Consider the following 72,089-nt stretch of genomic DNA (forward strand, 5'->3'; position numbering starts at 1 on the left):
ACTATGGACTATGAGAATGGATTACTCCGCAGACTTTTGAAAAAGTAAAATCACAAAAATACTGAACTCAGAGGAAAATCCAATCGGAAAGTCAATAATCACATTGCAAAATCAAAAAACAACAAAGAGCATGCGTTGGGACGGAAGAAATGTATATATGGAAGAGTTAGCAAAATTGGGAATTGAAGTAGGGAATGTGTCAAAGAGACATATGTCATTTTTCTTGTAATTTCATTTTATGTCGTGTCATTTCGGCGGAAAGTAATTAGCAAGAAGTTGAGTATTGAACGTGAATCTAGACTGGTATCATTGCCAGCTTTGACAAAACAATAGCTGAGTCAGGTACCCGTCTGTTGCAAGGGATATGACCCGCCAACTCGAGAATCTTTAAGGACTGGTATCATTGTGTGTCCATGCGTTGACGATGGAAGAATGTTAGAGCATCAAAAGTTGATGATTTTTTCAATAAAAACAATGGTTTTTAGACATTCAAAATCAATTAACTGGATACAAATATTTGTTACCAAACTAATATTAATGTCTCATCGATAAACATGCCATTTCGTCTTTCATTGATACATAAACATTATGCTATGTGTTTTGTATTATGTTGTTGAGTATCTATATAGTTGTCGAATACTAGACGTCAGTTTACGTTTATCTATTTTATTTTAAAGTAAGAAGTTATTGAAATATTTTTTTAAAAAATATAGCGTGGCATACATTTCATATCTTTTTTCGGAAAATGTTTTTTTAACATAAAAAACGGATTTCTTTTACAAGTAGTATAGACATTTCAATATACATGTATAACATGTTTACAGTTAGAATAATAGCTCAAAACATCCAAGCTATTCTTTATTCCGATATTTCTAACGGTCATTGATCTAGAAAAATTCAGTGTTTAATTATTTGCTTGTATAGTTAGGTAAAGATTAGATCAAACTCGAACGCCTAGTTATTGACATCAAAGATAAAGTTTGTATAAAACAAATCTATAAGTTTTATTTCTAAACTGAGCAGAAAGCTTCCTTAAGTGAGATTTATGACTTGTAGTCAGATGTTCTGACTCATTCGTTTTTACCTATGAGACATGATAAAGTATATTGCCCCATAACACGCATATTCCCTTTCCTATAGGACGGCAATAGCTCAACAAGGACATTTACCAACATTTTTAGCAGACTCTAAGTTTCCTTTGTTTTCGTTTTGAAACTTAAATAATACCAATTTGAATGCTGTCAAACTGTCCGTAAACGCTGTTCAAAGCAAAACAAAAACGGTACACAAAACACAAAAAACAACACTAAATACTGAGCACAACGAACCCAGACAAAAAACTGGTGCAGTTATCAGGTATGTAATATACCAGTATGTAGTTTATGGTTGGATTTTTTTACTTTTGAACAACAGATTTTATTAATTTATTTTCACATAATGGTGGCATTGTGACATATTTGGTCATTACTTTCATTTTCTTATTAACATTTGAGTCTGATCTCATCACAATGTCTATGCATTGTATGAATGTTATCTTTAACAATCAAATGAACATGCTAAAAATTTGACATTTCAGAATATAAATAGTTAATATTTCACATTAAAATGATTATATAAAAACTTTTTAGTAATTAGTAAATAATGGATATAAAATATATTTCACTATAACAAAACTATGATGACAATCAAAGAGATGAAAAAGAAATTGACTGTAGCGATTGTTTTCCTGATATTTTCTACGGTTCTGACAGCACCTGTAATTGTAAGTATTATCATTTTGTTTACACATTTGAATTTATAATCTCGCCTCATATAAATCAGTTATAAGGGAAAGATCATTTAACTTAAAAAAAACGGGCTATGTTTCCAAAAAAAATATTACTGAATCCAGATTTACCCAATACCTTATCATGCTTATACATTTGATTAAAAGCATTGAAATATTAAATAAATAAAGGCAACAGTAGTATACCGCTGTTCAAAACTCATAAATCCATGGACAAATAACAAAATCGGGGTAACAAACTAAAACCGAGGGAAACGCATTAAATATAAGAGGAGAACAACGACATAACACCGAAACTCAACACACACAGAAACGGACCAAGCAACAGACAAAACACCACGATAATAACAAATATAACATCAAAACCAAATACATGAATTTGGGATAGACAAGTACCGTGCCACGTCTTATCTCAATATCTCAAAAATAAGAGAAAACACAAACGATTCAACGTTAAAATGCAACACACACAGAAACGAACAATATTATAACAATGGCCATCTTCCTGACTTGGTACAGGACACTTTTAAAGGGGAATAAAAGTGGTGGGTTGAACTTGGTTTTATGGCATGCCAAACCTCGCACTTTAATGGAAAAGTTAAATATAACTTTGAAATCACAACATAATATTACAGGACTACAATACAAATAAAAAGGAGAACATATAAGACAAAGAAAAGCATGATTAATAGATAACAAAAAGTATCAGGCTTAAAATTCAATACGCCAAAAACGCGTCTTGTCCATACAAGACTCACCAGTGACGTCCAGATATAAAAGATCGAAAGTGAAAAAAGTACAAAGTTGTACAGCACTGAAGATCAAAAGTTGAAAAGGTTTTGCCAAATACGGCATTGTTTGTATGCCCGGGATAAGAACATTCTTATTATATAGAACAATTCATGCTATTGCAAACAGTAAATTTTATCAAATGAATATGAAAGAGATATACATAATGAAACTGAAGTATTAACTAATTACAGAAAACTAAACCCGAATACATAACGCCCAGATATAAAAGATCGAAAGTGAAAAAAGTACAAAGTTGTACAGCACTAAAGATCAAAAGTTGAAAAGGTTTTGCCAAAAGTTTAAAAAAAATATTTCAACCACAATCTCCCTTGAAGTTAAATGGTTGCTCTCTAAATAAATGTGGTAAGATTAACAATGACGCATACATTCTTGTGGATATATGCGGTCATCACACGGATTTCAGAAATGCAAAAAAAAATGCTGTAATAGTCGGCTATCAAAAAAACCGATATGGAACCATGCAAATTTGAAAACTAACGGCTATATAAATAACAAAAAAATACGATTAACGAATGTTACAGCCATTAAACAACGATTACCACTGAACTTTAACTGAAAACAATTCATATTTCATCTCTTTTGTCGGTAAACCTTTTGGTACATTTATCTCCAAACTATGTCTGATCTATCATTTAAACTTAAATCTAAAACCGAACTCAAATGTATGGGCCTTTTATAGCTGACTATGCACCATGGACTTTGATCATTGTTGAAGGCCACAACGTGCCCTATAGTTGTTAATTTATGTGTCATTCGGTCACACTATTCCTCAATCCTAAAACAAATTGTACAAGAACCTTTGTATAATACAGAACATAATTATCCCGCAACACTGATAAAAATTTGTGTAATTTACTGGGGTTTTAATGCGTGCAAATCAATGTCAATTTGACATTTTTTTTTATTTATTATGTCTATTTTGTTCATACATCGTTGTAAATATAACGTAATTTGATGTGACTGTCTTACAAGTGAAAGGTTTAGCGCTATAAAACCAATTTCAATCCACCATTTTCTGCATTTGCAAATGCCTGTACCAAGGAATCAGGAATATGACAGGTGTTGTCAATTCGTATTTGATGTGTTTTGTCATTTGATTTTGCCATGTGATTAGGGACTTTCCGATTGAATTGTCCTCAGAGTTCAGTATTTTTTGTGATTTTACTTTTTTCCACCATCTTGTTTTATGGTATCATGCAAATTTGTTTAACCTTTACAGTGATAACAAAGCTTTAAGAAACACATATGGGATACAATATCGGTTAAGATGAAATATTTGTTTTACTCCGCGGTTGATTACCATTATTACTCCCCTCTTAGATATATGTTATGGAAGAACAGTGAAAATATCGACAAATATTGCATTTCATTTAAAAAAAAATCTACATGACATACTTGATACACTTACAATAACTTATATTGAAATAAAAAGACTAATTATTATTCTTTGTGCTGATTGCAAGCAAATTGTATCACTTTTTTATTGTTTCAATCTATTAACATATACATTTAATATAATCGGTTACATCTATCCTTTTTGCAGCTAAAGGAAAGTCATATCCAGTCTCTGGTACCTACTTATGATCCAATACTATTGCTGATAAACACTATGCAAAGTCATCGAACAAAGCCAATAATTTACAAAGGAAAAAAACAAGAATCAATGCATATGGTTCACAGACAGTGCCCAGGAATATCGAAGATGTGTGGCGGTTAGATGTGATTAGAAATCATTTGACTATAGGGTAAATACTCACCATGTATAATTATACATACGGAAAAGCACTATTTTAACTATCTGGATAATTGTTAACTGTAATTGAAATATATGTGTATCAATATGCTTTCCTTATTAAAGTATGTATGACATTAGTGACAAAATTGTATTGTTAAAAGATCTATACACACCTTTACTGAAATAAAGAAAAAGTTAGAAAATTATTTATGCCGATTTTCAAATGTCTTTGCCAGGTTTATTTTCTTGATACCACTCCATCAAGTCCATGGCTTCATTCCATTCACAGTTGTGGCGTGGTCATCAGTTTGTAATCAATTCCACCGAAAAAAACGGTGCCTGTAACCGTATGCCGTATTAAATTTGCATTAAGTTGCTGTTTTACTCCCCGTTGAAGGTCTGACTGCTCCTTTGCTGCTCTTTGTGATTTTACGTGTAAATGTACTCACATTTTGTAATGGATGGATACCCTTGATCTTTCTTTTCTCGTCTATATTTTTATGGAATAAATGAGCATATGTTGTTTTCTCGTTTTGTCGTTCATGTTGTATTAAAATGGCGAATTTTAGTCTGTTACCTTGTTTTATTAATTTAATACTTCATGTGTTCTTGTCATTTTCATGTGAACACAATTTATATTATATATAAAAAAAGATATATCATAAAAATACCGAACACCAAAGAAATCAATAAAAGAACGTTTCTAAATCAAAAGTTGGTGTATGAAACTGTTTGTATTCTTTCTTTTTACAAGTTTTTGAAACTAGTACTTTTGTAATATTTATTCTCAATTCTAGGATTGCTTTAATTAAGGTTCAAGAGATGCATCACATTTCAATGTACATTAAAAATAATAAGATATGGAACAAGCTATTAAAAATCGTAAAAGGAAATTACCCGGTATCAGCAGTAACAGACACTATCGATAATGAGAAGAGATTGCTCCGCAGACTTTTGAAATGAGCATGCATTGCCTGGGATGGACGAAATGTATTGAAGAATTAGCAAAATTGGAAAAGGAAGTAGGGAATGTGTTAAAGAGTCATAGGTCATTTCTCTTGTAATTTCATTTTATGTCATGTCATTTCGGCGGAAAGTAATTAGCAAGAAGTTGAGTACTGAACGTGAATCTAGACTGGTATCATTGCCAGCTTTGACAAAAAAAAGCTGAGTCAGGTACCCGTCTATTGCAAGGGAGATGACCCGTCTATTGCAAGGGAGATGACCCGTCTATTGCAAGGGAGATGACCCGCCTACTCGAGAATCTTTACGGACTGGTACCATTGTGTGTCCATGCGTTGACGATGGAGGAATGTTAGAGCATTAAAAGTTGATGATTTTTTTCAATATTTTTAATACATTAAAATTATGCTATGTGTTTTGTATTATACTATTGAGTATCTATATTTTTGTCGAATACTACACGTCAGTTAACATGGTTAACTTTTGTCTTTTATAAAGTAAAAAGTTATTGAAATATTTAAAAAAAAAAATAGCGTAGCATACATTTCATATCTTTTCTGGAATCCTTTTTTTACAAAAAGAACGGATTTCGTTTACGAGTACTATATGACATTGCGATATACATGTACTGTGAATTCATTATTATTCGTTAGATACCAATTTTCGTGGATTTTTGGGGCACAGTCAAACCACGAAATTAAATATTCAACGAATGATATTTTTTCTAAAGGTTTGTATGCAGACTTCAGCAAAACCACGAAATTAAATATCCACGAATATGCAAGTTTTTCTTAAACCACGAAAATTGGTACCCACGAAAATAAATGAATCCACAGTATAACAATTTTACAGTTAGTCTAATAGCTCAAAGAAACTTCCAACCTCTTTTTTATTCCGTTATTTCCCCCATTTTTACCAGCCTCTAGGTTACCTGATGCTTTTTGTTATCTATTAATCATGTTTTTCTTTGTCTAATATGTTCTCCATTTTATTTGTATTGTAGTCCTGTAATATTATGTTGTCATTTCAAAGTTATATTTAACTTTGCCATTAAAGTGCGGTTTGGCATGCCACAAAACCAGGTTCAACCTTTAAAAGTGTCCTGTACCAAGTCAGGAAGATGGTCAATGTTATATTATTGTTCGTTTCTGTGTGTGTATTTTAACGTTGAGTCGTTTGTGTTTTCTCTTATTTTTGAGATATTGAGATAAGACGTGGCACGGTACTTGTCTATCCCAAATTCATGTATTTGGTTTTCATGTTATATTTGTTATTCTCGTGGTGTTTTGTCTGATGCTTGGTCCGTTTCTGTGTGTGTTGCGTTTCGGTGTTGTGTCTTTGTTCTCCTCTTATATTTAATGCGTTTCCCTCGGTTTTAGTTTGTTACCCCGATTTTGTTATTTGTCCATGAATTTATGAGTTTTGAACAGCGGTATACCACTGTTACATCTTTCCTTTTTGTAGCTTAAGAAACTTATATCACAAAGTCTTAAGTACCTACTTATGATCCAATTCTCTCGATGATAAAATCCATGCAAAGTCATCAAATAAAGCCGATGATTTACAAAAAAAATTACAAAGTGTTTATGCATATGGTTCATAGGACATGCGTACCAGCAAGCCAGTGTGCCGGTTAGGTGTTTTAAGCCTAAAAAGTACATACCCACCATGTATATGAAACAGCTTTGTTATATATACAGGAAATTGTATGCTTTAATGTACATTTATGTGTATCAATGTGTTCTCGTTATCCTATTCATTTTAGTATTAAGGAGTTTAAGTAAAAAGCTGACTTTGTGTCATAGATGGATACCCTGTATCCTTTCTTTGTCATCCTATATCTAAACGGAGTAGACGTACTTATGTGTTGTCTCGTTTTGTCGTTCATTTCGTATATACATAACAAATTTTCACCTTTCACCTTGTCTTTATAATGTATTACTTTTATTTTCTTTTTCATGCGAAAAGTGTATGATATATAATTTTAACAACAAAAATACCGAACTCCAAGGTTAATTAAAAAAATAGTCCAAAAAAAAAAAAAAAAAACTAAATACTCGACTAAATCAACCAGCTAGAAACAACCGTTTGGTTTGGTTAATTTCCGAAGAACACATTTTGTTTAATGATTATAGCTTTAAATCGTGTACGAACAAAATATTCAGTTACTCATGTGTATTTTGCTGTAAAATTTTTAATTCAGAAGAAAATAGCTTTTCATCTATTTTTTTTTTATTTGTCATGGATGCAAATACTAGTATATACTATCATTATAGTATCTGACAAAGTGGGACAAACCAAACTGACAAAGAGACATGACCAATGTGATACTATAGTTCGTTTCTGTGTGTGTTTCATTTTAATGTTGTGTTTCTGTTGTATCGTAGCTCTGTTATATTTGATGCGTTTCTTCAAGTTTTAGTTTTTAACCCGGATTTGGTTTTTTTTTTTCAATTGATTTATGAATTTCGAACAGCAGTATACTACTGTTGCCATTATCTAACGTAAAAACATTATGTACATCATCAGAACGAGCTAAGTGTTATTGCGTACTATACTTAATCCATGTTTTAGAGGAGCAATTGCCTACGTCATAGGAAAGGGCGATATTCATGGAATGTTCTACATGTTCTAGAAAAGGAAAGAACGATTGTTCTTAAATTACTCATTTGATAAAATAAGTGTTTACATGTAGATCATGTCTTTCGTTATTTTGTTGTTCCACTGCTCGGTGCGTGAAAATATAGGGAAAGTGGTCAACTTTGAACTTGTTTTGGCTTTCCACCTGTTGTATCTGGGCGTCACTAGTAAGTATTGTGTGAACGAAGCGCACATCTGGCACATCAAATTTTAAATCTGGTGTCTTTTGTCAGCTATTATTCGTGTGTTTCTTTGTCCAATATGTTCTCCTATTTTTTTGTATTGTAGTCCTGTAATGCTATGTTGTCATTTTAATGTAATATTTAAGATTGCCATTAAAGCGGGAGGTTTGGCATGCCACAAAACCAGGTTCTACCCACCATATTTTTCTTACAGAAAAATGTTCTGTACCAAGTCCGGAATATGGCCATTGTTATATTATAATTCGTTTCTGTGTGTGTTACATTTTAACGTTGTGTTACTGTTGTGTGTTTTGTTTCCTCTTATATTTCAGTATGAATTCAATTACTATATGACGTGTCACGGTACTTTTCAATCCCAAATTCGTGTATCTGTTTTGATGTTATATTTGTTATTCTCATCGGATTTTGTCTAATGCTTATATATACAAAAGAAGATGTGTTATGATTGCCAATGAGATAACTGTCCACAAGAGACTAAAATGACACAGACATTAACAACAATAGGTCACCGTACGACCTTCAACAATATTTGAAATCTGCCTGGCAGATTAGATAACATCTAATACCTTGATCATTTGTCTATTCTAATATCTTATTATATTGTTCTCTGTTGTTTATTGTGTGTCACAATGTAAATATGTTACATAAACTAACAACTTACAAAACCTTTGAATAGACTTATTTAGAAGAGATATAATTACGATACTGTTGTCAAGTCATTAAAGATTGCATATTTTGGCGTTAATATTGAGTTATTTATGTATTATTGTCATTTTGTTTATTTTCTTTGGTTACATCTTCTGACATCAGACTCGGACTTCTCTTGAACTGAATTTCAATGTGCGTATTGTTATGTGTTTACTTTTCTACATTGGTTAGAGGTATAGGGGGAGGGTTGAGATCTCACAAACATGTTTAACCCCGCCGCATTTTTTCGCCTGTCCCAAGTCAGGAGCCTCTGGATTTTTTTAGTCTTGTATTATTTTAATTTTAGTTTCTTGTGTACAATTTGGAAATTAGTATGGCGTTCATTATCACTGGACTAGTATATATTTGTTAAGGGGCCAGCTGAAGGACGCTTTCGGGTGCGGGAATTTCCCGCTACATTGAAGACCTGTTGCTGACCTTCTGCTGTTGTTTTTTATTTTGTCGGGTTGTTGTCTCTTTGACACATTCCCCATTTCCATTCTCAATTTTATTGTGTTGCTATAGCATGTAACTACTGCTTTGCAAATAAAGAATTCATTCATTTATTCAAATGAGTATAGTTCGTTGCTGTGTTTGTTACATTTGAATGTTGTCGTTGTTCTCCTCTTATATTTAATGCGATTCCCTCATCTTAGTTTGTAACCCGGATTTGTTTTTTTCCTATCGATTTATGAGTTCCGAACAGCGGTATACTACTGTTGCCTTTATTTATCGACAAACAACTTGATTCATTAAAATCTTCCTGTTAGTGAAAATGTTTGTGATAGCAAAACGGTGTTATCCATACTAGTTATTGCCTTTTTTTATTTAGCTACGAGAGAATTGATTGTATATGGCAGACCGTTGATAGTCTCTATAACCTTTACTTCAATCAGCTAGACTAGAAAGAGCTAAGTGTAATTACATACTACATGAAATTGTATACTCAATCCATGATTCAAAATAAATCTCACTACAGCAAAAACAATGACACGTCACATTCAACAAATCACTATATATATAAACTAAGAACAACACGGACTCAACACATTTCGAGCGACAATGAATGTGTTCCTTAACAGATTTCTGCTCTAGAGATCATATACTTGTAGTAATGATTTTCTGACATAAGATGTCTCGACACACATTAGCTTTAAATAGAGGCCATGTTAATTATCTGATCAGCGAGGTAAAATGTGAAAACGTAAAACTACAGTATATTCCAAGTACACATAATTAACAGCACTCCGTGATGTTTATAGCTTGGCCGGTTTCGGTCCATAACGGACCTTCGTCGTTGGCAGAATAAATCGAAACTGGTCAGTTTATGAAAAATCACTTAGCACCGTTTGTGCATATACTTAATTTTTGTGACATGTGCAATTGCTCTTGACAATGTAACCACACAAATTCCTCAACGGTCAACCAAGTCATGGCCGTGTATGAAAAACTTCGATGTGATCACCTTAGTTTAGTAATAATTGAAAAAACTTTGTACCATAAATACAATAAAATAAATGTATTAGTGGGTAGTTGAGTATAAATAAACTTCGCATAACGTCCAGTTCAATAAGTTAAACCATATCTAGATCATGTATTTACTGCCGAATATTCCCATATTCTTTATACTAATGCACCCCATTATTCTCTATTATTCATATGTATGCACCCCATCATTCTCTTTTGTTTATACTGATGCACCCCATTATTCTCTATTGTTTATATGTATGCACCCCATTATTTTCTATTGTTAAAACTGATGCACCCCATTATTCTCTATTCTTTATATGTATGCACCCCATTATTCTCTATTGTTTATATGTATGCACCCCATTGTTCTCTATTGTTAAAACTGATGCACCCCATTATTCTCTATTGTTAATATGTATGCACCCCATTATTCTCTTTTGTTTATACTGATGCACCCCACCATTCTCTATTGTTTATACTGATGCACCCCATCATTCTCTATTGTTCATATGTATGCACCCCATTATTCTCTATTGTTAATACTGATGCACCCCATCATTCTCTATTGTTTATACTGATACACCCCATTATTCTCTATTGTTTTAATTTATGTACCCCCTTATTCTCATTTTATTTTATATTTTGGCTACCCATTATACTCAAATCTTTATTTTTTTCATTTCCTAGCAGTAAAAAAGTATGATACTAAAAAAAATCTACTGAGCAATTCAATAGATTTTAGCATTTGACATTTAATTCCAATAACTTATTTCAATTAGATCTAAACAGAAATGTTAAAAAGGACATTAATGTTTTTTGACGCATGATATTGATCTTGTTATATCAGAAATTGAAAACATGTCATACGATGTACAACGAATTATGAATAGAAATGTATGCACACTTTGCCATAATATTAATTCCGCGAAAAGTGGTATCCAGGGAAATAATTGTGATAATAGTATTAATTATTAACCGGTTAGTATAATTATAAGCTTAACTGTCCTATCATTATAATAGGTGTCAATACATTATTTTACCCAAAATAGTCACCCCGGTCCATTATGACTTTTACCCGGTCCATTATGACTCATATCCGGTCCATTATTGATTTGTTGCCAGTCCTTTATGAGCACGTGCAATAATGTTGAAAAACCAAAAAAAAATGGCTGACATCAGTGTCCGCTTCGATTTCAATTTTATGTTTTGAAAAGATCTGTGCAACTTTTCTGTGGAATTACCTACAAGTCCAGGACTGCGTAACTTCTTTTAGCAACATTTTGCGTGCTATATTTAGAACCGGAACTCTATAGACGCAGACGACAGTACAGTATGGCAGGCCTTGTTCCTGCAAAAATATCGGACAGATACGCCAAGAATGGCGAAGACATGCTTGATGTTTTGTCTCATGACATAATGAGGTACGAAATGCTTGCAGAGAAGGAGACGTTCGACGCTCTTACCTCCGTCCTGCAAGGGGAACAATCCCATGACAATGTCGAGCTACATGAAATCGAAGTAAACCGCTTGAACAATGACAACAACAACAATGACGAAGGTGATCCGACGGAAACACACGAGCAGCGTGACACAGGAAGCAGTAGATTTAGATCAGTTTCCAATGAGGACACAGACGAATTTCTCAGGAAAAATGTAAATAAAAACACGGACTACAAAACAAGATCAGATGTTAAAACTTTCTACACCTGGGCACAGCAAGTAGGAGAGTTTAGAGAGCTGCAGATGATTCCGTTTAAGGAACTAGATGCTATTTTAGCCCGGTTTTACTTAGGTTAGTTTAAAAGTTTTTTACTTCAACTTAAAGACTCCTAAAAATATGTTACTATGGTAATGATTTTTGATAAAATAGATTTGTACATGCTTTAGCCAGCTTCGTGACGGCTTACGGATAGGAACATGTATACTGAATTTTTTAGTCTGTCCAATATCATTCAGGACATCTTGTTTATATTTTGTAATATCAGTCTGTCCGTCCTATACTAACTTTTGAATTTCAGCTGAAGTTACGCTTGTATGTAGGCTGAATCCTTGCAAACAGCTAGTCAGATCTTCATTGAATTTTGTACACTCATTCAAAATAAGAAAATTAAAATGAAAATTCAATACAAGTTAACAATTTCATAGCACAATTTACCGTGTGAGACATCTGTGTTTTCTTGTTGATATCAATTGATTTTTGTATGATACATGTATATTTTTTGTATTTCATGTAAATTTTGTACATACAGAGTGAGGATACAGGCTGAATGGGGTTAATGTTCACTTTTTTTATGTTTCTATTTAAAGGTGTAAGGAACAAAGAGGGACAGGAGTATGAACCAGACACGCTTACAGGATTCCAGAATAGTATTGAGAGACACCTGAAAAACAATAAAGTTGTAGTGGATTTGAAAAGAAATGACGATTTCAGCCATTCAAGAAAGGTGCTCGAGGCCAAAAGAAAGCAATTGAAACAAGAGGGAAAAGGGAATAAAAGAAATAGAGCTGAACCTATAGACACACAGGAAATCCAAAATCTTTATGACAAACAGCTGCTTGGTTCAGGTATCATTAATTTATTTTTACAAATGTACATTTTTGTACATCACAATAGATACTGAATATTGGATTTCAATATTTAAAAAAACATGGTGCTATATCAATTTTGATGAAAGTTTTGGGATATAACAGATTTAGTGTCATACAGGAGACATTGTACTGCATTTGTACAAATAGCATGAATATAGTTTTTGATTTTCCTACAAACATGACAAATGAATGTCAAGATAAATTAGGTTAAATAATTAAATGGAATGAAGCTAATTAAAAAAATTGTTTTGTTTTTATATCCTGTCACACAAAGTGGCAAGGTATAATGTGATTTCATTTGAGTGTCCGTCTGTCCATCCGTCTGTCCCCCGACGGTTTCCTGATGATAACTTGAGAACAGATTCAGAGGTCGTCAGGAGCATGCATCCCTCCTTCTTGGAGACCTTACTATGAAGCAAGACTCCAATGGGAAAGAATATGTGGAATTTAATGGTTAGTTCATAGCACATGTTGTGCACATATGGTACACAAAATTTTCATTTACATTGCAGTTTATCAGAGGTAATTTTAATAACTTGTTGGGGCATATAATTTTATTCATGTCTGTTTCTCCTTACGCCTGATACAAATTTTCATCTGACATAAGCTTTTACCCACATGTTTACGCTTATTTCGTGCAACTGTCTGTTTGTTTGTGTGTCGTTAACACACAAACCATTAAAGTTTTGTTCAACAACAATAATAAACTGCTATCTATTTAGCATAAAGTGTCATTCCAGTGTCCTAATGATGTTTGATATTGAAAGCATGTGTTTGTTTTTATAATTTTTCAGAGAGAACAACTAAGACGAGAACTGGCGCCAAGTCTTCTGACTATAGAGCAGTAGCACCTAAAATGTTCGAACAAAAAGAAAACCCAAACTGTCCGATAAAAATGTTAAAATTGTACATCAGCAAAAGACCAGCAGATCTTCAAAATGACCCATCATCCAAGTTTTATTTAAGACCTTTGGACAAACCTAAGGAAGATGTATGGTATTCACATCAATGTATTGGGAAGAACAAATTGGGGACTATGATGAAAACTATGGCCGAGGCCGCACAGTTATATGGCCGTAAAGTCAATCATTCAACCCGTAAAACTTTTGCAACCAGTTTGTTACATTCAGAGCGCCCACCTACTGAAGTTGCCCAGCTAGGCGGATGGAAAGGAATCTCGACACTCACACACTATAATTTTCCGTCTATGAAACAACAAGACCAGGCATCAAATATCATATCAAATGTTGTCATTCCTCCATGTTCCAGCAATCAGAATGAAACGGCACCTGAGAATTCAGATAAGGATACCAGTGACTGTCCTGAATATGATATTCACATTGTTTCCTCTCAAGAAAAAACTCTTGATATTCATTATGACAAGGAAAATGATTCAGAGCTATCTATGTTTGAAAAACCATCTCAGGCTTCTAGCATTGTTAACAATAGTAAAAGTAACATGATTGCCAATAGAAAAGACTGCAGTAATCCATTCAGTATTCTAACTGGCGCTGTTATTAATGGTGGAGTCATAAATCTAAACATATTTTCTGGGAAGAGGAAACGGGATGACTTTTCCAGCTCTCAAGAGTCTAAATAATTATCAGACAAGTTCCTAATTCAATCTGTATTTGTTGTCCTTGTTGAAAAATTTTGTTATCAGTAAATAATTAAGAAAATATACAATTCCATTTTTATTGCCTCAGAACTGGTTAATAAAAGTATTAAGAAATGGGTAATTTAATAATGGACTGGTTATATATCATCGGTCCGTAATAACGGCCCGCGGATTACTGTAATGGCCCTCGGCGTTGCCTCGGGCCATTACAGCAATCCTTGGGCCGTTATTACAGACCTTGGATATATAACCAGTCCATTATAAAATTACCCATTTATTAATACTATAGTAATAAATGAAATGTTAAACGGATATTGAATAGTTCAATAAACTTTACGATATACAAAAAAATATAATTTCTATTCCATAAAGTTATAACATTAATAATTTGAATGAAATGAAAAGTATGTTGTATGTAAAGAGCTATCCTTTTGATGTTTAATAAATATGAATAAACATTATATATATATACCAGTAGAAGTCGGCTATTTCTATATAACTACTACATGCATGAAAACTAATAAGATATTTATTCAAATCAAATCCAAAAAAAAAGTTAAATAGACATAAGAAAATATGGTATGATTTCCAATGAGACAAGTCTTCATCCAAATCACAATTCATAAAAGTAAACCATTGTAGGTCGAAGTACGGTCTTCAACACCAAACAGTAAGCTAAAACAATGATTTTGTATCACAAGAAAAATGACTTTAGCTGACAAGTTAATTATCCGATAATTGTATAGACGATCCACTTTAACAATTAAGAAATGCATTTTAGTAAGGACATGTTGCAACTTAAGTCAAAGGGGTTAAAAGACAGTTTAATTGATGATCTACATGTAGCTGTTCACATGTACTATATAAACCTTCCTTCACATTATACTTATCGGAAGAAGAAATTGAGAACGTATATTTCAATATCCGTAAACGGACAAAATCGGAAACAAGTAATTGTTTTATAAAAACAAACAAAAAAATGATATACGTAAAATATTGTATAATGTCATTACCAGACAACCTTGACAGTCAAATTGAGGAGTTGTATAAATCATAGTTAGTACATATATATGACGACCTGAGTTAATGAATAGTCATTCTGTGACGAGACTTCTCACAAGCAAACAGCACCAGGGAATGTGTTGATTTAACTTTTGTTAAGAAATTACAGCAATAAGTTAAAAATGGCCGATTCCGATAAGCAACTGCAAGCAAGTATGAAGACGGAATTTGAGGGCAAAATAGATGCGAAGCTCAAGGAAGTAGAAGCTATTAAAGAAAACATAGAAAAGGCTGTTAAGTACAAAGAAACCTACGATAAGCGAATGGGTGAAAACAAAACTGAAGTCGCAGAGAGGGCGAAAGTTCTTTTATCCAGCATCAATGATACCGTAAGTGAACTTAATTCTGATATTGAAAAGAAAAGAGAGAACGATTTCCAAGAGTTGGACAAACATTGCGAAGAAATTCAAAACAAGAGTACAAAATGTAAAAAACAACTGGATTATTTCAAACTAGTTTTCGGTTCGCTCCCTGATGATGATGATATTGTTCAACAATTTATCAAAGATTCCACCCCTAAATTGGATGGAATGACATTATCGGTCAATATGGACTTTCCAAAACCATTAAAACTTATTTCTAGTTCATCTATCGACGTAAAGGCATGTTTTGGAAAAATTGAAGAGGACCTGTATTTTTGTCCGACTGGTGAAGAGAGACCAAAATATCGATCGCAATTAGAGGTCGAGCGGCGGTTCAAACCGGAACCGAACAGATCCAGTATTTTTGGTATTCAGATACGACCCGATGGTAAAGCCTGGGTGACAACAATCAATTATCGTATTCTCCTTGTTCTGAGAAATGGGCAAATTTACGACGAATGCATGGTCAAATTTCTACCAGTTTTCACAGCTGTCAATAAGTATGGCAATTTATATTGCTCCAGTGGAACATCATCCATAATCCGTGTTAAGAAAGATTTTGACATGGAAGAGTTTACAAACTTATCGCCTTGGAAAACGTTCGGTCTTCACGTAACAAACGACGAGCATCTGCTGGTATGCCTTGAAGGTCCTCAGAGGAGTAAAGTCGTGAAGTATTCCGAAATGGGAATGCCTGTACAAGAAATCATGCTCGATACGGATAACGAACCAATTTTTAAAGTTCCAAAGTATGTCACTCAAAACGCTAGTGGTCAGATGTGTGTGTCTGACGAGGGACATCTAATTATCGTCGAACCTTCTGGAAAGAAATATGTAAAGTATAAGCCAACCGATGAAACCTGGATCGGAAAGTCTCTAATCGTTGATAAGTTCGACAATTTAATCAGCAGTGAATGTCCATTGAAAATAAGACCCCAGAACATTCACATCATGAACTCAAAGGGGGAAAATGTCAAAACGTTCAAATTAGAAGGCCCGAAAATTTCCGGAGTGAATGCTCTAGCTATTGATTATCAATATGATGACCCTGTCATATGGATTGGAACACCTCTTGGTGACGTCATCATTGCTGAATTTGTTAACAAGGACATTTGATATATCTAATATTCAAATTCTGACTGTGTGTTCTTTAAAAATGTATCTCATGTATATTTTCCTTTTTAATTATATATAGTTAATAAATATATGAATCTGAAAGTAGTGGGAAAAATAAAAGAACAATTATAGCGAACTCCAAGGACATTTCAAACTGGAAAGTCCTTCATCAACATATTTTAAAATGATGCCATTTCTTGATAGGAAGTCAAATATCGTTTCTCCGCGACAAGTGAGATTCCTCTTGTACATTTTGCCATTAGTCTTAAAGTTATTTTCGTTGACAGGCAGGTCTGATTTTTTTTCATTTTGTTCAATTGTGTTATGTTTTTACAACACAAATATTTAAGGAGAACACACACAAGGTTAGCAAAAAACATTATAATAAATACGTTATTAATTACATACGTCCAAAGGACTTTTCTAGATTTAACTTCATCATGAACGCTCAAAGACAAATATGTGAAAACCATACAGTTGGAGAGCTATAAACTTGACAACATTGACCTAAAGAATAGCTTAATCCATCTAAGGTCAGCGTTGCCTGCGGTCATGGATTCTTAGACTTCTTTTAAAAAAAGCATTACACTCCATTTAAATGCCTATAATGTTTGCATTGCCCATGGCCATAACCAGTAGACTTGGCTTCACGGGTTCGCAACACAACTTTTTGGTTAATAGTTATAAAAGGTACCAGAATTATAATTTAGTACGCCAGACGCGCGTTTCGTCTACATTAGACTAATCAGTGACGCTTAAATCAAACTATTTATAAAGCCAAACAAGTACAAAGTTAAAGAGCATTGATGATCAAAATTCCCAAAAGTTGTGCCAAAGACGGCTAAGGTAATATATGCCTGGGATAAGAAAATTTGGTTAACCAACTTTCTGTCATGCATGTGCAATATTCATTTTCTGTTCCTGGACAGATTACATCAAACTGGGATGACGTCATGGTTTCTAACATGCTTCAATCCCAATACGTACTGAAATGTGCCTTTTGTCGCAAGTTCACATTGGTTTGTCAGAAATTCCATTGGTTTGTGATAAATAAGTGCGTTAGTATTCTCAATAAAATCATATCGGAGCCTTTCATAGCAGACTACATATGGGTCTTTTTCGTTGTTGTAGGCCGTACGGTTGTCTAACATGGCTTAGATCCTCTTTATTTGAACTTTGTTTGATAGTTGTCTCATTGTCAATCATACTACATCTCCTTATTTGCAAACTGTGTACTTTTGTCGACTTCGACAGTGGTGTTATCATCATGACCTTTATTGTGTAAAGTTGTTTTATTCTTCAAGAATTTGTGTTAACAGATCTTTTATACTCTGTTGAAAATATTCTGAAAGTGCTAACATCTAGGGGTTAAAAATTCCTATAACCACTTGGTTTAGAACGCAGCTGGATTCAAATGGGCAACTTGGGCTACTATAGAAAGTTTATCTAAAGTATTACTAATTCAAAACTCGTCGTCTTTCGTCCATTTCTTCCTAAATCTGCCATTCAATTAAAAAGCAAAATAAATTTATATTCAGATATGCAAAATTCAATAATTTACAATGAAACCTTCGACTTTTTGGAGATGGTTTCTATTAGCCTATTTTACCCTTTTTCAATTCGTAATTGTGTGCGCTTTCTATACATATTTATATATTTAGAAGTAATTTAATTATTAACATTTCAAAGAGATTTTATAATTTGTTTCCATTTTCGTTAAAGATCAACGAGGTTTAGTTGAATGCAAAATATTACTATCTTCATATCTTACGTCTTTGGCACAGCATTTTATTGTCGGAACGTATAATACGATGTACAAATACAAATTCAATCCACACGCATGCACATATATAATTATTTCTTTACATCTGACATTTTACCCATGTTTAGTCAAAGTTCTTTTTCATTTGAAATATAATGTTTAGTCAAAGTTCTTTTTCATTTGAAATATAATGTTTTGAACAGTCAATAGCTTTGCCATTCAGCATCAACGGTTGTATACTCATTTCTATTTGATATTCTTTAAGTAGATTTTGAAATTCCACTTGGCTTTTCTCATAAAATCTTCGCAACAACGTCTTTGTACTGTTCAACATTGGCAACACTTTTGAATTAAAAATTGGCTCGTGAATTTTCTTTCTACATGACATTTTAGTAATGGTGGATTCGTCTACAGTGTCTGGAAAAAAAATTGATTAAGATAGACTGCACGTATAACTTCTCAATGCAGGTCAAATGATTGAACCAATGAATCGAAAAATGTAAACAGAACAAATATCAAAAGTCTGTTAACTTTAAAAGACGCCCGCTGCTTTTGTTTAGTGTTAGGTGGGGTTTTATTCTGATACTAGCATTCGGAATCCTTTAGTTTTATCTATGTAGTGTCAACAATAAATTTGCCTGCTTACCCCTACTTTCTACAATTTAATTGCATTAAGTAAACAAGCCATAATCCCAAGTAGAAGAGTTAACAGAAGACTTAATATAAAAATGTGCGATACGTACTGTAGAAAAAGTGTGCGATACACTTTTTCTACAGTATGTATCGCACTCTTAATGTACATATCGCACACTTTTTTTTAATCGCTCTTTGTTGATACTATATAATCTTAAAATGTATTTTTAATGAACAGCAAAATAGTCTTTATGTGTGTATCAGCTGTCCTTTTCTTTTTTAAACACCTTTCGGTATCCTCTGGTTTTGTCAAATTATGACACACCAATTTGTAGACACGAATTGCATTGGCTGATGGAATATTTCCAGAACAGAAATTAGACCGGCGTGTTGTCAGATCTTTGCAATAAACGTGGAATCTGAATCTAATCTTGATATTTTGATAGCAGAAACACTTTCTAGATGTTAATAAAATAAAAGTTGTAACAACCCTTTAAAGTTATACAATACGTAAGGAGGAGTGGCATATGTTAATTGAGATTACTGTTATTGTATGAATACTTGAAGGTGTTAAGTTCCTAACATAAATACATACCAACATCTAAAAAATCAAACACTTTTGCCATTACCCCACCGGTATCTTTGATGTAGTCTTCAAACTTTATTATGAGAAACCGTTCCTTTTTAAATACTTTTAACCAGTCTTTAAGAAATTCGTTATACAACCCCGCTACTAATGGAAGCTGTAGAATATGTAAATATATAAATGATATAAATGTTACCAAAAAAAATGTAAACACAAATTTAGAAAAACTACATGCACGATTTGTTTATAATACTTGTAACCAAAATTTAAAGAAAATCGTCTTCATATATATACATATATCATTTTCTCAGTTTTTTTGGTATGAAGGTTAACTTGTTTTACCTATTGATATGGTATTTAAGAAATTTCGGTTGATTTGTTATTTTTTTTAGTATCATTGTTAGTGGATTTGTGTAGTGTTTTGTTTTTTTGACTTGTGCATTTTGTACAATCTGTTTATTTTTATACTGTGTCTCTTTCGTACTTTTTCTTATAAAACTTTTTATAAATTTTGCTCCTCTATGTTTTCCTTAAAAAAAACGTGTATTTAGTAAATGCTAGAAGAGAATTGTTCTTAAAAAAAATCAGAGTGTGGAATTTTCTGGATTGAAGGCTTTATATTGGTGATCTATGGCTATTTTTTGCTTTTCAGTCGGACTCTTGTCTCTGTGACTTATTTCCATTCTTAGTTTTATTATTAATTTATGAAATGTTACCCTCTTGTTATAATATATTCGCATTCCATGTAAACAACCACGTGTTCCGTATTCTCTGACGCATGTTGTGTATAAATCTATCGATGATTTGACGTATTCATCGAATGTCTCTGGGTCTACCTTCTGTTCACTTACTCTTCGTACATACAAGTCATCCGGAATGTTTCTATCCGGTTCCAGTTCCCGGATAATAAATCTTTTGTCATGGATATATTGACTGTATAATCTATTTCAATATACAATGAACATATTAAAATGTTGTATCCTGAGATTTACAATCGACTCTTGAAAATGAAGTTGTACAAATCTAAATCGTTGTCTTTTTTGCAAAGAAATCGTCATAGTTTAAATGCGGATCGACACGAGAGCCCTAAAGTGAAATGTTTTGCAAAATGAAATATTCAGATAACTGCTTGCCCAACATTTAGGTGGGATAACAGGATAATTTGTTTGGTGTACAATTAAAATAGAGCAAAAAATTACTTGTATACCTGTTATTTGTACAGTTGTAACAGTTGGTCGATTGTAGGATAAAACATATGGAAGTGTGTATAATATATATGAATTAAAACCCATTATTCTAATTTTAACCAGCTTGACTCAAACTCTAAACTTAAAACTATTCTAGATCCCAATAAAGATATTTTGTCTAGTGTTGTAGACTATATAAAGCAATCTATGGAATTGCGAAAATAAGGTCCACATTGGTCAATTATTATGTATATATATATACATATAGATATATGTTATTAATATCAACTTCACTTTTTTTAAACATTTATCATGTATTATGTTTCTTGTCACTTGTGTATACAATGTACTTTGTTTGCATATTAACCCGTCAGGGTTTCATGTTTTTTGCAATAAAGTTTCTATATGCAAAATCAGATAAGTGGTAGTTAGGGATTTGGATGTATTAAAGCATCTCGTGTTCCACTTTCCACAATAATATGTCATCGAATGATATTTCAAATCAACATATACAAATGTAGATATATTAGTACTTGATTCATTAAAATTATATTAACCATTTGAGATATTAGTTATCAAAGGTACAAGGATTATAATTTGATACGCCAGACGCGCGTTTCGTCTACATAAGACTCATTAGCGACGCACAGATAAAAAAAAAAGAGTTATAAAGATAACACAAGGCATACATCACTGATCGATCATGATTCATTTGATGAAAGTATGGCAATCTAAGTTGATTTGTTAAATTTCTGAATAAATAAAGGCAACACACCGCTGTTCAAAACTCATAAATCCATGAACAGGGGTAATCATACTACTGTTAGTAGACATAGGAAGATGTGGTATGCGTGCCAATGAGACAACTCTCCTTCCAAATAACAATTTATAAAAGTAAACCATGATAGGTCACGGTACAGCCTTCAACACGGACCCTTGGCTCACACCGAACAGCAAGCTATAAAGGGACCCAAAAATTAGTAATGTAAAACCATTCAAACGGGAATACCAACAGTCTAATCCATTTATTAAATAACATACCTTTCTACTGGATCCCTGATCATGAGAATGATTTTGATATTTGGGCACTAATTTGGCCTTCATTTAATAACCTACCTTTCTACTGGATCCCTGATCATAAGGATGATTTTGATATTTGGGTTGATATGTTTTATTAAGTCTGGTGTGGTATATGTAGGTACAGTTGACTTTGGATTGTTCTGTGGTATTTTTCGCCAGTCAAAAGCTTGCCAATAATCCATGGCATCGGCATGACCTGAAATGAATATGATGTTTGAATAACGTTTGAGTCTCATGCACTGTTTTTGGTTTTAGACATATCATCAAAATTGGCTGATGGAAAAAAGTGACTGCTTTCTTGATCGGCTGCTAAAAATGACTGCCAGCTTGAGTCTGGTTGTTTTAGTGAATAATTCCTTAATCTTACACCTATCAGGAAAAAAACAATTAGGTATAAGGAATAAATGTAAGGCAGTTGTAGTACATTGCAGTACTTTTTTCCTTGTAAATAAGTTGGTATATCTCGTGTAATAGATGCGTTCATGTGTGAACTTATTTATCAGTTGTTGTAGTTTGGTAGCTAGTTTTGATATAGATTATAGACTTGGTTTTCCTGTTTAAATTGTGTTGGGGACCTTTATAACTTGATGTTCGATGTGACCCAAGACATGATGAAGACCATAGTTTAACCTACAATGCTTTACTTTTTACACATTTTGACATGGATGGAGAGTTGTTTACTTTAAACATATTTTATTTCAGAAAATCATGTACATGACATACACATATAAATACAGTGATAACATATCACAACAGCATTCGGAAACAAGGTTTCCCTTATATTAATCCGTCTCCCTGTAGAAAAAAGATTTAAAAAAAGAGTTGTTTCATTGGGACTCATACCACATCTTCTTACTTCTAAATAAGAATAAGTTTGTTCATGTGATATAATATATAATATTTCTTGTGTCAAATTTTAAAATGCTGCTACTTGTAAAAGATCTTGCATGAAATATCACTTAGGGAATAATACTTTTATTGTGTCCATTCGTCTCAACTCGGTCGATTCCGATTGAAGGAGAGTAGCGGATTTTACCGAGGATTGCCGAAGGTTATTGTGTCTGCAAATTATGTATTCATTAAATTCGTTTTTGTGTCTCACTACGATCCGTGTGCCTGACAATAGAAATGGGTTGGTTTATTACAGTTTGCTTAATGTCCAGTGTCAAATAGTTGTAATAAGATTTTGTATATCACTTCTACTATGTAACTATTATTTAAATTAAAGTTGTTAGGTTGACTTAATGTGTGTATCTAAAACTCTTTCTTTAAGTTTTTTTGAATTTTACAGCTTTTTCATCTTTTGTATAAACTGAACATTTAAAGCTGTAAAATTTTGCTGTAAAAAGAAAAATCACAAAAATACAGATCTCCGAGGAAAATTTGAAACGGAAAACCCCTAAACAAATGGCAAAATCAAAGGATAATACATATCAAACGAATGGACAACAACTGACATATTCCTGACTTGGAACAGGGATTTTAAAATGTAGAAAATATTGGATTGAACCTGGTTTCATAGAGCTAAACCTCTCACTTTTATGACAGTCGAATCAAATGTCGTTATTTTTACAACGATGCGTGAACAAAAAAGGCATAATTTTAACTAAACTATGCTTTTATTGTGTACATCACAATGTTAAATACCTGTTATGAGATCGTATTTATTTTCTTCTTTACTTCTTCTCTGTATTCCTTCAAAGAAGTTGCTAAAATCTGACAGAGTATAAAAATCACCATAGTTGATAAGTTGCATGTCGAAGAAACCTAAATAAATTGAAAAAATGAACTTTTAAAACTTAAAAGTTTTATTTAAAAAATCAAGTGTTATTCTTAAACGCATAACGAAAAGACCATGTAATTTCAAAGAAGGGTTATGTTTTTTTTCCTGAATAAAATATTCTGAACCCCAAATAGATGAAAAAAGTATATTTTTGAAGCAGATGACAAAAATATTCCCAATCCAGATTTTTTCCATACTTTATAGTTTTAAATTTTGAAAAAGAAGAAAATTTGATTGACAGCATTAAAATCTTTTCTGGCTCCATCATACAAAAACCATACCCTCCCATCTTTTGAAGTTAAATGGTTACTCATGTAAAATAAGGAGTTTGATATTGTTGCCAATATCTTTTTTAATAGCTTTTGAGAACTTTAACTTGTCAATGATAAAGTATGAAAAATCAAAATTTCAATGGCTAATATCTCAAAAACAAGCACAATGATCTATTTATTTATTTTTTTGCTTTTTTTGTTCTTTTATTTAAATCCAAAACAACATATACAAGTGTTAAGAAAAGCTTGCTATTTTGAAACTGACTTATCGAGGTCCTCATAGAATTTCCCCAAATAAAAAAAGCATCTCTCAAACGGCCCGAGTCGAAACAGTTGTTAATAAATTCGTTAAGTGGTTGTCCTAGGCATGCATGTAATATTTTCCGCTGTACATTGATCAAACAACACTCAATCGAAACATTAGCTCATTGTTGAAGTCCGTACGGTGACCTATAATTGTTGACCTTCCTAGTTACTTGTTGTGTGGAGAGTTGTCACATTGTCGATCAAACCACTGCTTCTTGTAGACTGACCATACATGTAGTTGTAAAATTGGCAAAATCGTCATAATACTTTTATTAGACTAACTTAGACCATAGCATTTCCATGACCAGAAGTCAGCTTCACGTGTTTCCCACAACTTTAGGGTGCATAAACATTCGATTATATTAGACTTACTTAGACCATATCGTTTCCAAGACCAGAAGTCAGTTTCCCTTGAGTGCGGTCCTGTATTACCCACAATTTTAGGGTGCATTAACATTCGATTATACAGATCCGCTACACCAGACCTACACACGCCTACAATATGAAAGTATGGCAAGCAGCGCATTCTGTCTTTCTCATTCCAACAGGGATTCTTCATATTTTCTAAAAACTTAGGCCTTTTCTGTAAGTATAAAATGATGTGTTTTAAGTTAGTTTACAGTGTAATCAGAAAACAACAAGTTTTAGATGAAAAATGGTTTTAAGCAAATAAATAGTCATCATAAATAAAAATGAGGGTACTTTTTATATGGCCTTCAAAATACCGTTTCGATCCCTAACATCACTGAAGAGACATTTATTGTCGAAATCCGGATCTGGTGTACTAAAAAATATTGACACCGTATGTTTGTGGCATATCATCGTGGCCACAAGTTAAAAACAAAATTCTGTTTAGTATTTAATTTATATTAAGATCCATTTTGTTACATCTTGTGATCAATTTTATTTGGCAATCGCCAATGGCAGTCAGCAGGGTTAAAGAACATCAGTTGTTCGACCTGTTAGTCAAATGCGTTTTGTTTAAATATACTTTTTCACTTTTTTGTTCTTTTGGAAAATGTTGTATGTGCTGTTTTAGGCCCTTCTACAGTGAAATTTGTCTTGCATGCACACGTATAAAAATTGCGGTTTTTATCCAACGCAATCATAGGTTTGAACGTAGTTTTCAATTTAGACTCGTATCAATTTAAACCAAAAAGAGGTGAAAAATACTGAGGGGATATTCAAAACTAATAAGTCGAAGAAAAATTTACATTGTCATGGTATAAAAAATACACAATGACGAACTAGTCAGAAAACACTAGTACCTAGAAATGTTGTACATTGTCATTTCGGGTCCTTTTATAGCTGACTATGCGGTATGATATTTTCTCATTGTTGAAGACCGTGTGTTGACCTTTAGTTTTTGATTTCTTTGTTATTTGGTTTCTTGTGGAGATTTGTCTCATTGGCAATCACACCATATCTACTTTTTTATACTAACATAAAAAAAATAGGAATAAACCCATATACCCCAATAGTGTCAAAGCAGTTCCTGTTGCACACATGGCGCCCGTCACAGATAGAGTTTACATACCATACAAAGGATGTCCTCTGCTAAACGTCCCGGATATGCGTCAGGGTTGTAATTTTCTGGACAACTGAAAGGGTATGAAATATTTTTCATTTGATTGATGTCTACATGGTGTGACTTCTTCTGTTTGTTATATTTTCCTTCCACTATCTCAGCATTTTCAATAACTGGAATTTCGTCTCCATTATTCGAAAACTCGTTGTTTAAGGTCCAGAACAAATTACAGATTGTCAGGTAGGATAGTATACTTATGATTGCTATCTTCTTTTTAATTCTGAAATTAAAAAGGTAAAATATCTTAACAGTTGATTATGTTTGTCTTTTTAAATCAATACTGCTCTCTCCACACAAGGCATCCCCTGTCTGATCGGAAGTGGCTGTGTACTTGTACATCCCGTACAGCCCCGACGACCCCTTTTGGTAAGGGTTTTTCTGCCAGTTGGTCTATCCTTGTAACACAAAGGTCTCGGATCCGAATATCGGGAGAGATAATGTGATTTGCCAATAAATCATGGTCTCCGATTACAAAATGGTGGTCAACAATCAAAACTCACCCCATTTGTAACAGGTTCATCCTAATACCGGTAAACATATTATTGTCATTGTGGTTTTCTATAAATTAGTAATATATTGCTTTTACATTTTATAGATGTGTATGTCTATTTAACAGCTGTTTAACTGATATTTGTCGATTTTACTATTATACATTGAAGAAGACTGTTACAGTTGGCATCTGTGTAGGTTTTAAATTCAAATATGTTCCAGCTGGTCCAAACAAAATTATATCTATAAATTATTGACTTTTGACGATGAATATGGACTTGCTCAGATTATATTGACCGAGGACGAAGTAGGAGTGTCAAAATAATCTAACAGGTAGATATGTATAACGTATTGACTTAGTGAAGGTCCTGAATTTCTATATTACATATAATGTCAATGATTAAGAAAATGACGTTCAATGTTCTTTCTGTGTATTTTTTAATTGTATTTTGCAAGAATTTTAACATGGTATAGAGAAAATCATTTTTTTAAACTTCATTGCTTGTTGCATTGGCATTCAGGCTTATATTCTTTTCGTCTGCATTTAACATAAAGTTCTTGAAATCTCCTGAAAAAGGGAGGGGGCTTAAAAAAATTGTCCTGTCTCCAAGTACCTATGAATTTTGATTCCTTTTCTGAAATTCTCCAAACATAAAATCTTTTACAAAAATTCTCCCTACAACTGTTACAGTGTACATACTTTCAACCAAACTATAAATGCCCGTTATTTCGCGGGTGTGTTATAGTTAATCTAAATTTAGTAACATTTTCATATTGACCTCCAATATACCTACCATTAGAAACATAGCGTCAATATACCTAGAAATTGAAACAAGTCGTCAGATACTTAAAATAACCTTTGAAACACGTGATCGCGTCATATCCAATAAAAAAAAACCAGTTGAATCGTACACCATATGTGATCAATGATGATAAGAAGAATGTGCACTGTCATAGGATTTTTTTTTTCCTTTAAATTTTGGTAAAAGTTATGTATAATTAATTGATCATTCTTTATCTTGTGAACCTCGGGGTAACTATAGTTTAATACCCCCTTACGAAGTTTGAAAACTTGTTTTCTCTTACTTTTTAAGCAGTTAAAATCGGTTGTTAATTAGATGAAAGACAAAAGAAATAATACTTTTCTCAATCCTGGTAGCTTAATTAGAGGATTTCGAAACGAAAATTAACTTCTGTACTTTTGTCATATTTTTGGTTAAATTCTGGTCTTCTGATTTTTCTTTGAACATCTAAATTCACGGTTTAAAGGTGATACTGATTTACGGTTTCTGAGGATTGGAACCTAACCAGAATATTCCACCGATCTCCTACTAATCTCCGATTGATCGATACGCGCAAAATTATTCGAGTTACGAAGAACCTGGGTGACATTATTTCATTTACATAAACCGGTATTTCAATTTTGTCCATGCATATTTTCTCTAGTAAAATCAAAAACGCTTGATAAAAAGATTATGTAATATGAAAGTTACTTAGAATAGACATCAGACATTGTTGAAGGCCGTACTTTAACCTATAATGGTTTACTTTTTAAATTGTTACTTGGATGGAGAGCTGTCTCATTGGCACTCACACCATATCTTCCTATATCTATATAAGACATTACTCCAGATAACTAGTGTAACATAGTTAATCTAAACATGGTTGTTGTTTTGTCATTCGAAGTCGGCCCACTTATACAACGAGAAGGCGAGGCCCATTTAATTTGAAATGAGAAACAACCTGAGATATCCTTGACACTCTAATTTTGGGTGTGAATGTACCTTATCCATAAAAATCAAGAAAATTAATTCGGACCCACGAAAATGTATATAGTGTCCTTTTCACTGACCGTATACGTACAGATGAGTGTCCTGGTCATACAAAGTAACCGGAAGTATTATATATATAAATCAGTTTGGTAAATCAAAGCTGATGTTTATCAGTCCTTTTATATTTACGCGTTCCGTTTGGTTGACATAATGACATGTAAGTCAAATGTAGACCATATACTTATACCTTATCTGCAATGATACTTCAATCGGAACTCACGATTTACTATGCTTCCACTATCAAACAAATGTGTAGTCAAACATGCTGAGAACATGGCCTAGTCTGGCGCTCATTGTTTTGACAATATCGGACATATTTGGAACATGTTTTGGTACGTATATACCTTAAAAGACAATTGTTTGTTTTTTTAAATGTAGAATGCTAACAATATTACTTTTTTTAAGGATTATTTGGAAATCATTGTAAATGAATGTTTCTGTAATGCGTCCTTAACCTGTTTGATGTGTTAAGGCTAAAAGCATCGAACAGGTTAAGGACGCATCACAGATAAAAGATTATGCAATGCAATGAAGTGTCAAATCACTTCCATAATAATGAATCGTGACAGATAAATACATATATTTGTCTACTTACATATAAGAAGATGTGATATGAGTGCCAGTGAGACAACTCTCAATCCAAATCACAATTTGTAAACCTAAACCATTTTAGATCAAAGTATGAACACGGGGCATTGGCTCGCATCGAACAGCAAGCTAGAAAGGGCCCCAAAAAATGACTAGAGTATAACTATTCAAAAACCAATGGTCTAATCTATATAAAAACGAGAACCGAGAAACACTTCTGAACCACATCAACAAACGACAACTACTGAACATCAGGTTCCTGACTTAGGACAGGTATAAACAAATGCAGCGGGTTTTAACATTTTTATAGGTACCAACCTTCACCCTAACCTGAAACAATATTGTAACATCACAACATAGAAAGACACACTATAAATTTTCAATTGGAATAGCTTAACTCAACCAAAAGACATATTGACACAAACACATGAATATGAACTGAACGACTAAATTTACGAATGGACACCAATTAATTTGAATATGGTTTAGAACCTTTTTCAGTTTGCGTCTCTGAATAATCGATGTATCAAATTCCATGACAAAACCTGCTAGTATGGAACCATATACAATGAAAATGAGTATGAAATATGTATCAAATGTACTTATTCAAACTAAAAGAAAATGTTAAGATTTTTATAGCCAATGTTTATTGTATTGCTACCAACCCTATAATTTTGGATTATAAACCAATACAATATATTATATCTTATATTACATTGTTTTTAAGGTATTCCATTTGGTAGGTTCTATTTACCTATAAGAGACGAAGGCGGTAATGGGTTGATTGACACTTACACGATAGAACGTGTTGAAAACGCCTATGAGCTACTAGGTCTGTTCAGTAAGAGGCTGTTTTTGGCGACAGAGCTCATACGTTTATCTGAGGAAATAGACAATGGGGGTAATTATTATTATGCTTTACGTTAAAATGTCAGATTTTAATTGGTTTATACAAATAAAGCCGTTAGTTTTCTCGTTTGAATTGTTTTACATTGTCATATCGGGGCATTTTATAGCTGACTATGCGGTATGGGTTTTGCTCATTATTGAAGGCCGTACGGTGACCTATAGTTGTTATTTCTTTGTCGTTTTGGTCTCTTGTGAATAGTTGTCTCATTGGCAATCATATCACATCTTCTTCTTTTTTAAATTATACGAGGAAGAAAATTTACTATATTTCATGGCTAGGTGTTCGATGTTTGATATTAAAATCATAGAAACTATACGTTTACATGTTATTCGCCAGCTGTGCGTTTCACCTACAATAAAATATGTGATAGAGTGGAATTTGATATAGATATATTTGTAATTGTAACATAAATTGGATTTTTTCCTTTGATGTTTTTATGAAATAATTTGATTAAAAGGAGTTGTTAGGGAAAACCATGGTATATTATATGCAAATTAATGTTGTACCATACTTTGCTAATTAAATATGCAACTCAACTAGAATCCAAAGGAAAAAAGGTGGAGCTTCAGCCATGGTATAACATATTCATGTACATGTTATTCCATGGCTTAAACTCCACCTTTTTTTTTTAAAGGTATCCGCCTCTTAAATATTTAGGAAACTGTAAAACGTACTAAAAGGTCAAGATCTTCATTTGTTTCCTTTTATAACAAAAAGCAATAAATTATATGTACAAAATGTTAAGAAACCTTTTTCGAACTATTTAGGATTGTTACGAATTACCCTAATTTTGGAAACAATTACTAAATATGTCTTCTTTTAGTTGTGAAAAAATGAAATGTGAAACTATGATTTCCTTTGCGCAAATCAAATTAAATTTCGATTTAAATGGTGGTGGTGGTGGGGGGGGGGGGGGGGGGGGGGGGTACTATTGAAAAAGGAATAAAATTAGGCTACAAATGTCTGTGAATATGATTTTTTTTTGCGCGATCAATTAGGGAACGTACACTATCTACGCTCCCGGGATCCGCTACTGTTTAGATGTACAGTGTTTTATCATTTAAATTGTGTTTTGATAAATAATCTAAAAATCGAATTAATAAAATAACGAAAGAAAAGCAGTTTGTACGAAAACTATAAATGTATAAATATGCATTTTTCAATGAGATGAAAATTCTGTAAAATATGATTAATTTGTATGATACCTTAAAAAAAACAGAAAAAAACAAACAATTCTTACCGTCATTTTAATTTACAATAATTATTTAATCCTTGTTCCTGGAATTCGATATTTTTTTTACCTCAGTCTGATGACATTATGAAATTACCTGCGCAAACAATCATTCACGGGGCGCAAAGCTAAATAAAAATCGGGAAAATCCGACATTTTCTTTCCTTTTTGCAAATTCAGGGGTTCTATTACATGAAATACACAAAAGGATATACACGAGGCGCAAAAGTGACTTGCGCGAGCTTCCATTTCATTGGATAAAACTGTAACGTGATCAATTTCCAATATAAGTTGAAGGTCTCGGTGAAGCTGTCAATCATTTTATTTATATTACAAATTTTATATACCATGTGTCTTACTCATTAACATATTTAAACAAACTCATCCTTCGGATTCGTTTGTTTAAATATGTTAACTCGTAAAAACCATGGTATAGATAGTACTTGTAAACTTAAATTAAGAAAGGACATGGGGAATGTGTCAAAGATACAACAACCCGACCATTTAGCAGACAACAGCCGAAAGCCACAAATGGGTCTTCAATGATTAAAATTATTGGGTATTGCTTACTAGTATACTTCTGCATGCCTATTTCCAATCGGTGTCAAACCTATCAGTGATGCTTAAATAGTCTTACTATTCTGATCCTTGCTTTAATCCAGGCAAAATAAAGTACGAAGCTGAAGAGAAAATAAATTTTTGATAGGTTTTGCATACACCTCCAACACTAGTCTTGCCTAAACATGCATTGCGATAAATTTTGGATGTCTATTAGAAAAACAAAGGATATTGGTTATAAATCCATGACACAAAATTATTACATGCACAACAACAAAAAACACACAAAAGTAAAGGAGCAGCGCTTTTATTCCTGTTCTTCATATCTAAGTCACAGTGAGGCCTTCAACACGGCTCAAAAACATTCACTCCAAGCTGAAGACGGCCCATAACACCGGCTTGCGCGGATATTGTTTGCAATATTGTTAGCCAACCACAGAGCTAAGGTATTACAGTTAGCAAAAACGAATTTACAATTTATGCATTAAATTCCTATTTCGAAAACATCAGAAATTACTCATCTGCAAAGGCATCATGAATAGCGAGAACTTTGGTGAATATGGTCCACAGTAGATTTTTATGAATATATATTCTTCTACGCATAATTTGAACCAATATTCAGATAATAACTCTTTTAGCGACAGCAAATATATATAGTAAGATGTGGTATGACTGCCAATGAGACAACTGTTCATCCAAATCACAATCTACAAAAGCAAACCATTATAGGTCAAAGTGCGGTCTCCAACACGAACAGCAAGCTTTTAAAAACCACAAAATGAATCCTGAAAAACAGTAATGAACTAATTATTTATGGACGTGTACTTTGATATATTATCTCAAATCAAGCTTTGTTTATTTTCTGTACAAAACATGCTGCTGTTATACAATATGAAGAGATATTATTGAAAACGCAACACACGATATGATTTCATTTTACATTTCAGTAGAGGCAACACTTCGATTGTCGACTTTTGATGACGATGATGACGACAAAGTTGACGAAGACGACGATGGAACATATAAAGCACTAGATGATTACCATCGTCATACGTCAAAACAGTTTATGGCTCATTTAAGATGTAAGTTCTTAAAATACTAATTACATGTACTTCATTCATATAATTGGAAGTTTCAGGATTTTTGTGATTTCAAAAACTACTCATAAAGTGTGTTCTCCATATGTATTTGGCATTCATCGAGTTAGGTTTTTTGTTTGTGTTAAGTGATACATCAACTTCTAGAGCATTCATTTTATGTTCAGAATTCAAGTCTGCTCATTTGTTAATGATAAAACATTTGATAAACAGCAATATTTCATAAAAAGACTTGTTTTACATACTAGTATCGTGTTCTTATAGCGGCATGTTCTTTCCAGAGCTATATAAAATACTTTTTAGTAAAAAAAATGTGATGTGATTGCCAATAAAACAATTTTTTCAGAAGAGACCAAATAACACAAAAGTTTACAACTATACACAAATGTAGTTCAACGTACGACCTTCAATAATGGGCAAAATCATACCGCAGAGTCAGCTATAAAAGTCCCCGGAAAAAAATAAAGTAAGAGAGCCACCAAAGCTTCCAAGTAATCTATAACCATGATCAATTGACACTAGCGGCATTAAAACACTGAACACTAGACTGACTATTGGTGGCATCCAAATACGTTACAATTATATTATAGTAGTAGTGTACAGAAGATTGCTGATGTTTGTATATGTTCCATTTTATAAATACATTTTATTCTGGTATCACCTAAGTTGAAGAAAGGAATACAGAAAAAAAACATAAAACTTTATATTACATTGTGTTGTACATTTGATAAGATGTTTCATTGCCAATTACATGCACCACATCTTCTTTTTATATTGGTGTATATATTTATTTTTTTTTGGCTCTCTGGAGCAATAAGTAGATTTTGGTTGTATATAGATATCATAACGAAAGTCTACACAATAGGCAACATTTTTAATTATCAGAGAAGTCTATGATAAAATAGTACATTGAAAGTTTTTGAATCTGATATGTAAATAATCCAATTTGAGCAATTTACTAAATACCTTTAGTTTTATTTGACAGATTTCCTAAGAAAATCAAGTAAACATGGTATAAGTTTCAATGATACAGCTGACTTATTATCACGTGAGTATATCTATATTTTTGGTTGAGGTCAAATATAGGTTATTCTATCAACGATAATGGTAAATGTCTGGTGAATGTTCAGCAGCAAACTAAAATGTATATTCTGGCGAGAACATGATAATAAAGTTTGAAAATTAACCTTGCTTTGTACCAGACTTACACACTAAGCCAGATTTTAATTATGCTTATTTCACAAAGGAATAGTCCGCAGTAAGACGCATCGCCTTACCTTGACACATTCGTCCGACTATGAGCCGACAAGTCTCTTCACGTACATCTTAATGTCGCCTGCTTAGCAGAAACAAGCTAATACCAATTTGTAAGTGGTTTTTTTTTAACCTACGACCTCCTGCACTCGAGACAAACACGCTACCACGAGCTAACCAAGGCGGTAGGTTGTTCTATCGGTTAATATGTAGTATATTCTATAGTCGTTTCATGTTTCAAAAATGGTTTAAGGGAACCCGGTTATGTTTGAAAGAGTGTTCTCTGATATGTTTTCTATTATGAATTTAATTTCGTGTATGTTCTATGAGAAAAGCGTTTAGAGTTGAAGAAGTACTTTTTTGTTTCAATAATGAACAACGACGAAAGTTTCTGTTTTGAATTTAACTCTTGGAATTTTCAGTATTACAATTAAAATGTCCGGAAATATTGGGGAAAATCCTCAAACAATTCTCTCTACTTGTAAATATCCACGGGAAGATCACTATCAACGTATTTTAACGATGTATATAGATATAGGAAGATGTGGTGTGAGTGCCAATGAGACAACTATCCATCCAAATAACAATTTAAAAAAGTAAACCATTATAGGTCAATGTACGGCCTTCAACACGGAGCCTTTGCTCACACCAAACAACAAGCTATAAAGGGCCCCAAAATTACATTATACTTTATTTTTACACACATATATGTTTATTTTAGACATATTTGCGTCACCATGGTCAGTTGACGATCACGGTATGCCATTATGCTTAAGTGATTGCATAATAAGAGCCAAAAATCCGCAAACCTCTCCGCCTCCACCCTATACCACGGTTCATCCAATAGTTCAAATGATAGGACATCCTCCACGAGAAGATCACCACAACCACCCAGATCACATGCAACAAGTGGAAATATTCTTTTATTGCAGTAATGCGTGTAAAAATGCTTTACTGGGTCATGGAATGGACGCTTTTGGTAAGCTTATAAGGTGGTACCTAACACTACAGGGAGATAACTCTGTAAAGTCACCTAAACGTTTTGTGTTGTAAAGGGAATATAAAGCTTTTCAGTGATCAAAATTGATGTTTGTCAAACTGCTATATAACCAGTGTAATTTTTTCTGGTAAAATGGTTGGTTCAAAAATTTTGAAATTTTTATATCTTTGTTAAAGGGTCAAAGTAAATACTTTTGTCAAAATTTTATGAAAATTAAACGAGCCAAATAAATTTTAGTGAAAGTTTTGGGTACCACCTATTCATCAGAATTTATAAATTTGTTTTCTTTGTCACTTGAATGTACAACAGATAGTTACTGCTTTAATTTAGTTCCTGCGGTATCACACTAAAACTGTCATCTGCTTGGAATATTGCCAAGTTGCGACTATTTTAAACAATAAGATGATTTGATTGGTTGATTGATGACTGCCATCTTTATTCAGCAGATATGAACAGAATTTATAACAGTTGCAAATTTGAAAATGTCACATAATATAACTTGCTTAGCAGAGGACTGATACAAATGCTACAACTATATCCAGTATAAAGATGGGAGATTTTCATCGTCCTTTTTCATGTTGAGATAAAATGAGAGAAGAACGGATTCGATCCGATTTTCTAAAATCTCCTCTTTTATGGATGATGTATGTGTACATGCTCGATTCTCAAATTTGCTGCGAATTTCAAGTTCATTATTTTGATCATTCATGTTTGCATAAACAATTAATGTTGTTTGGTGCTTTATCTGCTGAATCAACAATTTATTTTTCAGGAAGAGAGATAAAGCTTCAACTTTCTCGTTCTTCTTGAATAGGTTAAAACCAGTATGCTCGTTGTATTTAAACGTTTTCAGTAATTAGCGCTGCTATTCATTATATCCATTCAAAACTGAGAATTTACTTGCGACACCAGATAGGAAACCAAATCAGAAGCAAAAAACTGCTTGAACTCTATAAACAGACATGAGAAAATTCTTTTAACGTTTATTATTTTATAATTTCAGGAAAATAGTAAAGACATGGGAGAATGGAAAAACATATTGTATATAAAAATAATAAATGCTGGCATTTTTGTGGTATTTTTTTATGTGCTTTACACATACACTCATTTTTTCAGGGACGCTCAAATCTAAAAGACTAAAGCAAAATGAAAGCCAAGTATGTGTGTTACTGTAAGTCTAAGTGACATATATAATCATTTTGCAAATAAAGTTTACAACTGAACATCGTGCGACTTTCAACAATGAACAAACCGGAATTCACCCCATATCACGAAGCAAGATATAAAACGTCTCGAAATGACAAATTCAAACGAGAAAACTAACGACCTATGACTTGTGTACAAAGCAAATAACAAGAAACAAATAGTTTTGGAGTTCCAGATGATAACCATTGAACTATATGCTCATGATTTCGGACAATAACATAAAAATGTGGCGTGACTAACAGGTAAGCTGGGCCTATCTCTCCCGAACCTTAAGCTTGGACAGCGATGGAACAGCACAGCATAACACAAATACTATCAACACAAAAAAAACGTCATAGACAGCAGCAAACGACAAACATTCAAGTATAGGCTTCTTACTATGGCCAGACATATATAGAACGTGGCAGGAGAAAACTAGTTTTCTGGTGCCATATTCTCCAACTATAACCAGGGAAAGTGGTGGAATCATTAAAGAATAAACTAAAGCGGATCCAGCCATTTAAAAAAAAAGAAGGGGTTCCTAACCCAGGTCAAAGGGGGTCCAATTATATGTCCCCATTTAAATGCATTAATCGTCCAAAAAAGGAGTGTTGCTACCCCCAGAACCCTCCCCTGGATCCGCCACTGCAATCATTTGAAATGGACTAACTCAAAAGATCGATAAAAAGCACGCAACCAACGCAAACACTCAAGACACAAAGAACAGACCTGAGAGAACTTGCAGTTACTGATAGCTATTTCAAAGCCGATAACTAGTAATAAAAATTCCTATATCTTAGACTGAAATAAAAAAAAATCAGCATACACCCAGCATTCATTGGATTTAGCGAAAAGACGCCATAAACAGAAACACAAGAGTGTGCAATGCAAAAATATAGGTTACGGCAGAATGTAGGACGACTGACCGAGTTTACACACCAACAGTCTCTTTAATAACCTTTCAGTGACACTATATTTATAGCCAATATATTTATTTTCGGAATTTATAACAAAACAGATTACAAAGACACACTGCTTTATCCAGTTGGTTTTATTTTGTTAAGACAATTAAGAGATATGCGTACGAAGTTGCTAGTCTCGTATTCAAAAATGCAATATATTTCATATCTTTACATAGAGAACAAATAGTGTACACCATATTACGTACGTAATACCTCCCCATAACATTTCTGCTGTATATAAAAGATAACATAAAAAGGTAGGAACAGTAGGCATTAGCAAAGTGACATTTCGATGAATAAATAATCATATAATGAGCAGATGAAATAATTTATAAATACTAGAAACTTTAAGTGCTAGATCTGCTTATCCTTCCCGGTCACTGTAGGTGTCAGACTATCAATTAACAATTAGTAATAAAAGTAGCCCTTCTCTGACATAAAATAGTCGCGGCCTTTGATGTCATTGTAACTATGCTTAAACTAACCAATTTTGCAGAAAAGAAACATTTTGGGAAAGAGAAATATTTTGAGCCAAAATTTACTTGAAAAATCAGGATATATGCACTCAATGGTTAACTAATTTAATATTTCAATAAAATTGAAGGCTGGCGTCATGAATATTGCTCAGTCTTTATAACTTTATGATGTAATTTGTGAACTGTTATTTGTCTATATGGCGCTTTTTTTTGCAAAATAATCATTAAAAAATATGCTGCTGAGATCGTTGAAGGACTTCTTTTTAAAATGGAATCAAAGCAAATTCAAGAAAAACCATTAAAAATCCATTAGTAAAGGCACTTTATTGATATTAACTGAATTCTAATCAAACAAATTACATATTTGTTGAAGACTGTACCTTGACCTATCATGGTTTACTTTTATAAATTGTTAGTTGGATGGATAGTTGTCTCGATGGCACTCATACCACATCTTCCTATATCTAATTAATCTTTACACCGGTATACTATATAAGAAGGTGGACTAGTGTTTTGGGGGCTTTTCTTTCCCTCATATGTTTAACACGTTTTGTCTGATTTTTTTGTACTTTTAATTTTTTATTGCCCACATTGTTCAACCCGTTCGATTAGACGGGCGGAGATAGAAATATCTATAAAAGCATTTATATTTTCTAAAACCTTTAAACGCCTTTTTACAAAACATCGTGTCATATACCGTTGTCTGTCGGTTCGTCCGTCCGTCTGTCCCGCTTCAGGTTGTTGGTCAAGGTAATTTTTGATGAAGTTGAAGTCCTATCAATATGAAAATTAGTACACATGTTTCTTATGATATGATCTTTCAAATTTTTATGCCAAATTAGAATTTTTATCTCAATTTCAATGAACATAGAAAATTAGAGTGTGATTGGCCATCCGTGTACTATGGACACATTCTTGTTTTACTATTACACAAAAATGATTTGGGCAATTTTCATAAAACTCAACGGAGAATCGTTTATATTGTTTGACATAAATTTCTCTCTCAATAAAAACGAATCTGAATTTACGTTTTTGAGTATTTGAACTTCATTAAAAAAAAAAGAAAGGGGGAGGTTTCTAGCTAGTTTTGGTGACTTTGTCAGATTTTGTTTCATTGGTCACCTCAAATGTTTCGAGAATACAGTTATTTCCTAGTACATTGTCTAAAACTTGTTTGAGACAATAAATTCAAATAAAAAAATCGTACCAGCTCTATCGCAAAAAGATTTTTACAGTTTAGTGTTTGTCTATTGGGACAAATACTATGTATGATATTCAAGTTATAGTTTACTTTAAACACCCTTTGTTTAACATGTACTTCATCCCCTAACCTAATAGTTTACGCATAAAATATCTAGAAATAAAATGAAAAATGTATAAAAAAAAATGTAAGTTATGAGGCTGACGTCGTGCAAGTACTTCTTAGGAAGAAAGATAAGAAGTTAGCGATATCCGTTAACTCTACTTTCATATACTCTTCGACTATAGGGACTTTATTTATGGACCAAATCCTTTTCGTTCTTTTTTATAATTGGGTCGAGTATGCAGGGTTTGTATGTCTTTATCATGAAAATCAGAAAACATAGATAAGATCGAGTTTATAAAAAGTGGACGAGTTTGACGTATGTTGGCCGAGTAGGTCTAGGCGATTATATAATGGGACGAGTTGTCCATAATTGCGGTAGAGAAATCCCGGAAAACTAACCCGGCTGTGAGTAAACTTTTAGTGTGGTCTGTACAACTTCCTTTTGTTCGGCGTGATTTTGTTGAAAACAAAAAATACTCTTACATTTTCCCACTTCTGTGTTTAAATAACTATGGACATCAAACGAAAAGCAGGAGACAGTGCCATGGTCCCTTTTAAAAAGCCAAGAACAGATCTGGTAGCCTATGGGTCTCAAGAAAAATCAGTATTACAGATGGTAATTCGTCGTTCAGTATGACAATAAACCGGCTTCATAAAAAAGTTCTATAATTAGGTTCTTACTCTTTTAATGAATGCAGAAGGTGTTTACACTAGCTGTTGATCTATGCAAGTTTGCAGCTTATCAGATAGTCCGAGATTGCTCTGAGGTCCTCAATCTTAAGGCCTGTTGACACAAATAATTTGTCACAAATCAGGGATCTCCATGGTCTGTTTACCAATGGGGCCCGCCATGGTTCCAATGTCTTGCGCCATCCTCAAATGACTCGCGACATTGTTCAATTGTCTTTTACCATCGTTCAAAACTGTGATCCTTTTTATAGCCTGACGCCATTTGTTTAGCAATTATAATCAAATGCATGTAATTGCATAACCCTTAGGCTTTTTGTTCTAACGTCTGAGGGATATCCGGAATAAGATCGCTAATCTCTTGTACTTGAGCTTGTACAGATAGATCAACAAACCAGACAGTATAATATTATCTGAAGATAGATGATTCATTTGTCAAATTATCTAATTATTTAACTAAGTTGAACCGCAAATGCTTATGATGAATCAGATTAAATACATAAATTAATAATCCAGTTACAAAGTTTAACAATTCGAACACATGCTTTTATTTTGACTTACGCAACCAGCATCCTCCTTTTGAAGAAGTTCAAAATAAGAAGAAAAACAGTAATTATTATTTCATTGCAAATAACTCGAGTACTGCTGTATTGTAGCAATTGTATAAAATTACTATAAAAGTTAAAAAGGAAAAACTTTTAATATTTCCTGTAAAGGCTTAAAGGAATATCGTATCGAAATTCTGAATTCATTTCGTAGTTTACAATCAAATTGATACATCCGTGTTTCCGGTTACTATGCAGACTCGAAAGATGCATGTTGCATATAGCATCGATTTGCTAGAAAAAGTCATTAAAAACCTTTTCATTTGACAAAGTTTGCTTTACAAATCTTTTTAACCTTTTACATAACCTGGAGGATTCGTTTTGTTGTTGCTGCAAACCAGCCATACCGGTTATGGGTTCATGACGTCTGAATTTGACAGTGTCCATGAAAACTATAAGCCTCACAGGATTTTTAACCCCCATAACAATTATAACCAAAAATAGCAAGAAAACTTCATGGGGACCTTAGTGATAGCTATTGGTCATTCTCGTCTAATGGATAGGGAGGGGGCATGACGGCTTGGCCTTTGAAGGGTAACAAACGGCAATTATTAAAAATATATATACTTCTATATAGTATTTATAATGAAATTCAAATAAATATAATTTAAATAAGCAATGAATTAGCATGTTCACCTTTCCTTATAATGTGGAGAGATGAAATAATTTTGAGCGCTTCACTCTAGACGTAGATACGGTTTATTATGGTGAAAGTTCCTTCATGGTTCAATTTTCATCCATGGAGATCCCTGGATTTAGTGCAGATTTTCTCCTTAGCATCAGACAAGCTTGGGCAAAACAGCTGTTGGGTGTCAGAGTAAACTAGGGACTATGTATAAGACCTGGCCCAAAGGTGTTATAGTATATATCTTTAAAAAAGCTCCACCATGATGTACCATACTATTATTTTTTGTAGGGTCCTCCAAGACTGTCTGGACTAGAAGCTCCTATCATGCTATTAACTGGTACAGAAGGAGAAATATATACCTGTAAATTCTCACCTGATGGACAACTAATAGCTTCAGCAGGCTTTGATAGGCTCATTGGTAAGTCAACATGGTCAAAGTACTCGATATACATGTACATATTAAACACTCTAAGTATATTCAGTATATATATATATATATGCTTTGAAGTAATCAGATTTTTTTTTTCAACAGTAGAATTGATTCATTTTAATTTGCATATTTGCATTTAACATTCTAAAGCACATTTTTTATACATGTAGTTGATGATTCCCTTGGAATGATGATTTTGGTAAGTTCCAAGCTGTTAAGGTTGTGACATTATATAGGGCCTGTTTTTTCTCATGATTTTCAAATAAAGAAGGAATAGCTAGTAAGACATGTACAATACCAGAATTTAAGTTTGGTTGTTGAATGGCTATTTTCAAACTTGTTTGTCTCCATTTTGTTAAGAAAATCACAGGCAGGGGTTAGTAATTGTGTCTAAAAAGTACTTATATTTTCAGATCTACTAAACTGTAATGAATGAGATATTTACACTATATTTTCAGGTTTTTGGAATGTGTATGGTGAATGTGAAAATTTTGCAGTTTTAAAAGGTCATAATGGAGCAGTAATGCAGATAGAATTTTCTACAGATGGAAAGTGAGTATATGGTGTTGGACCCAGGATTTTTTTTCTGACATCTACTGTATATCTAGTCGCATTTAGATTGTGAGTTCAAACCCTGCACATGGGAGGGGTGTTTGACTCTAATCTTAAGGTGGTACCTAACACTACAGGGAGATAACTCTGTAAAATCAGCAAAATGTTTTAATTTTGTTGCATAGTTAAGGGAATATTAAGCTTCTCAATGAGCAAAATGAGTGTTTGTCAAACTTCTATATAACCATGATAATCACTGTAATTTTTCTGATAAATTGGTTGGTTAAAAAAAAAATATTTTTGTCAAAGGGGTAAAGTAAATACTTTGCCAAAATTCTATGAAAATTAAACGAACCAAATTGATTTTAGTGAAAGTGTTGGGTACCACCTTAATTGTCAGCTGAAGGTTGTTAGTGATACTGAGAACGTCTAGCTTGATCCACCAATAAAAACTGATTTTAACAATATAAACAATAGTGCTCAAAGTCAATCAATGGGGTGGAGACACATTATTTCGGGAAGATGAATAGAGTTTTATAGAACATGACCTAGCTTAGATTCAACTCAAAATTAACTCTTTGGACATGTTGAAGAGCGAAGATGATTGTTTTTGTTATTTAAGTTGTTGGTGATCATTCATGTACATGATGAAGTGCTTTTATCTGTGTGAGAGGTAAAGCGTCAAATTCTCAAGAAATAGATCTTGATTGGGTTCAACATAGAATAATCAGTGAAAGAATTAATACTGTATAGGGGGATATTTTCGCGGGTGTAAAAGGAGTAGGTGCAGTAAGACCCCTTTTTGGCCTCAAAATATAGCAGTTTTAGAAAATTGTGAAACTGTCATCATAAATATGAGCTGAAATTTGAGGCCAAAATCAGCCCTTACGGGACCTACTCCTTTCATGATTTTCATTGAATAAGTTATACAATTTTTTTTTTGGTGATTATAATTTTGGCGGATTCAAAGCAATACCTTTGCATGACCACTTTCAATTTGGTGGAATTTATTTTGGCGATTTTGTTATTTCCGCGAAAAATAAGCGAAAATTTACACCTCACAAAAATAATCCACCATACGGTAAATAACAGAGAAAATTGGGCTAAAGAATTAAAAAAAATAGAGGTTTACTGGGTGCTAAAGTACAAGGAACAATTATATTGAAATAATGATTAAAAACTGAATTATCTCCCATATACCAGAATAGTTAATTTGCCAATTACCAATTTGATTCTGTTATTACATACTTTTTTAACAAATTACTTCCCTTTGTCAATCGTAGACTGGATCTATGTACAACTTTGCTCACGAAAAGCATGATTAATTTAATATAATTAAAATCACCAAAATACTGAAATTCAAACAGGATAGACCCTAACCAAATGTCAAAATCACAAGCTGCAACACATCAAACAAATGGATAACAACTGTCATATTCTTGACTTGGTACGGATATTTTCTGATGTTGAAAATGGTAGAATAAACCTGGTTTTATAGCTAGCTAAACCTCTCACTTGAATGACAGTCAAATACAATTCCCCAATATATAACAGACATACACCATAAGTTGATAATACAATATATATATATATGTATTTGCTAAAATGCAATGTAAAATTTTATTTAAAAAAATATTGATTTCTGTCTTTTTCAGTACACTATTTTCTGCATCAACGGACAAGACTGTTGCATTATGGGATGTGGAGGCAGGCACAAGAATAAAGAAGATGAAAGGTCACACAAGTTTTGTAAATGCAGTGAGTGCTGCCAGAAGAGGTCCACAAATAATCTGCAGTGGGAGTGACGATGGTACAATAAAGGTAAATAAGAGGTCGAAAATAATGGAGGGTATTTTGTATAATGTGGATTCATTAATATTTGTTGAATACCAATTTTCGTAGATTTCGTGAGTACAGGTTAACCGTGAATTCAAATATTAAATGAATTAAAAAAATTCTAAAGAAATGTCAGCAAAACAAAATGAAACATCCATGAAAATTGCAAATTTTCCTCAATCCATGAAGATTGGTACCCATGAAAATAAATGAATTCACAGTACATCATTTCTGGAAAAGATCAGTTTTGCATGCCTTTATGACATAATTTACCTGATATAAGGCATGCCTATAACCCTGCCTTGTAAAAAATTTAAGCCCTTTCAGAATCATCATTCTAGAAATAATTTATGTTCTGAAAGTATTTCATCTCAATTTCAGTGCAACTGAAGGGAATGTGGGAAAGATTTCCAAAATATTTTGTGCACTATATATATATATCATGATATATAAGATCAGACTTTTTCACCTACATGTATTCACTTAACATGTGTTGGAAGTGACGATGCCTACATTTTTGTCACACGGTGATGGAAGTCAGTTGACATTTTACTAAATACATTGTGCTGTATCCCTGAACTGGCATACATTTATTGTTTAGGTATAAGAAATGCACAATGTATAATCAAAATTATTGTCAAATATAAAACTTTATTGAAGAAAAAAATGGTCCAAAAATATTATCTTTATTGGTATTGCTATGTTATAATAATGAGGACAGACATTCAAACACAATTAGAGCAATGTAGTCAGGACTAAACCTTAAAGGGAAGAAAATGATATATTTACCTAAGCCACATTGTACTTGTAAAAAAGGTATGGTGCACTAAGGGAGATTACTCTAGCTACCTCCATAATTAGGCAGCTGTACTGGTATACTGGAGATTCATTTTATTTCGTGGGTAACAATTTTCGTGGTTTTAGGAAAACTTACATATTAGTGGATACTTAATTTCATGGTTTTGGTAAAGTCTACAGTTATTCCTTTACAAAATTTGTAATTCGTTGAACATTTGAATTCGTGGTTCTCCTGTACCCAAGAAATCCATGAAAATTGGTATCCAACAAATATTAATGAATCCACAGTATACAATTTACTTGAGTGAGTACCCCTGTCTGATAGTTAATTTGCAACTTAGATCTTCTTCTGATATGAATTATTGGTCAACAGTAAATATCATTCATGTACAAAAATGTAGCTAAATAGACTCAATCATCATTGAGAACTCTTTCCAAAATGTTGTATAGAATGAAAATCTTATTTGAGTATAAAATGTCTTGCTTTAAATATGTACAATAAATGATTGAGATTTTTACTGCTTATACATTTTTACTCATTTCTGATGTTTAGATGTTCATTTTAGTCTTCTAAAGGTCACTGGTTAACTCATTGCAAATGCATGTTTATCTAATTGTATGTTGTATGTAGTTGTAATTTTGGAAATTATTGATATTTTTTTAGTCATAACTGTTAACAATATTTGTTTTGTTTCAGTTATGGGATGCAAGAAAAAGAGGAGTGCAACAAACATTCCAGAGTACATACCAAGTTACATCTGTCTCCTTCAACGACACAGCAGAACAAATTATATCAGGGGGAATTGATAATGATATTAAGGTTTGTATTTCAGATATATCATAAAATAACCTTTTTTGACATATTGATACTAATAGTTTAATATAAAAAAGAAGATGTGGTATGATTGCCAATGAGAAAACTATCCACAAAAGACCAAAATGACTCAAACATCAACAACTATAGGTCACCGTACAGCCTTCAACAATGAGCAAAGCCCATACTGCATAGTCAGCTATAAAAGGCCCCGATAAGACAATGTAAAACAATTCAAACATGAAAACTAACGGCCTTATTTATGTAAAAAAATTAACGAAAAACAAATATGTGACACATAAACAAACGACAACCACTGAATTACAGGCTCCTGACTTGGGACAGGCACATACATAAATAATGTGGCCGGGTTAAACATGTATCCCAACCCTCCCCCTAACCTGTGACAGTGGTATAACAGTACAACATAAGAACGAACTATAAAAATCAGTTGAAAAAGGCTTAACTCATCAGATAGACAAAACATACAAGTGGACGTGGCCGGGTACTTATACATCCCGACATAAAAAGACACAATGAACAGATCTGAGAGTACTCAGTTATCTGACAGCTAGTTCAAAGCCAACAACAAATAATAAAAAAATGATGCCTCTAAGACTAAACAATCAATCCGTACACATCCAACATACAATGGATTTAGTGTAAAGACGTTATAAACAGCCAGAGAAAAACATGACCTTGTGCACAAGTAAATATCTGATTTCATTAAATTCAATTTGTGATTTACAAGTACTATGGATTCATTCATTTTCATGGATTTTAATTTTCATTGATTTAGGGAAACTTGTGTAATTTGAGGATTTGCCAAAGTCTGTATAAAAGCCTTTGGATTAAAATGTGTTCTTATGGAACATTTAAATTTGTGGTTGAACTACAACCTCAAAATCCAGGTAAATTAAATTCACCTGAATAATAATGGATCCACAGTATTCAAATATGGTTAAGTTACTCCTTAATTAATAATTTTTACTGCTTTATTTGTAGGTTTGGGATTTACGGAAGAATGATGTATTATACCGACTTAGAGGACATGCTGATACATTAACAGGCCTGACCTTGAGTCCTGATGGTTCATATTTACTGTCTAACTCGATGGATAATACATGTAGGTATTACACTCAATAATATGGCTCCCACTCAATGAATAATACATGTAGGTATTATACTGTCACAGATAGATAGATAGCTCCTACTCATTAGATAGTACAAAGACAATTGTATTGTATTAACTTGACATACATAAAATAACCATACTTTGACTTGAAATGTAAAATATATGGTTCATACAAGGCCTTGCTGAGACACATAAAGATTATTTATAGTATAACTAATTGCTGTATTTGAATATATAAAAAATAAGACAATGCGTGACCGAATGACACATGGATAAAACGATTGCGCAGCACAAGTTTAATCCATAGCAGCGTTCGGTCGAAAGTTGTCTTATTTTTTATATTCAAATATGGCGATTAGTTATTCCTTTTATTACATTGGCAAATGGCTTTTTTTATGAAATTAATGTAGAAAATATAAGGAACTATATCTTTTTCCTACGCATCGACAATTTGTTTTGATCCGACGCTATCGACGCTTTGACAATGCCTATAATTATACCTTACATATATTACAAACAATTCTATTGGATAACAACTTATCAGGTGACATGGAATAATTCGGTTAATTTTCATTTAATTGCAAGGGAGAACAAATAACCCTTAAAATTTACACCAGCGTTGAATAACCCTATTATTCACCGGGGAATAACCTTTTTAGTGTCTAGATTTGCACTTGAGTTACCTCCCATGAAAATGACGTCACAGACGTAAATACACAAGATGGCAGCGTTCACGTTACACTGACAGCCCATCGAGAGACGAGGAAATAAGGCTTTGGAAATGAAGAGTGCCAGCAGCCGATGATATCTCTTATAAACGGTCCTTTTCAGGGCCATTAATATTTTACAAAAGATTCTACCTTTGTTGCACATCCGAGAAATTCTAGAACACAAATGTATTTTTCCTGAGCTATTTTCAAACGTGAGATTGTGTTTGTTATTTAAAAAATATAGCAAGTGTTTAAAAGGCCCTTCCACTGTTAGTTCGGTATAATAAAACAATTGTGGCCCCTTAGAATCTATGAATATCCAAAATTGTCAACCCTTAAAAGTTATTTCACCCTCATTGATATAACCTTCTCGTGTTGACAATTTTGGATATTCACCTTTTCAACGGGCCATAATTGTATATTGTTGTATGACGTCAGAGAGTGAAATAACCACGTTTATTTCACATATGAAATTATCGGTTTTTATTCAACTGGGAAATCAATGTAATTCATTGCAGCCAATGTAATAAAAAGTGATAACTGCATTGCTTTCTGTTTGAAAAGTCAAATATTATTGGTGTCAGAGAAAGGTGAAAGGAACAACTATTATTAGCTCACCTGGCCCGAAGGGCCAAGTGAGCTTTTCTCATCACTTGGCGTCCGTCGTCCGGCGTCGTCCGTCGTCGTCGTCCAGCGTCGTTAACTTTTACAAAAATCTTCTCCTCTGAAACTACTGGGCCAAATTAAACCAAACTTGGCCACAATCATCATTAGGGTATCTAGTTTAAAAAATGTGTGGCGTGACCCGCCAAACCAACCAAGATGGCCGCCATGGCTAAAAATAGAGCATAGGGGTAAAATGCCGTTTTTGGCTTATAACTCAAAAACGAAAGCATTTAGAGCAAACCTGACATGGGGTAAAATTGTTTATCAGGTCAAGATCTATCTGCCCTGAAATTTTCAGATGAATCGGACAACCTGTTGTTGGGTTGCTGCCCCTGAATTGGTAATTTTAAGGAAATTTTGTCCGTTTTCGCTCATTATCTTGAAAATTATTATAGATAGAGATAAACTGTAAACAGCAATATTGTTCAGCTAAAAAAGATCTACAAATAAGTCAACATGATCAAAATGGTCAGTTGACCCCTTAAGGAGTTATTGCCCTTAATAGTCATTTTTTACCAATTTTTCGTAAATTTTGTAATCTTTTACAAAAATCTTCTCCTCTGAAACTACTGGGCCAAATTAAACCAAACTTGGCCACAATCATCATTGGGTTATCTAGTTTAAAAAATGTGTGGCGTGGCCCTCCCAATCAACCAAGATGGCCGCCACAGCTAAAAATAGGACATAGGTGTAAAATGCAGTTTTTGGCTTATAACTCAAAAACCAAAGCATTTAGAGCAAATCTGACATGGGCTTAATAGTTCATCAGGTCAAGATATATATGCCCTGAAATATTCAGATGAATCGGACAAACTGTTGTTGGGTTGTTGCCCCTGAATTGGTTATTTTAAGGAAATTTTGCTGTTTTTGGTTATTATCTTGAATTTTATTATAGATAGAGATCAACTGTAAACAGCAATAATGTTCAGCAAAGTAAGATTTACAAATAAGTCAACATGACCGAAATGGTCGTTTGACCCCTTTAGGAGTTATTGCCCTTTACAGTCAAGTTTTAACCATTTTTTTGTAAATCTTAGTAATATTTTACAACAATCTTCTCCTCTGAAACTACTAGGCCAAGTTAATTATAGATATTGATAATTGTAAGCAGCTAGAAGGTTCAGTAAATTAAGATATACAAACACATCACCATCACTAAAACAATTTTGTCATGAATCCATCTGCGTCCTTTGTTTAATATTCACATAGACCAAGGTGAGCGACACAGGCTCTTTAGAGCCTCTAGTTTATAACCATGACAACCAGTCATGATCATAAATTCTCTGGAAGTATACAGGCTATCTTTCCATTTGTCTGTTACATATAGAAATAAGAAGATGTGGTATGATTACCAATGAAACAGCTATTCATAAGAATGATAAGATTTCAAATTGCATAGAAGTTTAACTGTTATGAAATGAACAACTATAGGAGACTGTTCACCCTTCATTATTAATCAAAACCCATTCTTCATATGGTAAGCTATAAAAAAAAAACTCAAAAAGAAAAAAAGTCATAAACGTACAACAATTCGAGCAAGATAACTATCAACCTGATTTATGTACAAAACAATAAAGGAAAAATAAATATGATATAAACTGAAATGAACGACAACCGTTGAATTAATGGCTTCTGACTTTGGACAGTCTATAATATTTCTTTCTTATTTTTTTTAGTAAGAATATGGGATATAAGACCATTTGCTCCACAAGAACGATGTGTTAAAATAATGCAAGGTCACCAACATACTTTTGAAAAGGTAAGTTTAAATTTGACAAAGATTGGCACAGGTTGTTACTCTATAACTGAATATTTTCCTATTCTACAGATCATCTATGATAAAGAAACCCATAAGGGCTGTTCCAGAAAATGCTATATATGCCAAGGGAAGGCACTTATTTTGACCCCACAGATTTCGATTTTGGTATTTCAAATGCAACCACCCACATAAAATTTTAAAGACATTGCCTTCCCTGAAGAGGGGTGGGCATAGTATTTTCTGGAACAGCTCTTAGCAAATTCCCTGTAATTATATATAAATTGCTTGTTGGAAAGCCATAATTGTCAATTTAGTACAATTTTGGGGGGATTCAGGTGAATCACAGGACAGGGTTAAAATGTAATTGTCAAACGAAATACAAACTTTCTAATAGGCTGTATGCTGACTAGGACAAAACCTCAAAATTAGGTAACCACGAAAATGTGAGTTTTCATCAATCCACACACAAATTGGTATCTATGAAAAGAAATGAATCCACACTAATAAAATTTTCTAATGATTAATAAAGATCTTTCTGTCTGTTTGTACTTTGTATTCCATAATAGTAAATAAGTGTACACTTCAATGATAAAAATAAATGTATGGAAAACAATAATCAATTATTTAGTTTTTGTATGATCTCTTTTATTTTATTATAATTGCTAATTGTGTTTCAGAATTTATTACGCTGTAGTTGGTCACCAGATGGCAGTAAAGTAGCAGCTGGGTCAGGTGACAGATTTGTTTACATATGGGACACCACATCACGGAGAATTTTATACAAACTACCAGGACATGCAGGATCAGTAAATGAAGTTGACTTTCATCCAAACGAACCTATAAGTAAGTTCTCCCCCTTGACAAGTCTGAAGTTGCTAATGCTCTGTAGGTTCTTGTGAAGCAAACACTTGAAGTCAGTAAGTAAAATTGAGAATGAAAATGGGGAATGTGTCAAAGAGACAACAACTGGACATTAGAACAGACAACAGCCGAAGGTCACCAATGGGTCTTCAATGCAGCGAGAAACTTCCTCACCCTGAGGTGTCCTTCAGCTGCCCTCTAAACAAAACAAATTTATGGGGTTTGGGATAGGAGGCACTTAAATTAATTAGATATTGGTGGTTGCATTTTCCTAAGAATTTTTTAAGAATCATAAATAGAATGTAAAATTTTACTATAAAAGTGATCAGAGTCGTCCTACAAAAGTGTCTCTTATGTCCTCCTATGTGTTAACTTCTGGTCAGTCCTAAGTTTAATGATAACATGATTGATATAATTTTCACAGAATGAAAAAAATATTCTGAATATTCCAAAAACTAAAAACAAACTTTTTTTCCCCAAAAAAAACATAGCCCTCCCACCGAAAATCAAATGGTTGCTGCCTAAAGACAATAGATATTACTCAAATAGCTTTACGTAGCAATTGATGAACAACTAAATAGCACATTATCCTTCATCTTTCAAAAACTGATTATCACTAATTTTCCATAGACTTTGCAGCAGTGCAACAGAAAAGTCCCAGTCATTGGTTAAAACCTGCTTTTCTAAAAGAATGATGAAACACTTATATATAGACTATTGTATTGAAAGTGGTGTAAAAACTCAATCAATGATATTATTGAAATGTGTTTTCTTTTTTTTTAGTTGTATCAGGGTCAAGTGACAAAAAATTATACCTTGGAGAAATAGAATGAGGATAGATCTTACACAGAGAAATCAAAGTTGTTTCATTGATTACAAACTTATTTTAAGACTGTTGATCCGAGAAAACATTAAATAAAGGCAGCAGACAATTACATAATCATCCATTGTATAATACCAGACAGAGGCCAGGCTCCATGGTATAAAACCATACAGAGGCTAGTCTTGTGTATAATATCAAATAGAGGCTAGGATCCATTGTATAATTTCAAACAGAGGCTAAGATCTGATTCAGAGTGGATGATGAACAGTGTACAGGTGCAATTGATGTTTTTATATATAAAACTTTTGAAAACAGTCTTTAGCTTCTTATTTATTTGACTTCAATCTAGTTAATTGACTAAGATTGTGAGTTTTCTTTACTGATGGTTGGGGTTCTTTGCTCATACTCCATCTTCTTCACCAATGAAAAACAAATAGCCATTAGGTATGAAACTATGAAAACTTAAACCTATTAGTTGAATATGATGAGGGTATTGTTAGTTCATCTGCCATTACTTGGTGTCCATCAGTGATAGTTGTTTGTTCTCCAATGGGTTTTTTTTTAAACTCCAAAACTTCTTAAATAATTAAACCAAGCTTCAAATTGTTAATATTTGTGGTTTTTGTCGAGCCTGCAACTTTTGTTGCAGAAAGCTCGACATAGGGATAGTGATCCGGCGGCGGCGGTGTTAGCTTACTTCTTAAAAGCTTTATATTTTAGAAGGTAGAAGACCTGGATGCTTTATACTTTGTATATAGATGCCTCATGTTACGAACTTTCCCTCAGTCACATGTCCAATGTCCTTGACTTCATTTTCATGGTTCAGTGACTACTTGAAAAAAAAGTAAAGTTTTTTTGTAATGTTAAATTCTCTCTTATTATAAGTAATTGGATAACTATATTTGGTATGTGCCTACCTTGCAAGGTCCTCATGCCTGACAGACAGTTTTCACTTGACCTCAACCTCATTTCATGGATCAGTGAACAAGGTTAAGTTTTGGTGGTCAAGTCCATATCTTAGATACTATAAGCAATAGGTCTAGTATATTAGGGGTATAGAAGGACTATAAGGTGTACATGTCCAACTGGCAGGTGTCACCTGACCTTGACCTCATTTTCATGGTTCAGTGGTTATAGTTAAGTTTTTGTGTTTTGGTCTGTTTTTCTTATACTATATGCAATAGGTCTACTATATTTGGTGTATGGAATGATTGTCAGGTGTACATGTCTAGCTGACAGGTGTCATCTGACCTTGACCTCATTTTCATGGTTCAGTGGTCAAAGTTAAGTTTTTTAGTTTTGGTCTATTTTTCTAATACTTTATGCATTAGGTCAACTATATTTGGTATATGGAAATATTTTATGATCTGTATGTCGGTTACACAGGTTTCATTTGACCTTGACCTCATTTTCACGGTCCATTGATAAGTTTTAAGTGTTTGTGTTTTGGTCTGTTTTTCATTATTTATAAGCAATAAGTCAACTATATTTGTAATATTGAAGAATTGTTAGCTGTACATGTCTGCCTCGCATGGTTCATCAGACCTTGACCTCATTTTCATGGTTCATTGATCAATGTTTCATTTTCTTGGTTAATGTTGAGTTTATGTGACAGTTGTAATAAAGCTTTATATTTAGGTCTATCAAGATAGTATCAAGGATTAGTAAAGAAGGCGAGACATTTCAGTGTGTGCACTCTTGTTAGAATATTCACTTATACCTATTAACTGAAATGGCTACCAGGACTAAAACTTTTGTAAAAGTAAAATAAAGTGGAGAAATATAAGTTATTGTCGATTCTAATTTGAATTATCGTTCTTCAAACAGGCCAGAATCGTTAATATAGTTTTTGACTGTTTGGTTCATACTCCCTTGTCATAGGCTTTTTCTGAATGGGTTATATCATTAGATCCAATGTAAAGCAGTGCAAATGATAGCAAAATTCAAGTCTTTCTGTGGCATAATAACACAACCAAAACTTTGTTTAAGCAAAAACAAAACAGACTCATATACATGTACTAAAAAGACTATTCAAAATTACCTCGTTTTGCCCACAAAACAAAGAAAAGCATCTATTTTGAGGATCTGACAGACAGATTGTCTCAAAAGAAAACAGAACGACATTTCTGATTTATAATTATGCAAAATCAGACCAAATATGTAGAAAGAAACATTTAAAAATAATAATGATCAGTCTAGATCTGAAATAACAGCAAATAGTAATTTCAAATACAAATGCATGCAGAAATTGTTAAAGTACCAGTGTCTTGCAAACCTGGATACCTATACTCTGTCCAAAATAATGATATAACTTCAGTGGAATTACTGTCACACCTGTCATTGTAAAGTAATTTTAAAATTTATTTAAAGAAAAACACGAAATGTCCTATAATATATACCAATGTCCAGTTAGGTTTAACAGAGGGACTAAAACGCATAATGTCTAAATTTGATACATAGATATAGGAAGATGTGGTGTGAGTGCCAATGAGACAACTCTCCTTCCAAATAACAATTTAAAAAGTAAACCATTATATGTTAAAGTACGGCCTTCAACACGGAGCCTTGGCTCACACCGAACAACAAGCTATAAAGGGCCCCAACATTACTAGTGTAAAACCATTCAAACGGGAAAACCAACGGTCTAATCTTCTTCTTCTTCTTCTTCTTCTTCTTCGGAAGTCCACCCTATTTGCAGGGTCACCGCATTAAAAATATCCTAGTTTTAGGTTAATTTTTGAAAAATGCGTAGTTATTTATAAAATAAATAAATTAAAATTGTTAGGTTTTAATAAGTACTTAGTTTTAGTAAAACAAAATAATAAGGATAAAAGGTAAAAACTTGTATTTACACTGTACATAGCATACTGTCACAAGATTAAAACACTATTTACATTTTAAAATTTAAAAAATGGATAAAACCTAAAGTTAATAAGAATATAGGAGTCCACTTATTAAAAGATAAAAATATGTTTATGGTTCATCTATGGCAGTGATGATAAAAAGTTTATCAAACGAGGTTCCTCATTATATGTTTATATAAAATCTAAAAAAAACATTAATTCATGTTGTAGATTTATTTTAACATGTATTATAATTTTGTTATACTTATAACGTTGAGGCTCATATTAGATTTAAAATTTAACATTAACATTATCGTCTAGCAACAGATTTAATTCTCTGTTTATTGAATTTTAATATGGTTGGAATGGAACAATCATATATGTCATTAATAATCATGCCGATAAGTTAATATTTATACCCATTCTCATGACCGATACTAGCTAAATTTTAGATGATGTGATGTTCATCAGTAGGGAGTCGAGTACTATTGTTCATTATCCTTCACTGAATTCCAGAACTCTTACAGTTAATTTGCAGAGTGTAATTGTTATGTATATTTCACAATAATTCAGCTCTCTTGGTGTGTAATGCAAATACCCAGTCTTTGCAGATTCTTTCTATATCTCCTAATTGAGCTTTTGGTATCCGAAGGTTAGTGGAACTGTCAATTAACAATTGGAGTAGATCGTCATCAGATTTAATGATGTTATTGTAGTTGATTTTTCTATCATCAAATTTTTGAGTCTAATATGGTGAATTTTCCTGACTGAGTTAAGGCTTTTGCAGTTCATAAGAAAATGTTTATAGTCTTCTGTTTCTTCTGTACACAGTTTGCACTGTGGAGATTTTGTTGAATCAAAGCGGTTGTTTATACTTTGAGTTTTATACGTTCCAGTGAGTATTCTGGATTTAATTATGCCTTTAGCAACATCTCTCTTGTTGTCTCTGACACTGCTCCAACACTTATTAGGATTTCGGAAATTCCATTTGCTTATTTCCATATGATTTAATGATGATTTTGTTTTAGCTATCTCATACCATTTTGTTTTCCATGTTGAGTCTATCATATCATGGGTCAATCTTTTCCAGTTTTTGTTTGGATTTAAGACTATCTCATGCGCAGAGGGCAATCCATATGCCTTGAGAATATGATCCACTTTGATATACCAGCTGTTGGAGTTATCATCTTTTGTTGCTAATTGTCTGATTCCTATTTTGCATTCAATGGAAATTGTATCTTTTGAAATTCTAAGGAATAGAGAAATCATTGCCTTGTGGATGAGTTGTTCAATGGCTTCCGTTCCAAGTAAAATATATATTGCAGCATCTGCAGTTCTTTGTGGCAGAGATAGCAGATGTTTAAATGTCTTTTTTCTGAAAATTCTCTAATTTCAAATTATCAGCCTTATTAAAATTCAAAATTTCAAAACCATATAGCATTCTTGGTATGACAAATGTTCTCCACAGTTTATATGAAATCAACGGATTTACTCCATTTATTCCATGCAAGCCTGCTCCCATGAGAGAATACATGGTAGCTCTAGCGGTGGATACTCTGTTGACTACATTTGGGGAATTTCGGTCTTGTCTTTCAATACCCAGATGTTTTATGGTTTGTTTTTCGCTGATTTTCTCGTTGAAAATTTCAAGGTTAAATTCTTTGCTCTTTTTGTTGATCAGTAAAATTTCCGTCTTTTTACTATTGATTTTTACTCTATCATTCTTTGTACAGCTTTCAATTATACGGAGTTGAGTTGAAGCATCCTGTCCAGAAGTTGCACATAGCATAATATCGTCTGCACATGTTGGACAACCTAAGTAATTGGTTCCGATCTTAAATCCAATATTTGTAGCTTCAAGTGTATCTAGGATATTCTTGTTGTATGATTTATAAAAGTTGGCAGATAAAATACCTCCCTGCTTCACTCCTTGCTCGTTTGTGAAAGCCTGCGAGATACATCCTTCAGATTTTACTTGGGTTGATGTATTATTATACAACTCTCTGATCAGTAACCAGGTAGGGCCTGTAATTCCTTGGTGATAAAGTTTCCAGAAAAGATGTATGTGATCTACCACATCAAACGCTTTTTCTGCATCCAGAGTAATTAAAATTAGTTTTTCATTATTATCCTTTGCTTCATTTATTGCCTCGGTGATCAAAAGAGCAATGTTAATCTATATAAACAAAACGAGAAACGAGAAACACGTATATATTACATAAACAAACTACTGTACATCAGATTCCTGACTTAAGACAGGTGCAAACATTTGCAGCGGGATTAAACGTTTGAATGGATCCAAACCTTCTCCCTTTTTCTGAAACAATAGCATAACATCACAACATCGAAAAACATACGATAAAATATCAATTGGCAGACTTAACTCAATCAAAAAACGTATGATTACACAATGAATGAATAAATTTGATCTGCGATATCTGAATACAAATGCACAGTAAATTAAATATTAGAGACAAACATTCATGACCAAAAAGCTAACAAACAAATTCAAACACACTGAGAAATATTTAACCAATCAATGTTCACTTTAGAAAAAAAACGTTTTTTTATAATCTTGAAGTTGATACAAATGTTGTGTAAGAATAAGTGAAAAATTGAAGATATTACAAATAATTAAAGCTGCAGTTCAGACAAGATCCATATAAATAAAAAAAATAACAAAAAAGCATTATAAACAGTATCAACAGGTCGAATTAACAAGAAAATACAATTTGAGAGTACTCGCAGTTACTGACAGCTAGTTAAAAGCCAAAACCAATTAATAGTAAAAAATCATGCATCAGAGACTAAAATCGACTAAAACACATCACAGGGATTAAGTATTTTAACGTCATTAATAGTCAAAGAAGACATGATTTGTGCAATGCTAAAAAATAAATGTATCGACAGGTAGTAGTATAGTGAAGAGCGACTTCTATAGAAATAAAAGTTAACGTGTATGTGTCTCTTTACATCTTGCCTCAAAAGATAATGAAATTTAGTTATGTTTTAATTTGCTAATGACAAAATCAATATTAGTGCCAATGTGAACTATATTCAGAGATCTAATTACAATATTGGTACAATAACCCTTACTTATAAGTTTGTTTAAAGGTTCGATGAGTTTACAAGGATCACATAGTGATTTCCTCGCTTAAAGTACAATATTACCATAAAATTTAGGATGTGAAATACCATTTTCAATAAGCTTTCTACAGGTATAGCCAAATTTACTTATCAAATCTTTGTATCTATGAAAGAATTTAGTAAAAGTTTTAAGTAATTTATGGTATCGAAATCCCTGACACAACAATTTACCAGTGATGCATTGATTACGTTCGTTAAAATCTATGACATCAGAACAAACACGGGCAAACCGAACGAGTTGCGATATATAAACACCGTATGATGGAGCCAACGGCACATCACCGTCTAAAAAAGGAAAATTAACAATAGGAAATGAAAAATCGTCTCTTTTGTCGTAAATTTTAGTGTGAAGTTTCCCGTTTGAAATTGAAATGTCTAAATCTAGAAAAGGACAACTGCTGCTGTTTATGTTAGATTTAGTTAAAGTAAGTTCGTTTGGGTAAATTTCTGAAGTATATTTAGAGAACTCTGGATTATTCAACGAAAAAATATCATCCAGATAACGGTAGGTATTTTTGAATGTATGAAACTAAATGTAACAATGATGGGTCTTTACTGAGTTTGGTCATAAACTGAGATTCATAGCAATATAGAAATAAATCTGCTATTAAAGGGGCACAGTTGGTGCCCATAGGAATACCTACTACCTGACGATACACTTTATCGCCGAAACGTACATAAATGTTTTCAAGCAGAAAGTTTTAAGCTTCAATCATATCCTCACATTTCCAGTAAGTGTATCTAGCATACTTTCCCTTTTCGTTACAGAAAAAGGCCTTAAACGAGTTACAGCAAATAAAATTACAATGAGATTTTTGAAAAGACCATTTTATCAAATACAAAAACTTTTTCTTTATAAGATTATGTGGAAGTGTAGTGTACAGAGTAGAAAAATCATAACTGTCAACAGAATTGTAAGGACCATTGAAAGCATGTATTTTTTCTAAAACCTCTAAAGAATTTTAAACACTCCAAAAATAATTAATACCATTATTTTCATAAGCTTTATTACAAAAGTTAATAACCAGTTCTTTGATATTAGTAAGGGAGGTGGTTAGAAGCACTGATAGATTAGGAGTAGAACACTTACTCGAAGCGGAGATGAAACGGAATTTAAATGTTTTTTGTGTAATTTCGGTAACCAGTACATGGTAGGGACTTTCAAATGTTCGGAAGATGCTTTAAGCTGGGCAGTGGCAGTGGTATGCTTGTTAACGATTTGACTCTCTGTGGTGCGCACTGACCTGAATGTAGAGGAATTGATAATTTCGTTTTGAAGAACTTTCGTGTAGTATATGCGTCACACCACCACTACATTATTTGCTGCCTTGTCTGCCGGTACGAACACAAACCGCTCTGCGAGTACCTTGTGTTTGTTTTTTTATTCTAGAAATGGGTATATCATGGTTCCTATTATTAATTTCAGAACATGTTCTAGTAATCGCCCAAAATTTCATCATTTTATATGGGAATTGGTAATATATTCAATCAGCTTTTGACAAGATATATAACTTTAACATATCATACTTTGGGAAAACTTATTCACAGAACATAACATATCATACTTTGGGATAAACTCATCCACAGAACATAACATATCATACTTAGGGACAAACTCATTGACAGAACCTAACATATACTTTGGGATAAACTCATTCACAGAACCTAGCATATCATACTTTGGGATAAACTCATTCACAGAACCAGGCATATCATACTTAGGGACAAACTCATTCACAGAACCTGTCATATCATACTTAGGGACAAACTCATTCACAGAACCTGGCATATCATACTTAGGGACAAACTCATTCACAGAACCTGGCATATCATACTTAGGGACAAACTCATTCATTGAGCCTAGCATATCATACTTAGGGACAAACTCATTCACAGAACCTGGCATATCATACTTAGGGACAAACTCATTCACAGAACCTGGCATATCATACTTCCGGACAAACTCATTCATTGAACCTAGCATATCATACTTAGGGACAAACTCATTCACAGAACCTGGCATATCATACTTAGGGACAAACTCATTCACATAACCTGGCATATCATACTTAGGGACAAACTCATTCATTGAACCTAGCATATCATACTTAGGGACAAACTCATTCACAGAACCTGGCATATCATACTTAGGGACAAACTCATTCACAGAACCTAGCATATCATACTTTGGGACAAACTCATTCACAGAACCTGGCATATCATACTGAGGGGCAAACTCATTCACAGAACCTGGCATATCATACTTAGGGACAAACTCATTCACAGAACCTGGCATATCATACTTAGGGACAAACTCATTCATTGAACCTAGCATATCATACTTAGGGACAAACTCATTCACAGAACCTGGCATATCATACTTAGGGACAAACTCATTCACAGAACCTGGCATATCATACTTTGGGACAAACTCATTCATTGAACCTAGCATATCATACTTAGGGACAAACTCATTCACAGAACCTGGCATATCATACTGAGGGGCAAACTCATTCACAGAACCTGGCATATCATACTTAGGGACAAACTCATTCACAGAACCTGGCATATCATACTTAGGGACAAACTCATTCATTGAACCTAGCATATCATACTTAGGGACAAACTCATTCACAGAACCTGGCATATCATACTTAGGGACAAACTCATTCACAGAACCTGGCATATCATACTTTGGGACAAACTCATTCATTGAACCTAGCATATCATACTTAGGGACAAACTCATTCACAGAACCTGGCATATCATACTTAGGGACAAACTCATTCACAGAACCTGGCATATCATACTTAGGGACAAACTCATTCATTGAACCTAGCATATCATACTTGTCTGCCGGTACGAACACAAACCGCTCTGCGAGTACCTTGTGTTTGTTTTTTTATTCTAGAAATGGGTATATCATGGTTCCTATTATTAATTTCAGAACATGTTCTAGTAATCGCCCAAAATTTCATCATTTTATATGGGAATTGGTAATATATTCAATCAGCTTTTGACAAGATATATAACTTTAACATATCATACTTTGGGAAAACTTATTCACAGAACATAACATATCATACTTTGGGATAAACTCATCCACAGAACATAACATATCATACTTAGGGACAAACTCATTGACAGAACCTAACATATACTTTGGGATAAACTCATTCACAGAACCTAGCATATCATACTTTGGGATAAACTCATTCACAGAACCAGGCATATCATACTTAGGGACAAACTCATTCACAGAACCTGTCATATCATACTTAGGGACAAACTCATTCACAGAACCTGGCATATCATACTTAGGGACAAACTCATTCACAGAACCTGGCATATCATACTTAGGGACAAACTCATTCATTGAACCTAGCATATCATACTTAGGGACAAACTCATTCACAGAACCTGGCATATCATACTTAGGGACAAACTCATTCACAGAACCTGGCATATCATACTTCCGGACAAACTCATTCATTGAACCTAGCATATCATACTTAGGGACAAACTCATTCACAGAACCTGGCATATCATACTTAGGGACAAACTCATTCACATAACCTGGCATATCATACTTAGGGACAAACTCATTCATTGAACCTAGCATATCATACTTAGGGACAAACTCATTCACAGAACCTGGCATATCATACTTAGGGACAAACTCATTCACAGAACCTAGCATATCATACTTTGGGACAAACTCATTCACAGAACCTGGCATATCATACTGAGGGGCAAACTCATTCACAGAACCTGGCATATCATACTTAGGGACAAACTCATTCACAGAACCTGGCATATCATACTTAGGGACAAACTCATTCATTGAACCTAGCATATCATACTTAGGGACAAACTCATTCACAGAACCTGGCATATCATACTTAGGGACAAACTCATTCACAGAACCTGGCATATCATACTTTGGGACAAACTCATTCATTGAACCTAGCATATCATACTTAGGGACAAACTCATTCACAGAACCTGGCATATCATACTGAGGGGCAAACTCATTCACAGAACCTGGCATATCATACTTAGGGACAAACTCATTCACAGAACCTGGCATATCATACTTAGGGACAAACTCATTCATTGAACCTAGCATATCATACTTAGGGACAAACTCATTCACAGAACCTGGCATATCATACTTAGGGACAAACTCATTCACAGAACCTGGCATATCATACTTTGGGACAAACTCATTCATTGAACCTAGCATATCATACTTAGGGACAAACTCATTCACAGAACCTGGCATATCATACTTAGGGACAAACTCATTCACAGAACCTGGCATATCATACTTAGGGACAAACTCATTCATTGAACCTAGCATATCATACTTGTCTGCCGGTACGAACACAAACCGCTCTGCGAGTACCTTGTGTTTGTTTTTTTATTCTAGAAATGGGTATATCATGGTTCCTATTATTAATTTCAGAACATGTTCTAGTAATCGCCCAAAATTTCATCATTTTATATGGGAATTGGTAATATATTCAATCAGCTTTTGACAAGATATATAACTTTAACATATCATACTTTGGGAAAACTTATTCACAGAACATAACATATCATACTTTGGGATAAACTCATCCACAGAACATAACATATCATACTTAGGGACAAACTCATTGACAGAACCTAACATATACTTTGGGATAAACTCATTCACAGAACCTAGCATATCATACTTTGGGATAAACTCATTCACAGAACCAGGCATATCATACTTAGGGACAAACTCATTCACAGAACCTGTCATATCATACTTAGGGACAAACTCATTCACAGAACCTGGCATATCATACTTAGGGACAAACTCATTCACAGAACCTGGCATATCATACTTAGGGACAAACTCATTCATTGAACCTAGCATATCATACTTAGGGACAAACTCATTCACAGAACCTGGCATATCATACTTAGGGACAAACTCATTCACAGAACCTGGCATATCATACTTTGGGACAAACTCATTCATTGAACCTAGCATATCATACTTAGGGACAAACTCATTCACAGAACCTGGCATATCATACTTAGGGACAAACTCATTCACATAACCTGGCATATCATACTTAGGGACAAACTCATTCATTGAACCTAGCATATCATACTTAGGGACAAACTCATTCACAGAACCTGGCATATCATACTTAGGGACAAACTCATTCACAGAACCTGGCATATCATACTTAGGGACAAACTCATTCACAGAACCTGGCATATCATACTTTGGGACAAACTCATTCATTGAACCTAGCATATCATACTTAGGGACAAACTCATTCACAGAACCTGGCATATCATACTTAGGGACAAACTCATTCACAGAACCTGGCATATCATACTTTGGGACAAACTCATTCATTGAACCTAGCATATCATACTTAGGGACAAACTCATTCACAGAACCTGGCATATCATACTTAGGGACAAACTCATTCACATAACCTGGCATATCATACTTAGGGACAAACTCATTCATTGAACCTAGCATATCATACTTAGGGACAAACTCATTCACAGAACCTGGCATATCATACTTAGGGACAAACTCATTCACAGAACCTAGCATATCATACTTTGGGACAAACTCATTCACAGAACCTGGCATATCATACTGAGGGGCAAACTCATTCACAGAACCTGGCATATCATACTTAGGGACAAACTCATTCACAGAACCTGGCATATCATACTTAGGGACAAACTCATTCATTGAACCTAGCATATCATACTTAGGGACAAACTCATTCACAGAACCTGGCATATCATACTTAGGGACAAACTCATTCACAGAACCTGGCATATCATACTTTGGGACAAACTCATTCATTGAACCTAGCATATCATACTTAGGGACAAACTCATTCACAGAACCTGGCATATCATACTTAGGGACAAACTCATTCACAGAACCTGGCATATCATACTTAGGGACAAACTCATTCATTGAACCTAGCATATCATACTTAGGGACAAACTCATTCATTGAACCTAGCATATCATACTTAGGGACAAACTCATTCATTGAACCTAGCATATCATACTTAGGGACAAACTCATTCATTGAACCTAGCATATCATACTTAGGGACAAACTCATTCATTGAACCTAGCATATCATACTTAGGGACAAACTCATTCATTGAACCTAGCATATCATACTTAGGGACAAACTCATTCACAGAACCTTGCATATCATACTTTGGGATAAACTCATTCATTGAACCTAGCATATCATACTTTGGGATAAACTCATTCACAGAACCTTGCATATCATACTTTGGGACAAACTCATTCACAGAACCTAGCATATCATACTTAGGGACAAACTCATTCATTGAACCTAGCATATCATACTTAGGGACAAACTCATTCATTGAACCTGGCATATCATACTTAGGGACAAACTCATTCATTGAACCTAACATATCATACTTAGGGACAAACTAATTCATTGAACCTAGCATATCATACTTAGGGACAAACTCATTCATTGAACCTAGCATATCATACTTAGGGACAAACTCATTCAAAGAACCTTGCATATCATACTTTGGGATAAACTCATTCATTGAACCTAGCATATCATACTTTGGGATAAACTCATTCACAGAACCTTGCATATCATACTTTGGGACAAACTCATTCACAGAACCTGGCATATCATACTTTGGGACAAACTCATTCACAGAACCTAGCATATCATACTTTGGGACAAACTCATTCATTGAACCTAGCATATCATACTTTGGGACAAACTCATTCACAGAACCTAGCATATCATACTTTGGGACAAACTCATTCACAGAACCTAGCATATCATACTTTGGGACAAACTCATTCACAGAACCTAGCGTATCATACTTTGGGACAAACTCATTCACAGAACCTAGCATATCATACTTTGGGACAAACTCATTCACAGAACCTGGCATATCATACTTTGGGACAAACTCATTCACAGAACCTTGCATATCATACTTTGGGATAAACTCATTCATTGAACCTAGCATATCATACTTTGGGATAAACTCATTCACAGAACCTTGCATATCATACTTTGGGACAAACTCATTCACAGAACCTGGCATATCATACTTTGGGACAAACTCATTCACAGAACCTAGCATATCATACTTTGGGACAAACTCATTCATTGAACCTAGCATATCATACTTTGGGACAAACTCATTCACAGAACCTAGCATATCATACTTTGGGACAAACTCATTCACAGAACCTAGCATATCATACTTTGGGACAAACTCATTCACAGAACCTAGCGTATCATACTTTGTGACAAACTCATTCACAGAACCTAGCATATCATACTTTGGGACAAACTCATTCACAGAACCTGGCATATCATACTTTGGGACAAACTCATTAACAGAACCTGGCATATCATACTTTGGGATAAACTCATTCACATAACCTAGCATATCATACTTTGGGACAAACTCATTCATTGAACCTAGCATATCATACTTTGGGACAAACTCATTCACAGAACCTAGCATATCATACTTTGGGACAAACTCATTCACAGAACCTGGCATATCATACTTTGGGATAAACTCATTCACAGAACCTAGCATATCATACTTTGGGACAAACACATTCATTGAACCTAGCATATCATACTTTGGGACAAACTCATTCACAGAACCTGGCATATCATAATTTGGGACAAACTCATTCACAGAACCTAGCATATCATACTTAGGGACAAACTCATTCACAGAACCTAGCATATCATACTTTGGGACAAACTTATTCATAGAACCTGGCATATCATACTTTGGGATAAATTCATTCATTGAACCTAGCATATAATACTTTGGGACAAACTCATTCACAGAACCTGGGATAAACTCATTCACAGAACCTGGGATAAACTCATTGACAGAAACATCTTTCCTACCATTTAAAATAAATATCCATAGATATGTTGAGATGACAAAAAATAAGTTGGCTTAGAGGTGAGTGATAGTTCCGCAATTTTGTAATTTGTCTGACGAGTTAGTAAACAAATCATCAATCTATGAAATAAAATATTTGTTGAAGATCTATTATTGATCGGAATTCCAAATTATGTTAATTACCACATGGTAAAAAATAAATTATTTAAAGCCCAATAAGGCGCAAAGGCGCAAGCCAGGGCCGACCGTGCAAGGGCTGTATAGGTAGCCTGGGGTCCTGGCTAATCTTGTCAGTATACGACGCGCAGCTAGATTGGGCCGGATCCCAGGCTACTGTATAGGCAGTCAATGTCGTTACAAACTTCCATTTGTTTGTTGATTATTGATCGTCCTGAACATGCTAGAAATATTTGCCACTGTACACTTAACAAACAAAATAAATCTATTATTGGAGCTAGAAAACAAATCTAAGTTGTCAACTAGGTATTTTTTGTGCTAATGCGGCATAGAGCAACCAACAATCAATCAATCAATCAACTATAGGCATTATTTAAGATACACCAACGTATGTAGACAGCATTTCTTTCATGGTAACTGATGCAGATAGAGAAAGGTACTAGAAGCAACATCCCGGTAATATCCATCCAATGGAGATTATCGGTCAACTTCAAAATTGTGGTATCTCTGGAATCTGATTGAAAACGTATTTCAATCTTCAGAAAAAAGACAGGCTACATCTGTGCTTTTTATGCCCTACCTACGATAGTAGAAGGGCATTATGTTTTCTGGTCTGTGCGTCCGTTTGTCCCGCCTCAGGTTAAAGTTTTTGGTCACGGTAGCTTTTTATGAAGTTGAAGTCCAATCGACTTCAAACTTGGTACACATGTTCCCTGTGATATGATCTTTCTAATTTTAATGTCAAATTAGACATTTTACTCCAATTTCACGGTCCAATGAACATAGAAAATGATAGTGCGAGTGGGGCATTCGTGTACTGAGGACACATTCTTGTTTTCTTTCATTTTTTTTTTACATAAATAAGGCCGTTAGTTTTCTCGTTTGAATTGTTTCACATGGTCTTATCGGGGCCTTTTATAGCTGACTATGCGATATGGGCTTTGCTCATTATTGATTGCCGTACGGTGACATATACCGAGTTGTTAATGTCTGTGTCATTTTGGTCTTTTGTGGATAGTTGTCTTATTGGCAATTAAACCACATCTTCTTTTTTTATATTAATAAGATCAACAATTTAAAGCAAAAACATCGCCCATAGAATAATGCTTGTGACACGAACGCAATATGCAAGCAGACAAGAATTTTCAGTCTTTGAATTACGAAATTTGAGTCTACTTTCACCAACGAAGATGAAGATGATGGTAGGCTAAAAAACGTCCAGCGGCAAGTTGATATGCATATTCAGGACGAAAACATGTTAATGTTTACCCTGATTTGTACTAAACTGATACGCTAAGAAGATAGTTAATTAACGACTCCGCCTCATCACTTTTCATATATGGAGCTTTCTTCGACAAGAGTCGCAGGCGCGGCAAAAGTCATATGAATGTGAAAGTAAATAAACTGACGAAGGGCACCAATTGATGTAAGCGACTCACATTTGCGTTGTGGAAGACTCATGAATGCGGATGAATATAATTATACATACATACAATAATTCCAGCCATCACCGTCCAATTCTTTCAGCATGACATGACGTGCTCTCGTAGAGTACATATGAAGAATATAGCATCTGGATAATGCGGGTTAAATTGCATTTATAAACAATTATCATAATACTACTTGGCTTTCTGTAATAATTAGTAATAATGTTTATTTGAAGAAACAACGATACATTGGTCGGCAAACACATTGGATATTATTTTGACCACGAGTGCACACGCTGAAAAAGCGAAGATGGCCTCCCTCGCCCATCATAATTAAATCCATACTACTCACTGAATATATCCGACTATTGCTTATAATATATGAGGGTCAAAATGGGGGGGGGGGGGGGGGGGCGTGTGTGTTATTCTGTAATCATTTAATGTTCACTCCTTTTTTTCTCTAATCTTCAAAAAGTTAGACCACGCATTTCTCTTATCTCCATTTTTTTTGCCCGTTATTCTCTAATCTTCATATTTAAGGGCATTATTCTTTAATTATTTACCCCCATCCAAACCCTAACATCATATAGTGATGGCCGTCTGTTGGTTTTTCCTCTTTGTTCGGGTTGTTGTCTCCGGCATATTCCAGTCTCTAAACCAGCATTGACGAATAAACCATATAAATAAGGCCAAGTTTACACGAGCCCTGTCATACATGATTACCATCCGATCATTTCATACACTCCAAATAACAAATACACATTTGTTTTAGGGGCCAGCTGAAGCCCGCCTCTGGGATTTTCTCAATTTGTTGAAGGCGATTGGTGACCTTGAGCTGTTTGACACATACCCCATTTCTTTTCTGACTTCAGTTGACTCATTATACTAGTCATAGACCCATTGTTGCCAGTGTCTTAGACATGACCACGAAAACTCAACTTTTCAAATGCATGAACCATAAAAATAAGGTCAAGGTCAAAATTCAGAATAACTCCGTAAACAAAAAGTAACTTGGAGTTTACTCTTAAAAGATCTTAAAACTGTACATTCTCTTGTGTTGTGATTTATGTATTTATACCCCAACACATCCGGTCTATGTTTTTTGTATTCTTTCTATCGATCTAGTCAAACCCTTTCAACTGGCTTTCATTGTTTGTTCGTATATGTTACCCCGAGTTCTCTTGGGTTGTGATTTATGTATTTATACCAATGGTTGTTGTTGGTTCTGATTCATCGGGAATTATTTTGATATAAGTTAGGCCGATAGTTTTCTTGTTGTTTCAATTTTTTAATGTCGGGCCTTTTATAGTCTGACTATAAGGTATGGGGTTTTGTCATGGTTGAAGACCACAGAGTCGCCTCTTTTTTTTTGTAATTTTATCACATCTTATTTCTATCAAGCTTATAGTAATCGTTACATACTGCAGGCATATGTAATGTTTGTACAAGTAACCGGACGACTAGCGACGCAAAGCAATGAGACCAGCCCAATAGGCCCTTTTCAGCTAAAATATTTCCGATACATTGTAAAATATTTTTCTCTCTCATTTAAATGCATAGGAATGCCATTATTACAGGTTCGAAGTATAAGATATATATATATGGTTGAGAAATAAGATGACATTTCCCATTGATTAAATCCACCGTGTATCATCAGTACAGCGGATATAGGTACCAACCAAGCGGGCATGATCTATTTTGACCTTACACGGTAACGAAAATCTGAGTGATGCTTTATCAATATTCAATGTACATTTCTCAACTTTTGAAAATCCTGCTCCCAAATAATTTTCGCATCGATTTTTTTTCTATTTATAAAACAACTTTGATATTCTAATAGGAGCACTTAACTTGTACATGCGCAAATAGTTGTGAATGTCAACACAAACTTTCAATTTCGATACAGTTTTTGAAATATTTACATGTTTAATCTGAAAGAAAGGTAATACAGGGCAAAAGTAATAGTTACCAATCATAATTCTACCTGTGATGCTCATTCCTTGAAACATTTTGGGTAAAAACTAATACACGAGTATGCAAATAAAGGTTTTGTGTACGATGTAAAGCAACATAACTATGCACCGTACAGAAGAATTATTGTGGTCAGCTAAACACCGTACACAGCGCTTCTTTTGGAATAAAATATCGAAAAATAACACATTATCTACAACATTTATGATATCGGATATGTTCCTTACGTCGTTACTACAATCCCCTTCCATTTCATGAATTTGACCTACTGAATTAGACTATTTACCGGATTTGTAATCACATAAGCAACACGACGGGTGCCGCATGTGGAGCAGGATCTGCTCATCCTTCCGGAGCACCTGAAATCACCCCTAGTTTTTGGTGGGGTTCGTGTTGTTTATTCTTTAGTTTTCTATGTTGTGTCATGTGTGCTGTTGTTTTTCTGTTTGTCTTTTTCATTTTTAGCCATGGCGTTGTCAGTTTGTTTTAGATTTACGAGTTTGACTGTCCCTTTGGTATCTTTCGTCCCTCTTTTAATGAAATTCTGTCGTGTGGTTTGAGAGGAGTTGAGATGACAAACTGTTGCAGAATTACATTGAAGCAAATAAGTTCAAAGGGGCGTAACTCCTAGAAAAAAATGAATCATAATTTCCTGTCGATATGCACATCTACGTAGTATGTCCTTATTATCTACAAAGTTTCGTGAAATTCTGTTGTGTGGTTTGAGAGGAGTTGCGATGACAAAATGTTGCAGTAGTACATAAAAGTAAATAAGTTCAAAGGGGCGTAACTCCTAGAAAAAAAATTGAATCGCAATTTCCCGTCGATATGCACAACTACATAGTATGTCCTTATTATTTGAAAAGGTTTCGTGATATTCTGTTGTGTGGTTTGAGAGGAGTTGCGATGACAAACTGTTGCAGTAGTACATTAAAGTAAATAAGTTCAAAGGGGCGTAACTCCTAGAAAAAAAATTGAATCGCAATTTCCCGTCGATATGCACAACTACATAGTATGTCCTTATTATCTGAAAAGATTCCGTGAAATTCTGCTGTGTGGTTTGAGAGGAGTTGCGATGACAAGAAACAGGACTGACGGACGGACGGTCGGGTCAAAAACATTATACCCTCTGCAACCCGTTGCGTGAGGTATAATAAATATAGAATTATACCGGATGAGTCGAGCCCCAACTTCTTTGACAAGTATTTGCACATGTTTTTAGTAATCGTTCTTGTTTTTAGAAAATAATGAGACATGTCTAAACAGCAACCTCCGACCAAATCATTTCTTAAAACAACAAGTATGTTAAGATTGAAGTACACATTGATATTATGTGAACAAAACGAAGATGTTCGATAACGAATAGAGGTCAAAATCTCCCACGCCCGCTTGGTTAGTACCTATATACGATGTACGATGATACACGGTGAAATCACAAGTATCTAAAACTAATCAGATTAAGATTCTTCACACACGCCATTTAAACCAGCAAATGCATCAAATGTTTGCCACTGGACATTGAGCAAACAAAAATCAATCAATTGTCTTGCTCCACAAAAAAAAAATACATGATGTGGCGTGTATTTGTGATATTCCACATGTATGAATACGCTGCGGTACTGGATGTTTAAGATGCTCAAAATCTAAATCTAGTACCACAAAAGGACTTAGTAATACGTTAACTGGTTATTCACTTTTTAATCTTTGTACTCTTTTATTTTCGTCCAGGGATACTTGATATACGTCAAGATTTAGATATGCACCCACTACTGCATGAACGGATAATCTTAATTATATAAACAATGTGTTTAATACAAAAATATTTTAATTTGCCAATATCATTAAATATTCATGGCCTCTAATGCTGGTAATCCATTAATTGGTAACGTTCCCGTTATTTATTTTGATTAAGAAATTAAAATAAATATCAACTTCAAAAATAAATATACGCGTGTTGTATTGATATATCAATGACTGCAAAATGAGGCCACTAAATTGTGATTTTCTATCAGTGGATTTAGAAAGAGAATCCCAGGAGAGACAAGAAGAAAGAATGTTCAACTCAGCAGACAAAAGACGTAGAGCCGGAAATACCTACAGGTTTGTGGGGTCACTTAAGTACAAATATGATAATTGTATATATCGTCATTCCATCGCTCTTTGGACTGATCAATTTTAATCACTCGGATGCTCGTTCAATGCTGCCCCAAGCTTATCACTATGCACATAAGGTCCATCCATGTATTGTTAATTGATTAGCCAAACGAAGTAGCGCGTCTAGACTTTCAAAGTCAGAATAAACTAAATGATAAACCAAGAACTAAAGGGATAGGATTTGTTAACATTCCGAACTCTGACAGGTCAATCATTCAATATGACGATTGTTATGGAAGAGAACCACTATGTTCATTTCAGTTTCAAAGTGTTTGCTAATGGTTCGCGCAAATCAAAATTATCTCCGTTTGATACTGGTGGTGGAGGACCTTCCAGCATTTGAAAAATAAATAATCTGGCTGAATCATAAACACATGGACATAAATGTTATGGACCAAGAATACCCATAATATCTTTTGAAGTAAATAAATATACGACCGCCTTAAAGTTGGAAATAATATTTCGATTACATAAAATCAAAGGAGTAGGTCCGGTAAGGGCCGATTTTGGCCTCAAATTTCAGGTTTAACGAAAGTTTTTGGACACTTTCAAAAACACTTAAATGTCGCGTACGGTGTTGGTGATAATACGGGTTTTGCTTTCCAGTTCGCCTTTATTGCATTTGTTAGAAATTTTGGAATTGATAGACGTAACGCGCGATGTTCGTACCTCATTGGAAAATCGGTGTAGTTGACATAATGCAAGTCCAAAATATCTTATTTGGTGATATCATATTCATTGCTATTGTACGCATTTTGAACAAAAGTGTTTTTTTTTAAATAAAAAAGAAAAATATATGTTGAAATTATGTTTTATGCTGCATGCGACAAGCTTCAGTTTCGAAAAACGGCTATTTTTAGGCTGTCCCGCGTAACATATTTCATTTATTGTAACCACTAAACTGTAATTTTCTTCTAAACTATTTAATATTTTGAAAAACGTTTTTTTCCATTATTTAACAAAGAGGTTCCTTC

The 72,089-nt window shown here is 33.7% G+C and overlaps 7 protein-coding genes across 7 annotated transcripts; 5 read left to right on the top strand and 2 right to left on the bottom strand.

The window, feature by feature from the left end:
* Nucleotides 1-11,364: 11,364 nt before the first annotated feature.
* Nucleotides 11,365-12,956, top strand: LOC134701000 (uncharacterized). The gene is made up of 2 exons (XM_063562149.1): nucleotides 11,365-12,089; nucleotides 12,605-12,956. The coding sequence occupies exons 1-2, from the start codon at nucleotides 11,630-11,632 to the stop codon at nucleotides 12,916-12,918; spliced, it is 774 nt and encodes a 257-aa protein (XP_063418219.1). The 5' UTR covers nucleotides 11,365-11,629; the 3' UTR covers nucleotides 12,919-12,956.
* A 296-nt stretch (nucleotides 12,957-13,252) lies between these two features.
* On the top strand, nucleotides 13,253-14,486 carry LOC134700948 (uncharacterized). Its single transcript, XM_063562094.1, has 2 exons — nucleotides 13,253-13,339; nucleotides 13,681-14,486. The coding sequence occupies exons 1-2, from the start codon at nucleotides 13,297-13,299 to the stop codon at nucleotides 14,484-14,486; spliced, it is 849 nt and encodes a 282-aa protein (XP_063418164.1). The 5' UTR covers nucleotides 13,253-13,296.
* Nucleotides 14,487-15,508: 1,022 nt separating this feature from the next.
* LOC134700955 (uncharacterized) lies at nucleotides 15,509-17,146 on the top strand. Its single transcript, XM_063562099.1, has one exon. It carries the CDS (start codon nucleotides 15,689-15,691, stop codon nucleotides 17,042-17,044), a length of 1,356 nt encoding a protein of 451 aa, XP_063418169.1. The 5' UTR covers nucleotides 15,509-15,688; the 3' UTR covers nucleotides 17,045-17,146.
* A 1,821-nt stretch (nucleotides 17,147-18,967) lies between these two features.
* LOC134700989 (carbohydrate sulfotransferase 15-like) lies at nucleotides 18,968-26,692 on the bottom strand. Its single transcript, XM_063562133.1, has 7 exons — nucleotides 26,191-26,692; nucleotides 25,026-25,236; nucleotides 23,940-24,059; nucleotides 22,329-22,488; nucleotides 20,742-20,967; nucleotides 20,035-20,182; nucleotides 18,968-19,223 (listed from the first exon to the last, which is right to left on the bottom strand). Exons 1-7 carry the CDS (start codon nucleotides 26,278-26,280, stop codon nucleotides 18,970-18,972), a joined length of 1,209 nt encoding a protein of 402 aa, XP_063418203.1. The 5' UTR covers nucleotides 26,281-26,692; the 3' UTR covers nucleotides 18,968-18,969.
* Nucleotides 26,693-28,771: 2,079 nt separating this feature from the next.
* LOC134701005 (uncharacterized) lies at nucleotides 28,772-36,266 on the top strand. The gene is made up of 6 exons (XM_063562154.1): nucleotides 28,772-28,894; nucleotides 29,878-30,051; nucleotides 32,797-32,931; nucleotides 33,932-33,994; nucleotides 34,922-35,179; nucleotides 36,204-36,266. The coding sequence occupies exons 1-6, from the start codon at nucleotides 28,825-28,827 to the stop codon at nucleotides 36,209-36,211; spliced, it is 708 nt and encodes a 235-aa protein (XP_063418224.1). The 5' UTR covers nucleotides 28,772-28,824; the 3' UTR covers nucleotides 36,212-36,266.
* Nucleotides 36,267-39,534: 3,268 nt separating this feature from the next.
* LOC134700967 (U5 small nuclear ribonucleoprotein 40 kDa protein-like) lies at nucleotides 39,535-51,748 on the top strand. Its single transcript, XM_063562111.1, has 9 exons — nucleotides 39,535-39,745; nucleotides 41,338-41,467; nucleotides 41,938-42,031; nucleotides 43,687-43,852; nucleotides 45,363-45,485; nucleotides 46,485-46,605; nucleotides 49,667-49,749; nucleotides 50,427-50,592; nucleotides 51,394-51,748. The coding sequence occupies exons 1-9, from the start codon at nucleotides 39,641-39,643 to the stop codon at nucleotides 51,441-51,443; spliced, it is 1,038 nt and encodes a 345-aa protein (XP_063418181.1). The 5' UTR covers nucleotides 39,535-39,640; the 3' UTR covers nucleotides 51,444-51,748.
* An 8,709-nt stretch (nucleotides 51,749-60,457) lies between these two features.
* Nucleotides 60,458-61,786, bottom strand: LOC134700949 (uncharacterized). The gene has a single exon (XM_063562095.1). The coding sequence runs from the start codon at nucleotides 61,784-61,786 to the stop codon at nucleotides 60,458-60,460; it is 1,329 nt and encodes a 442-aa protein (XP_063418165.1).
* Nucleotides 61,787-72,089: the final 10,303 nt, after the last annotated feature.

Source organism: Mytilus trossulus, unplaced genomic scaffold (assembly GCF_036588685.1).
Source record: "Mytilus trossulus isolate FHL-02 unplaced genomic scaffold, PNRI_Mtr1.1.1.hap1 h1tg000210l__unscaffolded, whole genome shotgun sequence".
NCBI classification, from domain to species: domain Eukaryota; kingdom Metazoa; phylum Mollusca; class Bivalvia; order Mytilida; family Mytilidae; genus Mytilus; species Mytilus trossulus.

Excerpts from the sequence above, each read along its gene's own strand:
- LOC134701000 (XM_063562149.1), top strand. The coding sequence starts at position 11,630 with ATGGCAGGCCTTGTTCCTGCAAAAATATCGGACAGATACGCCAAGAAT. Across the intron at positions 12,090-12,604 it reads TTTAGCCCGGTTTTACTTAG|GTGTAAGGAACAAAGAGGGA; the intron begins GTTAGTTTAAAA and ends TTCTATTTAAAG.
- LOC134700948 (XM_063562094.1), top strand. The coding sequence starts at position 13,297 with ATGAAGCAAGACTCCAATGGGAAAGAATATGTGGAATTTAATG. Across the intron at positions 13,340-13,680 it reads AGAATATGTGGAATTTAATG|AGAGAACAACTAAGACGAGA; the intron begins GTTAGTTCATAG and ends ATAATTTTTCAG.
- LOC134700955 (XM_063562099.1), top strand. The coding sequence starts at position 15,689 with ATGGCCGATTCCGATAAGCAACTGCAAGCAAGTATGAAGACGGAATTT.
- LOC134700989 (XM_063562133.1), bottom strand. The coding sequence starts at position 26,280 with ATGAAAAATATTTCATACCCTTTCAGTTGTCCAGAAAATTACAACCCT. Across the intron at positions 24,060-25,025 it reads TTGGAAACGATATGGTCTAA|GTTTCTTCGACATGCAACTT; the intron begins GTAAGTCTAATA and ends CAATTTATTTAG. Across the intron at positions 20,183-20,741 it reads GAATATATTATAACAAGAGG|CTTCCATTAGTAGCGGGGTT; the intron begins GTAACATTTCAT and ends CATATTCTACAG.
- LOC134701005 (XM_063562154.1), top strand. The coding sequence starts at position 28,825 with ATGCTGAGAACATGGCCTAGTCTGGCGCTCATTGTTTTGACAATATCG. Across the intron at positions 30,052-32,796 it reads TGAGGAAATAGACAATGGGG|TAGAGGCAACACTTCGATTG; the intron begins GTAATTATTATT and ends TTTACATTTCAG. Across the intron at positions 33,995-34,921 it reads TACAGCTGACTTATTATCAC|ACATATTTGCGTCACCATGG; the intron begins GTGAGTATATCT and ends TGTTTATTTTAG.
- LOC134700967 (XM_063562111.1), top strand. The coding sequence starts at position 39,641 with ATGGACATCAAACGAAAAGCAGGAGACAGTGCCATGGTCCCTTTTAAA. Across the intron at positions 43,853-45,362 it reads GTGACGATGGTACAATAAAG|TTATGGGATGCAAGAAAAAG; the intron begins GTAAATAAGAGG and ends GTTTTGTTTCAG. Across the intron at positions 45,486-46,484 it reads GAATTGATAATGATATTAAG|GTTTGGGATTTACGGAAGAA; the intron begins GTTTGTATTTCA and ends CTTTATTTGTAG.
- LOC134700949 (XM_063562095.1), bottom strand. The coding sequence starts at position 61,786 with ATGCTAGGTTCAATGAATGAGTTTGTCCCTAAGTATGATATGCCAGGT.